At 41.2% G+C, this 72089-nt stretch overlaps 1 protein-coding gene and 1 pseudogene across 4 annotated transcripts; both read left to right on the top strand.

Moving 5' to 3' along the window:
• Positions 1 to 25402: 25402 nt before the first annotated feature.
• On the top strand, positions 25403 to 52063 carry LOC149022369 (uncharacterized). 3 transcript variants are annotated; one of them, XM_089150497.1, is made up of 4 exons: positions 25403 to 27505; positions 28202 to 29271; positions 50625 to 50695; positions 51658 to 52063. In XM_089150497.1, exons 1-4 carry the CDS (start codon positions 26006 to 26008, stop codon positions 51699 to 51701), a joined length of 2685 nt encoding a protein of 894 aa, XP_089006623.1. In that variant the 5' UTR covers positions 25403 to 26005; the 3' UTR covers positions 51702 to 52063. The 3 variants fall into 3 exon arrangements, with proteins under 3 accessions (XP_089006623.1, XP_089006624.1, XP_089006622.1); XM_089150498.1 differs by lacking the exon at positions 51658 to 52063 and adding an exon at positions 51054 to 51649; XM_089150496.1 differs by lacking the exon at positions 51658 to 52063 and having other exon boundaries at positions 25404 to 27505; positions 50625 to 51041.
• Positions 52064 to 62597: 10534 nt separating this feature from the next.
• Positions 62598 to 66539, top strand: LOC149022368 (acid phosphatase 1-like; annotated as a pseudogene). Its single transcript, XR_016172428.1, has 5 exons — positions 62598 to 63233; positions 63436 to 64919; positions 65000 to 65505; positions 65621 to 65830; positions 65948 to 66539. The product of XR_016172428.1 is annotated as an acid phosphatase 1-like (transcript).
• The last annotated feature ends 5550 nt before the right edge of the window (positions 66540 to 72089 follow it).

The raw sequence follows: 72089 nt of genomic DNA, 5'->3' as shown, positions 1-72089 counted from the left end.
GATCTCTCCTACATCATTCAGCAGGTCATGCCGGACTTAGTTCTCGCGGCCTAGCATGCGGAACCTTTGCTATGGGAGGCTTCGACTTTGATCTTCAGGCATTTCGGGGTGAGTTTCGAGGATACACCGATGGACACTAGATCACAGGGATACCCCATTGGGACTCGGACCATTCGACGATGAGACTACATCGCTAGAGAGATCTCCCGGTCCGTAGGGTGAGGATGATGATGAATCGTAGGATGAGGATCGGGGATCGCAGGATGGAGGAGAGGATATCGGTCCCGATAGTGATGATCAGGCCGGAGATGATACAGATATGCGCGAGGCCGAGCTCGTGCATCACGAGTTTCCTTCATCACACTTCGAGGCAGGCGGCCCTTCACATGCGGTTCCGGAGACTTCGGATCTTGGTGCACAGATGAGATCGATGACTTCCATGCTAGAGAGGATGGAGGTCGACAGAGCAGATGTACGAGAGGATGGAGTCACGACAGATAGGATAGAGCATCGGTGACTCAGCCTAGCAGAGGAGTTCGGAGCATACAGAGATCGAGTAGATCACCTAGATAGACCGTACTTTAGGATTTTCCATTTATGCATTTCAGATGTAATCATTGTAAAAACTTTTGAAATTAATGAAGTTCATTTTGTTTCTCTTTAATTATTGTATGTTATGCACTTTTCTTTTCCTTGCATTAGTGTCATTTGTTCAAGTATAATTATGGTATGTTATTCGTAAATGTTCTCATATGCCTCAAAGGTCAAGTTTCTAATTCGTGTTCTATTATTCACTTCTAAGAGTAGAAGAGTCATTTCGGATCAATGACTCAGAATGTTCAGTTGTTGTCTTTTGTGGTTAGGATCTCCTCGAACCTTGGGCTCGATACCAATCATGTCACGCCCTCCCACCGGGCACCCTATCCGGCATACCCGAGAGTGTGATCCACAGCCGAAGATCGTGATCGAGTGATCAACCTCCCACATAAACAATAACATAATCATGAACAATCATAACAAGAGTGCGGAAGATAAATCATAGATCCAATAATGAAAGAATGAATCATAAACGAATCGAATAATAGATATAATCGTAGTATCAAACGGATAAGTAAAGTGAAGCAAAAATCCCACTTTACATCCAAATGAAAAGTAGCTCTAAAGAATAAACTAGACAAAATCTAATCCCAAAGAGCAAGTACATTGGGTAACTAAATTATTCTCCACTTTATAGACGACATCCTTGTATGTATAGATCTCATAAATAGCACAAGGACGCTTCCACTCAATGGTCGGACTAAGCATCGTACGGAGCATAACCACTCGCGGGATCTTCGGAGTAATTGTGGTAACCGCAATCACCTTCCCGGAGATATGTCTCTTCGCCTTGCGCTTCTTCATAGGGACCGTCATAATACTCGCAGACTGCAGGATAGTCTAACAACATTGTACAATAAAGGAATGAGTTTCAAAGAAACCCAAGAAGGCGCTTAAAATCCATAATAACATAAATGGCAGGATTCCGTAACAAACATAAATGCAATATGATATGAGACAAACAATGAATGAATGAATCTAACTCTATGGATGCTGGTCTCTATTGGCAGACATGCTTTAAGTCATAGCACCGTACTTCTTTAGGAAGGTCCACTCACATCCTCAACCATTTAAGATATCTTGGATTCTCTCACGGATCATTTCACCGGTCTTGAGCAGCCGATTGGTAATGGGTCCTTCATCCCTCAGGACAAACCTTGGCAGGGGGTTAAGTCAACACACTCTCTCACAACCATTTGGTATAAGTACGGCGCATGTCGTGGTAAAACCTAGCCAAATGCAAGTCTTCTACTTGGTTACATCAAGTCGATCCAGATACTTCCATTCCTCGTCCCCGACGATCCTTTCCGGTATCCTTCACACTAGAGTCAGCGTATCCTATGGCACCGACCAACTCGGACTACGGACTCATCAACCCTATTGATCATCCACATATGGTAAACGGGAAGCTCTCACGTCCTCTCACGGGTTGGTTACCGGTCTTAAGCGCCCGTGAGCCCAAGTCTAATCATATGCAACCCTACCAATAAATGGCCCCCACAATGTGATTCCCGTCCTCTCACGGGTTGGTTACCGGTCTTGAGCGCCCATGAATCCCCATTGCTACCACGGGTCGTTCGGTCTCAATACCCCTCCGATTAGGGTCCGACATAACAGGACATCCTAGCCAAACACTACTAGACAATCCTAGATATGTCATCCAACAGTTTAGGAAGGTGTCCAGAGGGCATCTCCGGAAACATCCCATAATATTCCCGTAGTAGTCCAAGGACAGAAGTGTCGAAAGGACACCTCTCCTTTCCAAACCATACGTAAGCATACACATGCATCAATTCATATCATCACATATATGGTAACTACATATATGGAAAGAAATCAGTATTACAATCACTTGTATAACTTTGGTAAGTAAATCATACATGAATCAATTCAATATGAATAAGTAATGCTACCGTAATCAAAGTTATGCAACAGTAGTATATCATTGTAAGAATCTAATTTAGGAAACATATTCATGATATTCAAATATAGAAACTAGATTCATGCTATCTATGTAATTAAGGAAATAACCATCCTTACCTTTTATAACTCGCAAAAGGATCCTAAGAAATCAAGTAAGATCTTGGCAAACTTGAGAAGAAGGTCCTAAACAAGTATATACAACATATTAGGAAAGATCCCTAACAGAAAAATATATCAAAACATCCGAAATGCACCAATTCCGGAGTTGCTGTACTCATTGGTCGAGTGGATTGGTCGAGTGGTCCAACGACCAATCAGTCGACCAATGCAGACAGAGGCCTATAAAATCAGAGTTTTAAGATATGAAATCCGAATTTGGTGGTTCAAAAGGGTACTAATCAAGGGGTAGACTACATCAGTAGTATTCTAGCATATAGGGGACCTCAAAACACTAATCAAATCAAGGTATCAAGATCCAAATTAGGAAACAAAAAGTTACCATAATTAACTCAAACATGGATCTTGATGAATTTGAAATAGAAAACAAGGACAAGAACTATAGGAGGATGGATCATTGCTTTCGGTAATGAAAACATGAAAACATGCATAGGTCTTCATGGAATAAGGCTTAGAAGCATAAATCTAAATAAGGAAATAAAACCTACCATATATGTAACTATCATGCATCATGAAGAACACATAGTAAGGTAGAAGAGAACAACTAGAATTCTATGGATTATGGATCATGGAAAGAAAACACAACCATTAACCACTAACATGATCAATGAAAGAAGATCCAAAGAGATCAGAATTCAGATTAGAAGATTAACAGAGATTAAATCATGGTTTGATCATGAATCCTTCAAAAGCTTGCAATGATCATGGTTAAGATCATTGTTCTAGCCTTAAATCCTTAGGATGATCATGAGAACATGCTCGGAGATGTTTGCAACAGAGGATGCAGCATCTCTTCTACTGTCTCAACTCAAAGAGGAAAGAAAAACAAAGATGGAGGAGAAAAGAGAGAGTAGACATACCTTTTGATGCAAAAAGAAGAGTTTCGACGAATATCCGTCAAGAAAACACCAAGGATGCAAGAGAGATGACTTGCAGAGGTCTTTGGTCTGCTCCGCAGGGTTTGGAGGCAGCAAATACGAAGTGGACTCGAGATTGGACTTAAATAGAGCAAGAACAACCTAATTGCCAAAGACAAGACTCATTGGTCGAGTGGATTGGTCGATCGGCCCATCGACCAATCACGACCAATGCCGACAAAGAAGACCAAAACAGGGAATTGAAGGTCCAGATCAAATCCAATCTTAAAGGGGTTTTGCACACAAGTCAAGTGACTTACCTAATAGGTAGAAATGCCTTCAAACCAAGATAGAGAGCACTCCAAGTCCATCAACTAATTAGATCTTCATCAGGATTCAGTTTCCATAAATAGAACCTCATCATCAACTTTCATGGATTCAAAGCCAGACACCAAGTCCTCTACTGGGATGGCCCAAAGCTGACTTCTTACTTTACTTCGGGTCATCGGACCTACAAACAACAAGGTTTCCGGGTCAAGGTTAGGGCTGGGTTTCACATCATCAATGTCCATAGACTGGAGTTCCGACACCACGTCATCAACTACCAGGGCCCATAAGTCCCTTCTACCACCACTTCGGGTCTTCGGACCTACAAACACAACAATGTCCGGGTCGGGTCAAGGTTAGGTAAAAGCTGGATTTTACAACCTTGCAGGTAATGAGGGAACCTTTCTCTCGGAGAGTTTGACGCTGTTGGAACCAAGTGATGAACCCTCAAGAGAGTACTTTGAGGCACACAGAGACTCATTCCCCTGTATGGACTGCTCCTACAGAGTCCAACCCTTCTAAGCTTCAAGAGATTTCTTACAAGAGTGGGATGGCACTGATTGGGATTATGTACATGTTTGTTTGCCAAGTTAGGCGGGTTGCTAGACTTATGCTAGACTTATGGATTCACTTGGGATAGAATAATTGTAATTTGTAAACCTTAATTATACATTTTCTTTTGCTTCCACTTATAGACTTCACTGCAAATATTCCTCGAGATTCATTTTGAGATCTTAGACATTTATTTTCTCATTTATTGATAGACTTGCTATTTCTTGCTCTTGAATGTGATTTTGTGTGACTTATTTATTATTGAGATTGTAACTTGATCTTGTGACTATGGATCATATCCACAAGTTGTTAGGGTAGATCCAATACCTGTCAGGTGGGGTGTGAAAGTTGGTAGCTGCATTGAGGTGCTCATGGGGGCTTTCGTTATTGAATATGCTTATTTAAGGTACATACTGAAACTATTGTACCCATTACACGTTTACTTTTAATTGAATCTTTAACAGTGTTTGTAACAACCCTCGTAATTCTAACCCGAGATCCGTATTGCAGGTCCGATAACCCGAAGGTCCAACCGGAATAAGTTGTGGAGTATCCGGATTGAAGTCCATGATCCATACCTTGAGTCCATGGATTTGGATTCTGCTGATGAAGAACTTGCCTTACTGGGAAAGTGGTTCATCAATCGGAGTCAAGATGTATTTGAAGATGTCTGAAATCAAGGTAAGAACTCCCCCACATGTTGTATAGGGTTAGGTTTGAGTTGGAGATTAACACCTTGAGCAAAGCACCCAAGTACTGAAAAGTACTAGGGAGCGGTTGCTTAAGGCGGTTGATTGACCAATCAATCTCCCCAAGCGACCGCCAGGTGTGCTTGCAAGGTTTTAACCCTAATTTCCCCCCGGCCTCATATATATAGCAACACCCGACCTTTTTACTCATTATTCTATTATGGATTACTGCTATGGACGGTTAGGAGGCAGAGAACACGTGCTGGAAGGTGAGATAAGCGTGGTTTGCTAAGAAGATCCAATCCTTCGTTTGTTTTGCGAATCAAGTGGAGGTAAGTGATTCCACACTCTCTATATCCTTTCCTCATCTCTTTGAATGGTGTGGATCCATCCTCCTTGATGAAATGGAGAATTAATTGTATTGGTTCTATTCCTCATCAGTGATCTTGATTAGATCTTGTCTGAAAATGAATCCTTGTATTCGAATAAAGGATAGATCTAATTGAAGGAAATGATTTGAATATTGAATCTTTAGAATTTTAGGGTTTTGTTTCGTGCTTGTGTTGTAGGATCCTTAAGGACGAAATTCGGATTTAAATCTTCCCAAAATTATATTAAAATTGGGAGATCAAAAGTCAGAATTCCGGACTAAGTTGTAGTCTAGAACAAGGGTGGTTGCTTATAGTGGTGGATTGGCCAACCAACCGCCTCAAGCGAGACCGGCTGGGTCACAGTTTCTCTATGAAGTTGGTTTTTGCTCTGATTTGACTCATGTCTTCAATGTATTTTTGCAACTCTATATTTAGGTGATCTTTGAGGTTCTCTAGAATTGTTGTGGGTGAGGTCTACTTGCATTTTAGTAAGCTTTTTACATATTTACAGGTAAGGACACATTCTTATAAATATGCGATGATATGCTTTATGATGGACTATTTAATTCTTATATATATCATTGTTCTTGTAACTTTCTGTAGTTGTATAATTCAATGATTAGTAGTTGAATCTATGTTGTAAATGATGTTTATATGTACTTTATTACTTTGTTATATAGAATGAATGATTATGTTATAATGGTTGGTGATGTGATGTAATTGTGATGGAAGGGTATCCATTTGGGTATCCATTGCTTGGGATATTAGAAGGCTGTGGTATGAGACACATGCTTATTGATGCCCCCAGCACTATCATGATTGCTGGATGACATACTTAGGGAGTCTAGATTGCATGGCTAGGTACCCATACATGCTACTATCCTTTCAGTAGGGGAATTGAAGCCGAATGACCCGTGATAATAATAATGTGACTCTATTTCATCCTATAGTGGTAACCAGTCCGTGTAGAAATTCAGTGGTCCACTGTTGATCATGTAATGGTAGGGTTGCATATGTTAGGGTTTGGGCTCACGGACATCCAAAGAGTGGCCGGGAGTCATGAGGGGTCATGAGAGCATCCGCCCCAACAATGTGGATGACCATAGGGTTAGGGAATGGGTCTAATAGCGGTAGCCAGTCCGTGAGGGTTCTCATTCCTAGGTAGGAAATGATACTGAACCGAGTTGGTTGGTGCCATAGGGGAAGTATTTGGACTACATGTAGTATATCACTATATGACCTTGCATTGGATTAGAAACCCCGACATGCGCCAGTACTCATGCCAATGGTCATGGTAAGAGAGTGTTGACCCAAACCCCAGCCATGGTTGATTTATGAGGATTGAACTGTGAAACCCAACCCTAACCTTGACCCGGAAAAACCCTGTTGTTTGTAGGACCGACAACTCGAAGTAAAGCAAGAAGTCAGCTTTGGGCCATCCCAGTGGAGGACTTGGTGTCTGACTTTGAATCCATGAGTGTTGATGATAATGTTCTATTTAAGGAAACTGAATCTTGATGAAGATCGGATTAGTTGATGGACTTGGAGTGTTCTCTATCATGGTTTGAAGGCATTTCTACCTATTAGGTAAGTCACTTGGTGTGTGTGCAAAACCCCTTTATGTTTGGTTTTGATCTGAGCCTTCAATTCCCTGTTTTGAACTTGCTGAACTAATTGGTCGACTCATTGGTCGACTGGACCAGTCGACCAATCCAATCGACCAATGGGTTTTGTCTTTGGTAATTAGGTCTTGCTTGCTCTATTTAAGTCCAATCTCAAGTCTACTTCGTATTTTCTGCCTCCAAACTCTTTGGAACGAACCAAAGACCTCTACAAGTCATCTCCCTTGCGCTCTTGGTGTTTATCTTGACGGATCTTCGTCAAAACTCGTGTTCTTATACAAAAAGGTATGTTTACACTCTCTTCTTCTTTATCATCCTTGTTTTCTTTCCTTTTTGAGTTGAGACAGTAGAGGAGATGCTGCATTCTCTGTTGCAAACATCTCTGAACTTATCTCTCATGATCTTCCTAAGGATAAATGGCTAAAGCAATGTCCGTAATCATGATCATTGCAAGCTTTTGAAGGAATCATGATCTAAATCATGATCTTGTCTTCGTTTATCTTTGATTTAAATTCTGATCTTCTTAGATCTATTTTACTGATCATATTAGTAGTCAATCGCTATGTTTTCCTTACATGATCCATGATCTATCAATCTCTAGTTGTTTCTCCTCTATCATACCATGCTTTCTTCAAGTATCATGACTGATACATCTATGGTAAGTTTTGTTTCCTTATTTAGATTTAGGTTCTTAGATCTATTTCTTGAAGATCTATGTATGCCTTCTATGATATCTTTATCAAAATCAATGATTCATTCTCCTATTGTTCTTGTCTATGATTTGTATTTTTAATTCTTCAAGAACCATGATTAATCTAATTATGGTAACTTTTATTTCCTAATTTGTAACTCTAAAACTTTATTCGATTGATGTTTTGAAGTCCTCTTTATGTTAGGATACTACCAATGTAGTTTACCCCTCGTTTAGTACCCTTTTGAACCACCAAATTCGGTTCTTTATTCTTAAAACTCTGATTTTGTAGGCCACTGTCTCTGTTGGTCGACTGATTGGTCGATTGGACAGAGACCAATCCAATCGACCAATGAGTACAAAGCAACTCCAGATTTGGTCTGTTTTGGATGTTTTGATATCTTTTCTTTTAGGGATCTTTCCTAATATGTTGTATACACTTGTCTAGGACCTTCTTCTCAAGTTTGTCAAGGTCTTACTTGAATTCTTAAGATTCCTTTGCAAGTTATAAAAGGTAAGGATGGTTACTTCCTTAACAACATAAATTGTATATCTTAGTTCTATATTTGAATCTTGTTAGTTTATTTCCTTAATTAGATTCTTACAATGTTATACTACTGTTGTACTGTCTTGATATCAGTAGCATTACTTGTTTATATTAAATAGACTGATGTATGATTTACTTACCAGTTTTATACAAGTTGAATGTTATTGTTGATTTCTTTCCATATATGAAGTTACCATATATGTGAGGTTATGGATTGATGCTTGTGTATGCTTAAGTATGGTTTGGAAAGGGGAGGTGTCCTCTTGACACTTCTGTCCTAGGACTACTACGGGAATATTATGGGATGTTTCCGGAGATGCCCTTTGGACACCTTCCTAAACTGTTGGATGACATATTTAGGACTGTCTAGTGGTGTTTGGTTAGGATGTCCCGTTACGTCAGACCCTAATCGGAGGGGTATTGAGACCGAACGACCCGTGGTAGCAATGGGGATTCATGGGCGCTCAAGACCGGTAACCAACCCGTGAGAGGACAGGAATCACATTGTGGGGGGCCATTTATAGGTAGGATTGCATATGGATAGACTTGGGCTCACGGGCGCTTAAGACCGGTAACCAACCCGTGAGAGGACGTGAGAGCTTCCCGTTTACCATATGTGGATGACCTATAGGGTTGATGAGTCCGTAGTCAGGGACTATGAGGACTCTAGTGTGAAGGATACCGGAAAGGATCGCCAGGGGCGAGGAATGGACGTATCTGGATCTGACTTGATGTAACTGAGTAGGAGATTTGCATTTGGCTAGGCTTGACCCTGACATGCTCTAGTCCTTAGACCAATGGTGATGTGAGAGAGCGGTGACTTAACCCCTAGCCATGGAATGTCCTGAGGGATGCCGGACCCACTACCAAAAGGCGTTGTGTGATGAGACCTTCCTAAAGAAGTATGGTGCTATGACTTAAAGCATGTCTGCCAATAGAGACCAGCATACATAGAGTTAGATTCATACATTCATTGTTTGTCTCATACCATATTGCATTTATGTTTGTTTTGAAATCCTGCCATTTATGTTATTACGGTTTAACTGCCTTACTGAGTTTCTTTGAAACTCATTCCTTTTGTACAATGTTTTGTTAGATTACTCTACAGGTTCTGAGTATCATGACTGCTCGTATGAAGAAGCGCAAGGAGAAGAGGCATATCTCCAGGAAGGTGATTGCGGTTACGACAATTACACTGAAGATTCCGTGGGTGGTTATGCTCCATACGATGCTTAGTCCGACCATAGAGTGGAAGCGCCCTTGTGCCATTTTTGAGATTTATACTTATAGAGACGTTGTCTATAAGATTGAGAACAATTTAGTTACCTATTGTACCTGCTATTGGGATTAGATTTTATCTTGTTCCTTTTCTTTTAGAACTACTTTTCCGCTGGTTGTAGAGTGGGATTCCGCCTCACTTTACTTATTGATTTATACATTCTGATTATCTTTCGTACTCTAATCATATACATGGTGTATTCTTTCCTTATTTGGATCTTTGGTTTATCTGTTGCACATCGATTATTATTGTTCATGATTATGTTATTGTTTATGTGGGAGGTTGATTACTCGATACCTGATCTTCGGGGCTGTGGATCACACTCTCGGGTATGCCAGTTAGGGTACCGGCTAGGAGGATGTGACAGCTGAACCCCTTTACCCGGGATCCCAACAGAGATAACCAGTCCGTGAGGGATCAGAGTGACTAGACCTACCCAAAGGAGGGCTGGTGTTACATATTAAAGCATGTTAACCATCTAAAGACTTGCATAGCTAGATTCTAGCTGCATTCATATATTTGCTAACATTCATTACATATGTTCTTACTTTGATATACTGTCGATATGTATGTGAGATGTGTTTACCTTACTGAGTTCGTCACTCATTCCTTTTCTTTGTATATTACATTATATTATACAGATAGGTTCACCGAATCAGGAGATGTTCTGTATGACTGGAGCAACTCTTGTGAAGAGAATGTGGCAGTGTCAGTGGGAGAGAGATGTATGTCATGAAGACTCCTACAGATGCATGGAGTGCGCTTATAGCACTCATTCACAGCAGAAGGAGATAGATCGCTCAACATTTTAAGAAGTCTTTGGAGCAAAGTTGGATAGCTCCCGTCATTGCTAGAACTGAAGCAAAGGCTATAGCCCAAGAGTGAGTTACTGGAATAAAATTGTTTTAGCTTAATTAATGCTTCCGCTGAACTCGATGAATTTTGGAACTTGATTTCTTTAATTTCTTTTCTTTCATTCATTCCTTGGAGTATTTTGGACTCCTATAATTCTTTTTGATTAATTAATTGAACTTACTCTTGCTCTTGATTATTATTACTTGCATTTATTGTCATTGATGATAAAACCGTGGATCCTATGATAGATCACACCCACGAATTGTCGGGCAGGACCGATAACGACAGGTGGGGTGTGATAGTGTGAGTCTTGGAAGACCCAAATGTAAGGTTGGATTTTCTAAGGGGGGGGGCCATAAGTAGGATCTGATATGGAGAGTTTATGATCTGACCGGGTTCATACCTGGTCCGACCCTCGACCCCGGTCGAGACGGAGAAAATCGAATCGCTCCCGAGAGAACCGGATCCGGAAGATGGCTTGCTGAAGAAGAAAGCTTATTCGGCTGCAAGCGTGCCCTAATCTTACTTATGGATTAGGGTAATCACCCTGATAACAGCAGACTCAAACTGACGGCTGCGGATAATCATCATCAAAGGGATAACTATCGCATAACCTAACGGTTATCTCAGGAGTCCTCTACTAGCCCAAACTAGTAGAAGTCTATCGCTCAACGGATCTCATTGATAAGATCCAACGACTACCCGAAGAAGGCTCGAGTGCATCCAACGAAGGAGATTCGAAGGTACACTCTATATAAACCTCACTACCATACAAGGTGAGGGACGGATCAATCGATCAAAAAGAATACTATCCGAGACTCGAGTTCGGATACATACCGATAGATCCAAACTATCGGCGTCCGCTATCTAGATCACCTTTCCCGTTTCTTCATTCATTAGCTCGTGCTTCTAGCAGAGCCGTTTGTGATTAAGTTCATCAACCGACTTAGCCTTCGGAGGTGGACTCCCGACCCCAGCCGGTCGGGCCACATCCGACGCTTTCGTTTTGCAGGACATCACGTGGAGATCCAAGGGCTGAGCAGATTTTGGACGCATCATTTGGCGCCGTCTCGTGGGAAAGACTTGAAAAAGCCATGGTGACTAGATCGGCAGCCGCAGCAGCCGCCGCACAACGCAATTCCGGTGTTTAGATACCCGGGGTGAATAATCCAGATATTCCCCAGAAAGCCAAAATCCTATCGAGGTGGATGATGGCCAGGGAGGACGTAATCTTCCTCCCGATACAATCCAAGATCAATTGGATCAGGTAAAGATTCAACTCTTGGAGGTGAGCCAAGCACTCCGCATGCTCACCAGACGGGTGGTTTTACCACAAGAACCTGATCAACACGATTCAGGGAGACGTGCATTGCCACGTGATCAAATACCACGTGACCAAAGAATGGCTGAAGACCGGAATGTTGATCAGAATTTCCGTGAAGGAGACCGAGGACTTCGGAGGATTGATGATCAACCAAGGCGAGGCGATCGGTTCGACAGACCGCAAGAGAGTACAACTGATTCAAATACAAGGTTGGATACAGCAGTAAGAACTCACTCACCCTACCGTCGAAGAACCGTTCGTGATGATCGAGCAGTTCGTGACGAGAGAAACGTTCGTGAAGGACGGGCTATTCGTGATGATCGAGTAGCACGTGATGATCGTGTTACTCGAGGTCGTGATCGTATTGCTGAAGATCACCCGACCCAGATTGGTCAAGAATTGGCCAACATCAATGAGAAGTTATGGCAATTGGCTAAGGGAAGAATAATCGAGGATATTTACTCGGTCATTCGGAAGACTCCTTTTGCTGAGCCAATTGCGGGATATCGGTTTCCCCATAACTTTCGTTTGCCTACCTTCTCAACATTCGATGGCTCCGGAAATCCAACAGCTCACATCGGCTATTACCAACAGACCATGGCGGCGTTCAGGTAATTCGATGAAATTTTATGCGGGTTTTCGGTTCATCTCTAACTGGAGCGGCACAAAAGTGGTTTTCTAACCTCCCCTCGGGAAGGATCGTAAACTTTGACGAATTGGCGCGCCAATTCATAGGGCGATTCCAAAGTGGGATACAGGTCAAGAAAACGGAAGAAACCTTGTTTACTGTCAAACAAGGAAAGAACGAATCGATTAGAGAGTTTCCGAAAAGATTCAACAAAGTGACGATGGAGATAGAAAACTTGGATGAACAGTAGCCGAACCGCTCTATTCACAGGACTCACAAATCGGAAACTCCCCGGAGTTATTACTACAGGATATACCCACGACTTATGCTTGAGTTGGTACAGAGATGCCAAAAGCGAGGCTGAAGTCATGGAGATTCTGGATGCGCGCCAAGGAGATAATAAAGTCTCCAATAAGGAACAAAAGGCTCCTGAGTAGAAGCAGAAGCCAAAGAAGAATGTTCGCGATCGGGTTGGAAGATCCCAACCTTGGCGCCAAAGATCCCCCGGTAGAAGTGAGTACACTCCATTGAATGCTCCTCAGGCCGATATTTTGAATATCCTCAAAAGAAAAAATATTTTGAAGTGGCCGCCTAAAATTCTTTTGAAACCCGGAGAGAGCAACAGGATCGGGAAAAGTATTGCCGATTCCACAAGGACTATGGTCATTACACTAATGATCGTTGTCATCCGAAGCGCAGATATTGAGAGATTGATATCTAAGGGACATCTGTCCGGTTTGTTAGCGATAGGAGGGAGGAGCCACGTGGGCCACGTGCGGCTGCCCCTAAAAGGAATCGTTCGGTTAGTTCAGAACGATCGAGGGAGGCCCCGATGTCTAAAAAAGGCAAGGAGGTGATTGAAGCTGCTACTCGGTCACCGATTCTTACCATCTTCGGGGGTCCAGAGCCCGAATCATTCCGGAGTTTAAAAACCAATTCCAAATTTGTTGGAGCCGGAGAGGCGCGAGAAGCGGAAGAAGCTGAATGGTGAAGATTCTATCACCTTTAGCGAAGAAGACGAAAGAGATGTTTGTTTACCTCAGAGATGCTATAGTCATCAAGGTAGAGATTGCACGGCGGGAAGTGCATAGAGTATTGATTGATACAGAGTGGTCTGCAGCTGACCTAATTTCTTACGAAGTGTATCGAAAATTGAAGGTGGATCGGGACTTGATGAAACCTTCATCTACACACCTATATGGCTTTGCGGGGTCATCTCAGAGCGGGAAGGATCGGTTCGGGTTGGATCTTTCCATTGGAAGTTTTCCTAAAGAAACAACTGTCCGAATCAATTTTTTGGTGGTTCGAGAACTACCAGCCTATAATATGATTCTCGGGCGACCATCTTTATCCAAGATAGGTGCTATTGTTTCGACAAAGCACTCGAAGATAAAATTCCCGACCGATATGGGAATCGGTCAAGTCTCCTCTCGACCGAAGATCTCTCGGCAGTGTTATGTTGCCTATTTAAAAGACAAGGAGGGTCCGAGGAAGGTTACCGCCCTCCCCATAGAAGTTCGAGATGATCGGGAAGAGACAGAGAGATGCAAAGGCCCGAACCAATGGAGAAATCGGAGCAAATCCAGCTGTGTACCGAGGATGAGAAAAAGATTACTTATGTCGGGTCCGACAAACGCTGGAAGAGTTTAAAGATGAGTTGAAGTTATTTCTTCAACAGAATAAGGATGTATTCGCATGGTCCGCCGAGGACATGTTTGGGGATCGATCGGGCCATTGCAGAGCACAAACTCGGATAGACCCTAAGGTGAAACCAATGATATAGAAAAGAAGAAATTTCTCTATTGAAAAATATGAAGCCGTTCGGAACGAACTTGAAAAACTTAAGAATTCTGGTTTCATAGAACCAATCGAGTGCCCAACTTGGTTGGCCAACGTGGTGATGGTGAAAAAGGTGAATGGGAAGTGGAGGATGTGTACGGACTACACGGATCTAAATAAAGCTTGCCCAAAAGATTGCTACCCGTTGCCTCGGATTGACCTCTTGATAGATGCTATCTGCAGGATATGAAACTTTAAGTTTCATGGATGCCTACTCGAGGTATAATCGGATCCTTATGAATAAGGAGGATGAGAAGTATACGGCTTTCATGACTGATCGTGAAAGCTATTATTACAAGGTCATGCCTTTTGGCCTAAAGAATGCGGGAGCAACATATCGGAGGGCCGTCAACAAGATTTTCAAAGAGCTGATAGGAAAGAATGTTGAAGCATATGTTGACGACATGCTTGGTGAAAAGCTTTACAAAAGCAAATCACATTGCAGATTTGATCGAGGTTTTCTCGATGCGAGGAGACATCAAATGAGGTTGAACCCCGAAAAATGTGCCTTTGGAGTCTCCTCGGGCAAATTCTTGGGTTTCATGGTATCACGAGAGGGGAATTGAGGCAAATCCTGCCAAAATACAAGCTCGATTGATATGGAGGCTCCCAAAACCGTTCGGGATGTACAATGTTTGACAGGGAGAGTTGCTTGCCTTAAATCGATTTATCTCCAAGTCTAGAGAAAAATGTTTGCCTTTCTTCAAGGCACTTAAAGACCTGAAGGGCAGTAAGGAAGCAAAGTGGACTGAAGAGTGCCGAAAAGCTTTCGAGGAATTAAAAGAAGCACTTGGACAACCACCGATCCCGTCCGGCACTGCAGAAGGGGGAAATATTACAGCTATATCTAGCGACATCCCTTTCAGCGGTCGGTGCGGTACTTGTTCGGGAGAAAGATAAGAAACAATGGCCGATTTACTATGTAAGCCACATGTTGCTAGATGCGGAGACGAGATATTCGCAGATTGAGAAGCGAGCTCGCTCTCATGATGGCCGCCAGGAAGCTAAGGCCATATTTTCAGGCTCATCCAATTGAGGTATTTACAACTTTTCCTCTTAGTAAAGTTCTTAACAAACCTGATTTGTCCGGAAGGATGGTATCCCGGGTCGGTTGAGCTAAGTGAGTTCCAAGTGAGTTTTAAGCCCGGAATCGCAATCAAGGCTCGGGCATTAGCCGACTTTGTAGTAGAAACTACTGCACCAATGGGAACCCACCATTGAGGATCCCATTATACCAACCACTTGGGAGGTATATGTGGATGGTTCGAGTAATAAAGATGGAGCAAAGCGCTGAATTCTATTAAAAAGTCCAAAGAGATTTATTATTCGATATGCTTTGAGATTCGCATTTGATGCAAGTAATAATGAAGCGGAATATGAGGCCCCGATAGCGGGACTTCGGTTGTCAAAGGCATTAGCTATTGCAGATGTTACTATTTATAGTGACTCTCGACTTATAGTCAACCAAGTCCAGGGGGAGTATGGCATTAAAGAACCACGCTTGCAAAAATATCGGGAGATAGTGCGGGCATTTCAGAACCAATTTCGGAATTTGAAGATATCTCGATTTCGAGGAATGAAAATTCAGTGGCGGATGAGCTATCCCGACTAGCCAATGCCAAGGAAAAGAATCTAGACCCTTCGGTCTACATTGAAGAGGTAACTTTCCCAAGTTATCATGAGAAAGAAATTTCTTATATTGAAGCGAACGTTCTTTGGATGGATCCAATAATCGAATATCTAAGAGATGACAAGCTACCCGAGGATCCAAGAGAGGCAAGGTTGATCAAGATTCGATCAGCTAGATTTGTCATTCGAATGGGAGACTATACAAAAGATCTTATGCTGGACCCCTTATGAGATGTATAGGCCCCGAAGGAGCAAAATCAGCTTTGGCCGAGGTTCATGAAGGAATTTGTGGCGCTCACATGGGTGGCGAGCCCCGGCCCACAAAATTCTAAGACTTGGGTTATATTGGCCTAAGATCCAAGAGGTCTGCTATGGACTACGTTCGTCGATGTAGTAATCAGTCAAATTCATGCTACAAAGATCGAAGCGCCCGGCGGAAATTATGACTTCAATTCTAAATCCCATTCCCTTTGCAATGTGGGGAATTGATATCATTGGCAAATTCACCAAGGCATCAAGCGGACGGGAATATCCGATAGTAGCAATTGATTACTTCACAAAATGGGTAGAAGCCGATTACCGGCGACAATTACCGAGAAAAAAGTGAAGAAATTTGTGCTTGAATCAATCATATATCGCTTTGGGATTCCAAAGATAATTGTCACTGACCATGGTACTCAGCTCGATTGTCCACAATTTGAGCAATTCTGTGGAACATATATGATCGAGCATCGTATGTCCTCAGTGGCATACCCCCAAAGCAATGGCCAGGTAGAGGTTACTAACCGAACGCTACTGGAAGGAATAAAGAGAAGACTCGAAGGCGACAAAGCTTCTTGGGTCGAAGAACTACATAATGTATTGTGGGCTTATAGAACTACGGTTCGAACACCTACAGGAGAAACTCCATTCAGGTTGGCATATGGATCCGAAGCATTGGCACCTGTGGAGATAATGGCGGGGATGTTACGGGATCGTGAGTTCGAGGAAAAAGCAAATGAACAAGGACTGCTTGATAGTCTTGATTTGTTGGACAAAGTTCGGGCAAAGGCAATAGCACGAACTCAACATTATCAAAGAAGGATAGCGTCTCATTATAATACTCGAGTGAAGAATCGTCGGTACTTAGCCGGAGATTTGGTGTTGAGAAACACCCTAGCTTCCGACCCGCGTCACCAAAGAAAGTTGGACCCTTCCTGGGAAGGACCCTATATGGTTGTGAAACCGGTCGGTTCAGGAGCTTACAGGCTGAAGAACATAGATTCCCAAAAAGAGTTGGATCGTTCGTGGAATGCTAGGCATCTCAAAAAGTTTTATCCTTGAGGATGATTTCGATTTTGTTCGTGATGTAATCATTTTCAACTCAATCAATGCAATTTTTGGTTTTCAACAAACTATCTTTTGATTGGGGGGCATCATACACCACATTCAAGAACAAGATCCAACTATAAGGCATCGGATGAAAATTTGTGTGGGTCCTTCAACACTTCAACGCTTATGGAAAATTTTTCGAACTTTCTTAAGTCGGGGCATCGGATGAAAATCCGAGTGAGTTCCTTTTGCAAGGCGTCGGTTTGATACCCGAGTGAGTTCCTTCGAGACTTATTGAATTTTTGAATTATCCTTAAGTATAAGGCATCGGTTTAAAACCCGAGTGAGTTCCTTCTCAGACTTATTGTATTTCTCCGGAAATCCTTAAGTATAAGGCATCGGTTTAAAACCCGAGTGAGTTCCTTCTCAGACTTATTGTATTTCTCCGGAAATCCTTAAGTATAAGGCATCGGTTTAAAACCCGAGTGAGTTCCTTCTCAGACTTATTGTATTTCTCCTGAAATCCTTAAGTAAAGGCATTGTATTAGACAACTAAGACCTAATGCAACGGCGATTCAAGTGGCTAGCAAAGTTCAAGATAAAGTAATTTCTTATTTCTTCAGAAGATCCAAAGAGGCCAGTATCAAAACAATTACAAGAGCTGGATACAATCTTTGATCAAAGAAGAAAGTCATTACAGGTGACTGTTAACAAGTTATACAAGATCGACGCGACTTTGCTAGAACAAACATATGAGTCAACCATTGGTGGGGAGTCAAGGAAAAGAAGAGAAGAAATGAGGATTACAAAAATATTTCGATATTCAGAAAATCCTCCGCAATTTCATACTCTTTGTCCAGCTTGTCTAGGAGAAGAATGGTCTTCGACCAAACTCGCATTCGGTACAAGCTCGTCATAATTGACTTCTTCCAGCGGAGAATAAACAGAGAATCTTCCAGGATATTGCATAATATCTGGATCGGAAGGTGGAGGATCAATCTTATCCTTGGTCCAATCGGGAGGAGGAATACCCGTGTCGGTAAATACTTCAGGGATGGCAAACAAGACCTTTGTAGGGGAGTCGTATCAAAATGAGGATCTTTCCTTAATATTGATTCCCATACTTCGTTCTCACCATCCCGATGACGCCTGCAAGTTATAAGCATTCAGCATATCAACAAAAGGCTTACTGTGTAAATACTTGAAGACGCAGGCTCTGCGAACATCGATTGGAAGGGATTCGGGCAAAGGAACGACACTTGCCTTTCGGGTAATGTTTCAGATCCTTTAGCTCCCGACTTTCCAACTGTCCGCTCCAGTCGCCGGATCTTCTCCCCGGCATCATCCAAGTCCGACCGAAGACGACCAATCATCGAATTCTTTTCTCCTGCCACCTCCCAAGCTAGATTCCGAAGGCGAGCAATCTCAACATCTTTAGCTTCGAGAGATTTCCCGAAGCCTAGAAACTTCATTGCTCAACCTATTGAGTCTAGTAACTACTTCCACTTGGTTGTGGAAGTTACCAAAGAAGACTCCCGCAAACAACTTTCGAGTTAGCGAGGAGCGAGAAAAGTAATTTTTCAAAATCGGAGGATAATGAAGAAAGACTTACATCACCAGTGACTTCGTAAAGACTTCATCCGGAAGTTTGGAAAGAAGCTGCGCTCTCGAAGTCATTCGAGCAGCAAGACACCATTCCAACGCTCTGTCAAACTCGTTTGACACTAATTCGAAGCGAAGGATGAGAAGGATGAACTACACCAAGCAAAGGCTGAGCTTCATCACTTGTCACCCGACGGCGCTTCCTCGGTGGCAAAATCCTCCAACTCGGAAGGAGAGGAGGAGGATGCCAAACAAGCACTGGAGTTAGAAATATGAGCAGCACCTGCTGGGACCACACCTTCATCGACGCCAACATAGTTGCCTCGGATGCCCGAAGAGTCTTCTTCGGGGGTGCACCAACAGAGCTCACCAGCGAGGAGTTCCGCAAAGCACCATCGGCAACGGAGTGATCAAGATCTTCCCGGGAAAGACGAGCGATCACTTCGGGCAAAGGAGGCGTAGGGACGGCATCAACGAAGCTGCGGGAATCGACTTGAAGATTCACCGCCGCAGTCGCCTTACGCTTGGAGGATTCACTAGCTGAAACCACCGCACCGGCCCCAACCACCACCGACGCAACCCTTTTCTTGCAAGATTTTGCTCGATAAAGTTCGGGTTGATCTTGGGAGCCACTATGCAAAACAACAAAAAAAAACCAGCCGTATCGATCTGAGAAATAAACGACAACGCAACAATGGGGAAACCCTAGTTTTCTAAAGCTTCGACAGACCAACAAACTAAACCCCAAGTATAACTACTGTGCAGTTTACTTCGGGGGGAAGAGGGGAAAGAGATGAGAAATCAAAAAACTCACTTGTTCGAAATGGATAGAGCCGTCGTTAGAGTACGAGGAATACGGAAGCGAGGCCGAAGGACGAAAGGTTGCTTTGGCACTTTAGCAAATCTATCTTGCGAAGTCAAGATAGATGGAGAGTACCCACGAAGGCTTTAAATAGCCCAAGGTATAAGACGACGGTTGAAGGCTAAGGACAACCGACGACCCAGATCGAAACGACGCTTCGAAATCCGCAAAAAGCAAGATCAACGGTCCAAGGGATGCCACATGGAAACATGTGGAAGCGAGCACCTGATGCGAGAGAAACCTCCAATCGTCGCACCGCCATTAAAATAATGGATGTATTTCCGATTCATTGGAAACAATGAATGGTACACAAAAGCAGAAAAACGTTTGAACTTCGCGAAGGGAAACGTGCGGACTTTGCAATAAATGAAGTAGTGGGGAAGATTAACGCATCTTCCCGAAACGCATCTTCACAATATTTCTATAAGATCATTATTCGGCGAGGAATGAAAAGTTAAGTGATAAGTTTTATCATTAATACTTTGATATTCAAGGCAAGACTTCGGCAGGAGACAGGGAAATTTTGAGGCCAACATGAGAAAAGAAATGTCTATTCATTAAATTGAGGGTACATCTTTACAAAAGAACAACTCCCTAAGACTTTTCTTCATTGTTGCCCGAGGGACCCTGGTCGGGATGACTTTTCTCAGGACCATGCGAAGAGCCTTCCTCAAGAGTGGCATCGGTTGAATCCTCTACAGCAACAACTTGAGACTCGGCTTGTGATTTCTCCTCTGGAAGTGCCGGCTCGTCATCTAGATATGCCTCATATTGAGGGTCAGCTGGAAAAGGATCATCTTCTCCCTGAGCCCAGTCTGGGAGATCCATACCAACTTTCCCGAAGACCTCTGGGTGGCATACCTCGCGAAAAGGAGCAAGTGTCGAAGTCGGGGATCGTTCCAAGGATCTGCTCCCAAACGTCGTTCCGCCCCCATGCGATAAGCCGTGAATGTTGTAGAAACCTAGCAATTCGGAGAAAGGTACGTTGTTCAGGTATTTTCGAATGCACTCCTTCCGAAGGTCTGGCTTTATATGCTTAGGCTTGCTAGGGATTGCCAACTTCAGATGTTCTTCGAGCTCCCTACTTTTGATTTCAAGGCTGTCACCAAACAACGTGGCAGCTGCCTTTGCTTCCCGGCCTCGCGCTCGGCAGCAGAGAGACACGAATTCTCGAAGCTTCAAGAGCTTCCTTGAGGGAGATCACTTCTTCCTCATGCTTTTTCTGCAGCTCCACAAGAGCTGCGCAACAGCTGGTCTATTTCGGAATTGGCCTTGGCCAATTTCTCTTCACAAGTTTGCAAGCAAGGAGCTGGTGCGACCAACCCGGCTCAATGCTTCCATGTGTTGATAAAAGCTCAACACAAGCATTCCCGGGAAGACGGAAGATATCGAAGAAGTCATAAGAAATTATGAAAACATAAGTAAGCAAGAAGACCGATACCTTGTAGATTGACTAACAAGGGAGGTGTCATCCAGGGCTTCAAACTCCTAGCGATCGAAGGAGCAAGACCGAGGGAGCTCCACTCTGCAGCTTTCTCGGGATCCCGAGTGACCCCGTCGGTCATCTTCGGGGTCCACTAGGGAATGAAGACCTCCTCACCATCCGTCGAAGCTTTGGATTTTTTATTGGAGGGAGCATCAATTGTGTCATGCCTCCTCTTGGTTCGGACGGAGGAAGAGACGTTAGCCCTCTCCACCATTGGTTTCTTCCCTTTACCCGAAGCATCAGCTACGGGCCCGATATTCCCGATACCCCCGTAAGAGGGGTCGGGAGAGGGAAGAGAAGCTTCTTGATCTGCAGTCAAGACCCCGGGCGATCGTTGCTCGGCTGTCACAACGGCCCTAGCGGCCTTCACCCTGCAGGCTTTCGGGGTTCGTTCCGGGAGGCACTGCAAAGAAGAAGGACAAGAATCAGAATTCAAGACATATCACTTCAGTCAAATCAAGGGATGATGGTTAGAAGCTCACAATGAGCCAAGCCCCAGTACTGAAGGATGGAGTTATACTCCATTTCATATCCATGTATCTCTTGATACCACGGAATGGATTTGATCTTCCTGATGGCCGCCTCGTCTTCTTTGGATAAGGGAAGGCCCCGGTTACTTTCAGACGAAGAAGTAAACCTCCTCCGGTGGTCGGGAAGTTAAGATCCGATGGAGGCGCTCGACGAGAAAAGTATCGTTCGCGCCATCTTTTGTGATTCGAAGGGCAAGTTCCTTTGACAAGGATGCTGCCCCTCCAATCAAGTTCAGCCTTATTGCGTTTGGAAAGAAAGACCCATCCGGGAGGATGGGAGATAGAAAGAACATGAAAATGTACAAAAAGAGAAAGAGATGGCGTAATGCCAAGCTCAAAACACAAACCCAAGAAGCCGACGATGAGACTCCAGCTATTGGGGAGGAGCATTCTGGGACAAATGTTCCAGTGATTCAAAACTGCGGAGAATAAAGGATTAAAAAAGGGAAAGCGAACCCCGCTTTCCAGTGCATCTATGTACAGAGAAAATTCACTTGAAAGGGATGAATCAACCCTCTCATCAAGGTGGGGAGCCCTAACCTGATATGAGGAAGGAAGGTCAAAATCTTGGACAGCTGAAAGAAGGGATTCTCCATTATAAATGGAAGGAACAGAGCCAGGCCCACCATTGGACCCGGAGGTTTGAGGCTGCCTAGAAGACTCGACAATCTTGGAAGATCCAGACTCGAGAAGGACAGGAGAAGTTTCGGTTTTTCTTTCAAAACCTTTTTGAGAAACTTCAACGAACTCCCGCCGAGGACGGTTAGGGTTTTGTTATCACTATCCGACTGTTCGGGAGCAGGAGAAGCAAAAGCATCACTGCTATCACCAACATGGGGTACTAAAGAAGCCCTATCATCCGCCATTACTCGTTACAGTAAACTACAAAAAGAAAAGACCAAGTAAACTTACCGATTCAAGTGAGACGGAAGCTTGAGAGCAAGAAGGCGCGAAGCAGACAACAAAGGTTCAAATTCCAGACAGGAAGAATGAAACCTACGAAGACAACGAACCGCTTTTAAAACTCCCGCACGAGTGTTCGGGAATCTGAACGATCGAGATTGATTCAAAATCAACGATCAAGATTGAAAGACGTTTTGAAAGTTTGAACTCACGAATCCGAAATAGGCGTTCGGAAACCGTCGCTTGGATGACGTGAGCCACGACAGATCAACTGCAACGAAGATACGTGGCCTTACACTCACAACGCTCGAGGAAAAGTGACCACCGCATTAAATGTGATATGACATTTAATGAAGCACGCAGAGATCATCACCTGACGACGAACCCAGTTAAAAACCAAGCCCTCGGGATCGACCGAACGCTTGGTCTGGGGGGCTCGTGATATGGAGAGTTTATGATCTGACCGGGTTCATACCTGGTCTGACCCTCGACCCCGGTCGAGACGGAGAAAACCGAATCGCTCCCGAGTGAACCGGATCCGGAAGATGGCTTGCTGAAGAAGAAAGCTTATTCGGCTGCAAGCGTGCCCTAATCTTACTTATGGATTAGGGTAATCACCCTGATGACAGCAGACTCAAACTGACGGCTGCGGATAATCATCATCAAAGGGATAACTATCGCATAACCTAACGGTTATCTCAGGAGTCCTCTACTAGCCCAGACTAGTAGAAGTCTATCGCTCAACGGATCTCATTGATAAGATCCAACGACTACCCGAAGAAGGCTCGAGTGCATTCAACGAAGGAGATTCGAAGGTACACTCTATATAAACCTCACTACCATACAAGGTGAGGGACGGATCAATCGATCAAAAAGAATACTATCTGAGACTCAGGTTCAGATACATACTGATAGATCCAAACTATCAGCATCCTGCTATCTAGATCACCTTTCCCGTTTCTTCATTCATTAGCTCTGTGCTTCTAGCAGAGCCGTTTGTGATTAAGTTCATCAACTGACTTAGCCTTCGGAGGTGGACTCCAGACCCCAGCGGTCGGGCCACATCTGACGCTTTCGTTTTGCAGGACATCACGTGGAGATCCAAGGGCTGAGCAGATTTTGGACGCATCAAGATCTATTTTCTAAAAGAATACTCATAAAAACTCCCAAAATTATTAAATTTTGGATCTATGTAATGATGCTAATGACAACTTGGATTGTAGCTTAGCAACTCTTCCAAAAGGTAAGCGTGTGAATTGGGGGGTGGAAACAAATCAAGCACCTCCATTGTTCTTTTCTTTGTGGTGTCATTTGAATCATATAGGGAACCAACCACCAGCGTTTTAGGCAACCTAAGGTAGCAATGTGTGCATGGACCAATATTGCTCTTCTCCTTTTCTTAGATCTCACTATAGAAATTGAAGTAAACATCATGTGATTGGGTGTGTGCGTGTGTTAGCTGTTAGCTACAAGGAGCAATCATGGAGGAGGGAGGTTGAGTTCTTCATAAGCTCAATGGTTTAGGTTCAGTCGCTATTTGGCTCCTCTCCTTCGATGATATGGGATGTCCCAATGAGTGCCCAATGAATTATGTGATTCAAGCATGTACAAGGGCAGAGCCAAGATCTAACATTGGTGGGGGGGGGGAGTAAATTTTGTGCCTTGGTTTCTACGAATTTGTCCAATACCTAAAAGCTAATTACTTACAGTGACCTTTCTATCAATTTCTTTACCGTTAAAATTTTCTCCAAGGTTGGGGGGGGGGGCAAGTACTAGTATTTCACAAATGGAAAGAGGATCAAAGGGGTTTCTCTAGGAAAACTTCAAACAATGGGCATGGGGGAGGAGGGCAAATAATGGTGTTTCACACATGAAAAGAGGGCTCGAGTAAAGAAATTTTGAAAATATTGAAGGAGGGGGGGGGGGCACAGCCCCATGGCCTTGGAGAAGCTCTACTCCTGACCACGTATACACCTGGTTAAATCCCATAACTTGTTAGATATTCATTGGGAGAGCCTCTCAGTGGAGAGGATCCAAACTCAATTCAATTGCCTTTTTGAGTTTGATTTCCATTTGTCTTCCATTGACTATAAGTATCTCAAGTGCTCATGATTATTATTGAATATTTATTTTTTGGGTGGGAATTATTATTTGAAAAAAATTAAGAAATCAAAAGGACTGAGTAAGAGATGGGGTTAAGGGAGATAGAAGGAAACATAGAAAGGTAAGGGAGACTGCGAGAGAGAAACAAAGATGAGAAATGGGCAAATTTGTCATTTCATAAATGGCTAGGGATACGAATGTAATTCTAGAATTCATGAGATAATAGACGTAATTATCTGCAAATTTAAGAGGCTTAGATGTTATTTAAGATTTAACCCCAATAAAAATGTTTTTATTTAGGGGAAAACCTCGAAAAGAAATTGCAATCCTATACAAGATTTTCCTTCGCAAATAAGCATGTTTGTACAACCGACGTGGCGTGCATGTATGTTAGCATGACTCACGCCTGGTCAGCTTATCCCTCTATTTCTTTACATGCAAAGCTTTACCTAGTGGTTATTCTTTACCCCAAAAAAGAAAAATATGTAGTGATGAATCCGGTCCAGGAAAATAAATGGAAGTCAACCGGTACCGGTATCGGGTTTCCGCGTTCTGGTAATTAACGGATATTCCCCATGACTTTTTTGGCTTATTATTAGCGGATAAAAATTTATTAATTCCAATTTTATTTCTGTAATTATGGATATAATCCAACGGTGTAAACATTACTCTCATCAAGAAGATTTCATTTGTACGTTCCTCCACATTTGTTTTCAACTGCTCTAACTTCGTTTGATCTTTGATCTTAAAATTTTTGTGTCGACAACTAATTGAAGAATGAAGGAGGGAACATAACACCCGGAGCAAAGTGCCTGACCGATAAATTAGGGTTTGTTTCTTTTTCCGGAATTCGATCGGTCTGGATTATTATCCTCTTTGTATCTACTCCTTTGTAATAGTAGATTGTTGATGGTTATTGATTTCATGAATCCGTACGGTTCGAGTTCCGACGGCAATGAATCGAACTGGCTGCTATCATTAAACGATCGGTTTCTAACTTAGGGATTCCGGCGGCATCAATAGTTTTCAATTAAGGGTTGTAAATCTCTGCAATTTGGAATTTGTGTAATCTATGCTTGTGCTTGTTCGTGATTATTTCTTTCTTTTTATGTTGTATGAGAATGCGATGATATCTGGATAGGTTTCGGTGAATCAAGGTTAGGGTTCGTTCTCCTTTGTTATTATTTTTAGGGGAAATTTCTGTTTCAGGATTTGGTTTGATTTGAAGGACGGGTTTCTTTACTCTAGGGTTTCCTTTGATTCTTATCATTTGGGAGAATATAGGTGCCGGTTAGAAGATAATGTGTATACTCTGCGTCATACAAAAGTGGTCTCGGCGGGTTGCCACCCTGCTTCCGTGGTTAGTGCTTCCACTTATAGTTCTATGGGCGTTTTCGCAGCTTTTCCCGCCCGGTTTCAGGTTTGAGGTCACCTCTCCTCGGCTGGGTTGCTTCGTGGTGCTTTTGGTTACCCTTTGCTGGTATGAGGTTTTGATGCCTCGGCTATCAGCGTGGCGGGTGCGCAGGAGTGCCCGACTTAAAGAAAGAAAGAGGTTTGAAGCCATAGAGATGCAGAAGCTTCGGAAAACAGCTACCAGGCGATGCCGTAATTGCTTGAACCCCTACCGTGATCAGAATCCTGGTGGTGGGAAGTTTATGTGTTCTTACTGTGGTCACATCTCTAAAAGACCGGTTCTTGACTTGCCTGGGCCGGGTACTAACTCTGGTATCATAGGAGATTTAGTCGGCAAGAGTGGGAAGATGTTGAATGGGAAGGTTTGGTCGGAAAATGGCTGGATTTGCAGTCAAGATTGGTTAGATAATGACAACTGGGTTGGTGGGTCTTTTGCAGGGAAGGTAAATAATTGGGGGAAGAAAGGAGGTGGCTTTTTCAGCGGTGATGATCGATGTGTCGCAGATAAATCTTCTTCTGGTTTTATTTTCGCTTGCAAGCTATTGACCTCTTTCTTTTTGAGCATAAAATGGCTTTGGAGAAAGATTTTTAGGGTCAGCACTGCAAGGGAAGATGCTTCACTGGATGCAGAGCATAATGGGCTGCTGACCAAGAGAGGTGAAAATGGGGGAAATTTTCACCAGAGCAGGGGAGAGAAAGCCCGCAGGAAAGCTGAGGAGAAGAGGCAGGCTAGGTTAGAGAGGGAGCTTCTAGAGGAGGAGGAGAGAAAACAGAGAGAAGAGGTTGCAAGGTTGGTGGAGGAACGCAGGAGACAGAGAGATGAGAAGATGGAGGCAGAGAAAGAGCAAGGAAAAGGGTCAGCGCCTGACAGGGAAAAAGATCGCAAGAGAGAAGCTGAAAGGAAGCGGCAGGAGAGAAGGAAAGATAAAGACAAAGGATCTAGTAAAAGTAACTCTGATGTGGAGGAGTTGGAAAAAAGGGCCGGAAAGGAAATTGAAAAGAAGCGAGAATTTGACAAGAGGACTGAGATTGAAAGACGGGAAATCCAAAAAAGTTCTCCGGAAGGTGTCAGGACTCAAAACTTGGAAACTGGGCATGGTGTAAAGGTTACTAATATGAACAATTTTAGCAAGGGCAGTGCTGGATCTAGATACCTGGACCGTATGAAGGGTTCAATATTTTCTTCTAAAGGCTTCAATGCCAATTTATTTGGCAAGGGTGGTTATGGTGCGCCAACCGTTGTTTCAAAGCCAAACAAGTATAATGGTTCTGTAGATCATGTTCAGGCTACTGGTAATCGAAGAGAAGTACACTTGAACGGAAATGTGGCTGGGAAAATAAATTCGAGTAGAGATGACAAGGTCACAGACGTCAGTTTCCAGCGCCCTGTAAGTTCTTTTTTCCTAAATCTTGGTTTCCATGTGTGTATATATATATATATATGAGTGTAAACTGGAGGTAAATTGTTTGAGGATGATACTGGCTGAACTCTTAACATGGAATGTATATTTATTCGATGGATTGTGTGTAATGCTTTGGTGACTGTTTCCTCATATATTCATGTCAGCCCTTCTGTCTAAAATGCGTAGATGGAATGCAGCCATCCAAGGTTGCCAAGGCATCACCTGGGTGGCGCATACAGAGGCCAGGTGGTTTCTTTGGGTGCCTTTGTTGGTGTTGCCATAAGTGTTGACACCCTTCTATGACCTTGATTTACCTTTTGCTGTGACAACTACCTGCCATATTTTTGGTGTTAAAGTTCCATATTTACTAGACTAGATAGTTATGAAGAGATATGTTTACTTTGTTTTGTGAATTCAGCACTGAGCTTTCTCATCTTTTCATCTTTCATGCCCTAATTTGATCACATGCAAGGGTTGAGTTCTTAAGTGGCATGTCATAATTATGTCACTGTAGCTAGTCAGTTTGGGAGCTGCATTTGTTTATAATTGGGGTTGAGGGGTGTTTATTGCAGACGTTTTGTGGTTGCTTGTCATGTATGCTTTTTAACTTAATTTGATGGTGTCAATGCATATCTTGCCATGGTATTGGCTATTATTTATGATTTGTAATTTTTTTCCCAGGTGGTTTCAGAGCCGCAGCGATGGACAACCCCAAAAAAATCATGGCAACAACTATTTACTGACCCGCCAACAGTTCCTTCATCATCCAATGTGAGTCCAATAAGTAGACCAAGTTGGAAGATCCAGGCAGATGTTCGAAGTTCGCATTTACCTGGTCAGGCATCACCAACACATCCTTTGGACAACCCAATCCATTTACTATCATTGCCTTTCAGTATTTCGCCCTACCCAAGTGGTTCAATAAGCAGTGGTTCTGTTTGTTCAGCAACTGAACCTCCGTTTTCTCTTGTTGGAGAAGCACATGAATGTGTGTCGGAAGAGGCAGAGCTTTTTGAAGATCCATGTTATGTCCCTGATCCAGTTTCCTTACTTGGGCCTGTTTCTGAGTCTCTCGATAATTTCTCATTGGACCTGGGAAGTGGTTTTGTTGCAGATACTGGACCTGATAGGCCTCGGTCTTTGCAGAATGCTTCTATTGTTGGGGAAATTAACAGGCCATCTCCAATTGAGTCCCCTTCCTCACGTGTAAGGGTTTCTGAAGAAAGGCAATGCCCCTCGAACCAGTTCCCACATACTCCTAAGGCACAAGATCTGCATTCTTCACCGACAGACACGCCAAATAAGATGCATGAACAGGGGACGTGGCAGATGTGGGGCACACCTCCGCTTGGTCAGAATACTCTTGGCTTGGTAGGTGGGCCAGCCAGCTGGCTTTTACCCTTGGGCCAGAATATGTCAAACCAGGAGGAGGTTATGCCTTGGTCACCCCCCAAGGCAATGGAATCACCTCTTGCAATGGAAAATAATTTCCTTCCTGACAGTTGCTCACCGAAAGTTTGTTTTGGTAATTCTCAGAATGGTGGGATGCCTAATGCTCTAGATCCTGGATTGAAGGATAACAGCTTGTGGTTGCCAAAACCTTTCCAGCCATTGCCAGGTGATGGTGAAACCCATTTCCCTCCGCTCAAACTTTCTGATGAAGCTTCTCAGAATGAGGTGACATATGGTAGTCCAAGCAAATTGGGAACCAACCATCCTTTTGAACTGTCTCCAGCCAGTCGTTGGTCCAAGTGAGTACCTTTTTCATTAGCCTCTTCTGTTTCAGAATGTTCTTCCTTTGTGGCACCCCTTCCTTTTTCTTTTCTTTCCAATTTTCAAATTCGTGAGAAGTGAATTTGAATATGATGTGGATTGGGTTTGTGCAAAATGCTGCAAACTTTGAAAGAACTTCAGGCCAAGTATTGATTTAAAATTTTAAATGTGACTTCATTAACATGATTTTAATGCCTATTACTTAACATACTTACAATGTCTGCATGCTATTAGAAATTAGAATCCCTCCCCACACCCCTACAGCCAACTCCCCCCACAATTAAAGAGGTGGCTTTTTGTTTTTTTTTGGGGGGGGGGGGGGGGGACAAAAGAAAAGAAGGGCCAGGTGATCCACATAATATACAAGGCTAGCAGTATTATGATATGTCAAGGGAAGGGTTATGGTTGTTGTGCGTTTATAATTATGTGAGAGAGTAGCTGCTGTGCAAATCGCATCACATTTTCAAGTTTTGCTAGCTTTTCGGACAAATTTTAAACCTTGATTTGGCTGGAAATGATTTACCGACTCAAAGTTTTATATGATGTTATTGAAGTTAGACAAGGATATAGATGTTAGAAGTCGATTTGATCTGACCCAATTGCAATTATTTAAATTATCGGTTTCAGCATGGTAGGATGTTGCATGGGAGTTATCTTCAAAGTCTAGACAATTTGGATTATCTGCTCATTTGGCTTTTTTCAAGTGAGAGTATCAGATATGGAAGGCATAGAGACGATGTTCTCATGGACCTGTGATAGTTACTGGGCAGTTCTGATCTGGATTGGTTTTGATTGGCCTAACATGTGTAAAGAAAGAGTTCGATAGTGTTCACATGTCATTGGTCATGATGGGGATTGCAAAATATATGAAACTGGGTTTGGAATTGTATCACATGGTTTAGAGGAATTGGAAAGAGCAGTATATGGGCTGATAATCAGCCCGGGACGAATAGGAAAAGCAATATGGATGCATTCAAGTTAAGCTTCCCTCTGGATTCCAAGGTCTTGTAACCCCAAAGTCTATTCTTATTGAGATCTGAACTCTCTTTTATGTATTTAGAGTTCCTTGAAGCAAGAGATATCATCTCGGGGAAGTCCTTGATTGCAGGTCAATTTGCAATCAGAAAGTTGAACAACCTAATGATTTGGCCATACAAAATATCAAGCTTCCCCATCAGTGGATGGCTGTATCCTACACATTTTCCCGAATTTCAAGTTCACCATTGCCACAGATCCACTTCGAGGTTCCTTTTATGAGGTTCTGCCTGCAACTTGTGAGTTTATATGTAGCATATGGTCCTGCAATTTCTTTTCTGATTCTATTGGGTTCAAATATTATTTGTACCTCCCTGATTTAAATTTTAAAGAGGATAATCCATAGTGGTGTGGCTGTAAGCTCCTCTGCAAATTAGACTAGATAATGGAGGAAGAATGAGCAATGGGATTATATAGAAAAAAGACCTTATTGTTAGCTGGTTGTTATGTGTATTTGAAAGGGTTTACAGTTGCAGGATGTGATTTGTTTGCCCTTTAGGTAATTTTTATTCACACATGGAATTCGTAGTTTATATCACATTGCCTAGAGAATACAGACTACAGAGAATCTTTGCAGATTGGTTGTGCAGTTACGTACTGAAGTTTTAACATGCACAGAGTACAGTTGAACTGGCTTGTGTTAATTGAGACTTCACTTACCAACCTCCTGCAAATGATAAATGGGTGCCTTAGCTGCTGATATGTCTGGAATTGCCTGAGATATGTTAATGTTATGATGCGGTCCCAATTCTGATCGAAAAGCAAAGAAGTATAAGTGGATATTAATTGCCAATGCTGCTCTAGGCTGATTTCAGCTAAAGATTTGGCTTTAGCTGATTCATAGTTTGGTTACTCCAGTTGATTTCAATTTCCAAAGTGGAACTTGTGGGTGTTGAGATAACTTTTGTGATCTTCAAACAGTCGATTGACTCTTTTAGACCTCAACCATATGAATCTGGTTATAACTAGGTACCCCTGTTTTATTGTAGATTGGAAATGGATTTCCTCATCATTTTGTTACATTGAAGCTTTTTCTACATGGCCTCAATTATCATGCCTGAGGTCAACTTTGCTTGATTTGGCATTACAGAATTTCCGTGAGAGGATTGATGTGGTAATTGAAATACTGAGAATAATGAAGCTTGTGGCTGTATGCCTAACTTTGGCTGATGAACCAAATGGAAATCCTTAGCATGTCTGTTGCTGATGTTAGTTGCTGTTCAATGAGGATAATTGAAGGATTTTTGCTGAAGTTACATTAGATGGATTTACCTATGGCTATGAGCTGGTGTGTATGATTGTGGGGTTGTGGAAGAGACAATTTATGGTGTAAACTGGTGTATATGATGGTGGGGTTGTGGAAGAGACAATTTATGGTTGAACTAAATAGTTAAAACTGCTCTTTTGTTAATTGAAATTTCAAATACCAGTGTCTTTTGGCCATTGGTTTGATGTTAATGCACTGAACAGAAATACTCAGAATGTATTTTAATTTGACATTTCAATGTCTTCTGGGCAGAAAAGAAATATCTATACACCCCCAAGTTGAATTAGGCTTTTTAGAACTGGTGAGTTAAAATTGAATGAAAAATTTCTAGGGTGGAAACAGAAACATTTTGGAGCTTGATTTTGAAGTAAAAGCAATAGTTTTGTTGGTGCAAATGTCCAGAGCCTGATTTTGAAGTAAAAGCAATTGTTCTGTTGGTGGAAGTGTCCAATTTTTCTTATATCTATATCATTCTTGTGACCTCGAAGGTTAGGGGAGAGAGAATTTCTCAGGTTGGGGGCAATTGAGATAGAATAGTTAGGTGTGTTGGGAGTTCTTGCAGTTGCGGATTGATTGAGCCATTTTGTTAATGAATTAATCGAAGTACTTTCCTGTTATATTCTTGTGTATACATTTCAATTATTGTATGCGTGTGTGGGTGCGAGTGCAAGCACTGCCAAGAGCTGGTTGTAGGGGTTGCCAAGAGCTTATCCGGGGATTGAACGAGGCTCCTATCTAGGTTCCTATTAGATTCCCTTTTAGAGAATAGGTGGGGAGACTACATCTTTTACAATCTTGTTCAGAAAAAGAGAACCCTTATACAATTTTGATTCTGTACAAGAGTATCCATTCTCTTAAGGATGGGAGGGTCTTGTACTCTTGTACCTTACTCTAAATCTAAATCCAGTCTAGGTACAACTAATCAATTACAAATATAAGAATGGTATTAAGTGTTATATATCAAGGGTGTGACTCAATACCCTACAATGATTAATGATGCAAAATGATATGAGTGATGAGCAATGCACCAATGGTATTTTAGGGAATTCTGAAAATAATTTCGGAAAAAATAGCAATTGTCCTAAGTTCTGACCCAATAGTGCTTCCTGCACTTGTTCAGTATGCAAAAACGTGAAAGTGCATTCGTGTGCCATTATAGTATTCCATGTGTTCTAGGCTAAGTGCAAGGTCTTTGCTTCTTGTATTTTCTTCAATTCCACACCCTTTGAAGTATATCCTCGTGTGATGGCATTTTGTTGGATTTCTTTTGCGATGATGTCTTCTTTTGGGTCTTGAGCATCATTCAGACAGGTTCCATTCACTGCATGCTCTTGGGATGGTTGTGTTCATATATCATTAATGTGTCAATAGTATTGTAGCCTTCTTGTCTTTTAAAGGGATAGTCAATCTTGGACCTGCCTAGAAGAAGCGGCCTTAACCTGTTATGATAAAAACCGACCTGTACTGGACCAACTAATAAACGAGTTGGTTTAGAAATCTGACCAATTACAAACAGATCATCTCGGTTTCTCTATTTAGCCTGTTGGTCAGCCCGACTGACTGGCCCGCTTAGAACCGGTGCCAATTAAATGAAAAATAGTTGTTATGTTGCTACTAGGATTTGCACCAAGTCTCCACAACCACATGTAAAATACTCACCACTATGCTTTAGCAACAATGACACATTATTGGGCACTTTTGTCTTATTTCTATCAAAATTTTAACCAACTTGATGCGTATTTAATAAATTTGGATGTTCTGGGGTTGAGCTTCAGCACCATGAGGAACAAGAAAATGCTTGTAATTGGAATTGAGGTTCTGAATGTGGATCGGCTGAAGCTTTACTAACAAACTGAACTGTAACAGAATATAAAGGTATCCTTTATAATTGAGAGTGAGCATTGAGGAATTTGGAAATTAACCTGAAGTATGAAAAGCCTATGGATCTTTTTGTAATAGGACTTCAGATTTTTATTAGAATCTTGAGATTTTAAAACTGTTACAAGATTCAGAGCTAATAGCAAATCATGTTTTGGAGAAATCCAAAATATTAGGACCATTGCAAGATCTTACCATAGTCACAAGAGATCAGTCTTGAAATAAGAAACTTGGAGAATATTCTTATTACCTGAGAAATTTTTTCTGAAAGTCTGATTGAGTCCTGATGAAGCTCAATTGGAAGTCTGGTTAAGCCCGATTTAAAGAAGCCCAATTACGGCCCGTGATCAAAATGGCCCGAGACCAAACCAGACTGATTATAAAATAGATTGTAGAAGGCCCAACCTTTTTGGAACCCATAAGCCTGATTAGGCCCGATTGAGACCGTTACGGTCCAATCAGTTGATGAAGCTAAGAAAATTGTGGGAAAAACAAGGGAGAAGAAATATGAGTACCTATGTGATAGTACCTATGTGATATGCTAAGCACGAAGGAAGGAGGTAAGTTATTTAAAAGACCGCTAAATGAGGGACAAGAAGTAGAGATCTTGACCATGCTAGATGGATTAAGAAAGATGCTATAGTATTAACCGTTTTTCAGCAGCAAGCGGGGCAATGTCAAGTCACGAGAAAATGGAGGGCGCGCTAGCGTGCTCCAGTTTGAGAGCGCGAAATATGGAATGAGGACACCAAAAAGTGATGGGGAGCTTATTTCTCTAGCCGACTAAACTAACATACTTTTACCCTTGTTGTCTCAAAAGACTACACTATTAATCCCTTTTTTTTTTTTTTGGGGGGGGGGTTGTTGGTAGAAGACTATACTATTCATCATAGCACCAATTTACACTCATATATGAAAAAGTTCGATGATCGAAGTGAAAGAAGCATTATAGAGGGTGAAAGTAGCAATGCACATTGTCTAGATGAAATCAATATAGAAGTATGGAAGAGCTTAAAAATCCATGGGCTAAGTTAATTGACCAAGTTGTTTGATAAGATTAGGAACATAAGGGAAACGGGGTTTGCTATATGGGTCCTTGCCTTCTAATCAGCTCTATTTGAAGCCATACTAGATACAAAGTCATGTAAACCAAGGAGGATGGGACTCATGGGGTATAATGTCTTCACTCTTCAAAACACTTGTAGGGTTTTGGGGATGGGAGGGTTGTATGGGCCATGGGATTCTTTAATTAGGTTGATTTTGAGTTGTTTAATGGTTTAGGGAAGGTTTGGGTTAACAAAAACCTTGAGTTGAGAAGGAAAAAGTTTTAGGGTTTATCAAATTGGAATGGGATTCGGATAGGATCCAAACTGAGGAGAACAGGGCTAGGGAAAGCTTGCGGCAAGGGTCAGGGTGGTTTCTTGGCCAACCTTTCTCTTTTCCTTTCTTTTCTTTTCTCTCCTCTCTCTCTTTCTTTCTTTCTTTCTTTTCTTGGTTGCGCAAGACTGTTAGGGCTGGGGAGGGGTTTATACTCACAGCTTTGTAAGCTCTTGATGAAGAAATAGGCTAGAGTTGCTTGCTGGTGTGCACTGAGCAGATCGCAGACTCTTGAGAACTTTTTCTTGGACAACTGCAGGGTCCTTTGACCCCCTCAAAAGGACCCTGCTTGATACCTCCTTGGCTGTAAACTCTTCATTCTTTATTCATCCAAAACTGACTGTTACAGCTGTGAGCATTAGAATTTATAGCTTTTACAGATTCCAAGTAAAACTCAATGTAAGAGACCTAACTTGACTCACTCCTAATTAGACTAGACAACTGAAACTGAAATAAAAGATTAATTGGGATTTTGTAATTGATTAGGACACCAACTGATAACATGACAAATTTAGAAAGAAAGGACAACTAGACAAAAATACCCCTTAGGGGTTAGCTGCTAGGCCCTCTTGTGACTTCTGCTGGGGGTCTTCTTCTTGTTCACATCAATTCTCCTTGGCCTGGAAACATTCATCTTTGATGGATTGAGGAAAGCTATGTATCTTTCATTTAAATCAGGATCGATCCTTTTGAAGTCATCTGCATGGATCCATGTGTTCTTACTAATGTGCTTGCCCTTCCACTTGACTAAGAATGCATGGTACCCAGGTCCTCTTTGCATGGTCTTAAGCATGTCATATAATACTTGCTCGATAGTATCTTGTTCAGGAGTGGTGGGTTGAGGCAATTGCAGCATGTGGATGCCGTACGTATAGGTAGAGGTCTGCTAAATTAAAGATATTGCTAATGCCCATGTTGGGTGGTAGCTCTTGGACGTAGGCATTGGCCCTACTCCAGTGAGTACTTTGTAAGGTCCTATTTTCTTAGGCTGAAGTTTGGTAACTCCTATTGGATACCTCTTTGGATGATTGCGAACCATCACCATGTCTCCTAGCTAAAACTCTGTGGCCCTCCTGTGCTTGTCTGCCTTGGCCTTGTATATCTCTGTGTTAAGGGCTATCTTCCTGTTGACATCTACATGTACCTCAGTGATGCACCTTAGGAATTCATCTACTTCAACAAGTATCCTAGTTTTAGCTGGAAGGGGTGTTAGATCGATTGGCTTCTGTGGTTGAATGCCCAATAAAGCTTTGAAGGGAGTCCTTCCTGTAGTTCGATTGACTGAACTGTTGTAGGCAAACTTTGCAATGTCTATGACTGTAGGCCAATTCTTCTCATAATCTCTGACAAGGCTTCTCAACAGATTCCCGAGAATCCTGTTTACAACTTTTGTTTGGCCACCTGTCTGAGGATGAAATGTTGCTGAAAATAGTAGCTTGGTGTTGGTCATCAGCCATAGGGTCTTCTAGAAGTAACTCATAAACTTGTCACCCCTTTTGGATACGATGGTGCAGGATAACCCTTGGATCCTCACTGTCTCCCTGATTGGCTATATGCTTGGCATCATAATTCATAAGTTCTCTAACAAGGGATAAAATGGGCAATCTTTGTGAACCTATCCACCACCACAAAGATAGAAACAAACTTTCCTTGGGTAAGGGGTAGCCCCAAGACAAAGTCCATGCTGAGATATTTTCTAGTTGATGGGGGTATAGGCAAGGAGATAAGAGTACAATATTTTGCAAACTTCCCTTTGCAAGTTTACAAACTCGACTTCTGCTGCTGATCATGTCTACATCTTTGTGTATACGTGGCAAGAGTAACTATCCATGACTTGTTTGGCAGACTCTTGACTCCAAAATGTTCACCAAGTCCTCCATGTAGTTCTCTGATAAGTGTTGCTGTAGGGAGGTGTTTGGAATACAGACCTGAGTTCCATGAAACAGAAATCCGTCATATGTAGAGTACCGGGGATGGTAGCCTCCCTGTGTTATTTCTGCATAGATAGTGTCAAAATCGCTTTCTCTTGGATACTGCTGAATAACTTGTTGAATCCCAAAGGCTTCTGGGGACATTACTATCATTGCCAATGCTTTTTGGCTGAGGGCATCCGCAACTTTGTTCTCCTTCCCTCGGGGATATTCTATCCTCTTGGCATGTGAATGATGGCCTTTTGTGTATGGAGATGCTTGAGGGCTTCATGGTCAGAGTAGAGCACAAATTCTCTCCCCACTAGGTAGTGCTGCCAATGGTTCAAGACTTGAACAACCTCATACAACTCTAGGTCATAAGTACCTGGCTTTAGCTTCATTTAGCTTCTCCTATAGACAGCAATGCAACCTTGCTGCATAAGTACTCCTCAAATGCTGATGTGAGACGCATCAGTAGCAACCTCAAACACCTGATCAAAATCTGGTAACTCCAGGACAAGGGCCTTTGTCATTTCTTGTTGATAGTGTTGAAGGCTTGGTAGCTGCTGGAGTCCATTCAAACTTCCCTTTGGATGTTCTAGTAGTCTGTGATTGGAGCCATGATGGTACTGAAATCCTTGATGAACCTTCGATAAAAGTATGCAAGGCCATTGAAGCTTTGAACTTCTATATTGCTTTTGGGAAGGGGCCATTCTTCTATGAACTGCAGCTTTTCTGGATCAGCTTCTACTCCTTTAGCTGAGATTATAAACCCAGGAAGATAACCGCGAGCGCCATGAAGGCACATTTTTTAGATTTAGGTTCTACTGTTCTCTTCTAAGGATATCTAGGACTTGCCTTAGGTGATTCACATGCTCTTTTGGTGCTTTGTGGTACACCAATATGTCAACAAAATAAGCAACCGAGAATTTTCCTAGGAAGGGTTTGAGTACCTGAGTGATGTGAACACAAATTTTCCCTTGTCCGAAACCCTAAGTGAGGCCGACAAAATGCATCTGAGAACCGCTATAGAGGGTATTTTGGGCATTTTTAGCCCTATTTAGTTGCTGGAATATAATCCAGAAATTTAGTTTTCATTTTAGAGTCTGATTTGGTTAAGAAGTCTTAATTTGAGTTAGTGGTTGAGCTAGTAGTTGAGAGTCCTAAGGAGTTCTTTTTCAAGGGAACTTCCTTAGCTTAGAGTTTTAAGTCAGTATTTTATTTCAGCACGTTGTCCATGAGAAGTTGTAATTTTTATTTCAATTGTTGAGATTAATGTAGTGGGATCCTGGCCTATAAAGGAATCCCACTTGGTGTTAAGTTCTTTTATTAGGCTACAAATTAAGGCCTGCTATTTCTCTGTAAGTTAAGTCTGATTTTGTGAATGAGAAAATTGAGTTTGGAGGACCGTGGTTCCTGTTTGAGGGGGCGATGACAGATTTTGTGGAAAGTTTTCTTTTTCGCTGATCAGCAACCCTGTCTAGCACTCTTCTTCAACAATTCCAGCAACTTCTTCCAATTGCAGTAGCCATTAACAGTCAACAGCAGCTTTAAACAAGTAAGACCACGGCCCCACGGCCTGCCCTCAACTGCCAATCGCATCACAAGCCTTCCCCTCTCCCTCCCCCTTCCAGCGCACCCTAGTTTTCCCCTTCCCCTAACTGCTGTGACTTGGCAGCAACCTTTAACATCCCAGCCCCTCTCCCTTACCCCTCGACCACCCTTAAACCCTCCTCTGCCCCTCCCCTGTCTGCACGTCCCCAACCTCCCCAGCCCCTAGGACACCCTAAGCCCCGTTCCCCACCCCTGCGATACCCCTAGGCAGCACCCCCATCCTCCCCTCCACCACCTCTTCTCCCTCTCGGCCCCTCTCTCTGCCTCTTGTTTCCTGCGACAGAATCAGAAAAACATAGAAAAGAAAAAAATTAAGGGGGAAAGAAAAGAAGAAAAAAATAGAAAGAAGAAAAGAAAATGAAGAAAAGAAGAAAAGAAAATGAAGAAAGAAGGAAAAAGAATGAAAAGAAATAAAAGAAAAGAGAAGGAAAGATCCAAGGAAGATTTTTCAAGATCCATCCCATAATGATCATTCCCTAATTTTTTTCCCTTCCCAAAATATCCTATATTTAGATCTTCATCTTGGTTATCCATCCCCCACTATTTTGTTAGATCCCACAAAGATTGATAAAACCCTACTTTTTCCTTTCTTCCCAATCACCCCTACCCATGTCAGTTTTGTTAAAACCCTAACAGCCCATGGGTTCCTTAAATTGTTGGATTATTTGTTGGAAGATTTTGGGCTAACCCTTAATTCTAGGGCATCTTTCCAAGAAACCCTAACCCTATGATTGGGTTCACATCATTGTCTCATCACCCTCATAAAAGTATTGGGTGCGTTGGGAAGCCCAAAAGGCATGACCTTCCACTCGAGCATTCCACCTCGTGTTAAAGATAGTCTTCCATTCATCTTGAAGCCTGATTTGAATTTGGTGGTACCCACTTTTGAGATCCAATTTTGAGAGGATGGAAGCTCCGATCAACATATCATCCAATGGGGATAGGGAATCTTTACTTGATGGTGATCTTGTTAATGGCCCGACTGTCCACACATTTTCCATGATCCATCTTTGGGATAAGTAGTGCTGGTATGGCATGAGGACTTAGGCTCTTTGCAATGTGGCCCTTCTTGGGAAACTCCTCTACTTGTTTCTACAACTCTTCATGTTGTGCTGGATTCATTCTGTAAGCTGGCATGTTTGGAAGAGAAGCTTTAGGTACTAGGTCTATGGCATGCTGAATATCCCTCAGTGGGGGTAGTTCACTAGGGAGATCTTTTGGTACTGTATCTGAGAATTTTGTAAGGAGTTCATGCACCTAAGGTGGTGGCTCTTCTTCTTGCTGTGAGTCTCTAACTTGGTGACTAATGCCAGGATTACACTAGGCCCTTCTTGAGGATTATTGAACTATGGGTTGCGGTTGAGAACTGGTCTCTTTAGGAAATGGACTATGTACCTCTCTCTTCCCACCCTGCAGATTCAAGGGAAGTAACTCAATATTTTCCCCCTAATGTCTAAATTTACAGATGGTTTTCCGCCCATGAATTGTTACATCATTGTCATATAACCAAGGTCTACCCAAAATTACATCAGTCACACTCATGGGAACTACATAACTTGACTTTATTAACATGGGAGTGTAAACTTAAGGGAACTCGACACCTAATTTTACCTCAATAATCTTGTGGTTGAGGAGTCCAACTGTGTAAGCATTGGGGTGTTTCGGCTGGTAATTTGGCCTTCTGTGCAGATAATTTGGATAGTACATTGGTGTTGCAACCAAGGTTATTAAAGCGGCAAAGCGATTGGGGCCCCACCTTGGCGATTAGGCGACTAAGCGGCGCTTAGGCGGCAATAAAGCGACCAAAGCGGTTGGTCAATATTTTTAATATAACTACTTTTAAACTACTTTTTAATACAAATACTTTTTATAATAAACTAAAGTACTAAACAAACATTCAACAATCACATTCATAAAAATGAAAATAAAAAAAATTCAAGAATCACAATTGTGAAAAATTATCCAAAAAAAGATTAAAAACATAACTTCCATCTCATCAAGCATCATAAGATTCATAACAATAATTATGTTGTATGTACTATATCAGTAATCAATGTGAAAAATGAAAATGAAAGTAGTAATTTTACATTCTTACTTACCTTTATAATGGTGTGACGCCTATACCAAAAAAAAAATGATAGTGTGACGCCAAATAAGTGTCTTGTACTCTTGTGCATAGATCAGTCATCAGAATTGATGTATCCATTTTTCCATTTTTTTAACCAAACAGTGCCGACATGATAAATTAATAGATCTCATTATTCTAATTTCCAAGTTATTGTTTATTTAATGATTCATTGATTATCAATGTTGAATATGGCTCATGCTTCACATTCTGTTGCCTTGGCAGCACTTTGGGCCTCAGAGTTCATTTGCAAATTAGGCCTTGATTCCGAAATGGCTCACATATTTAAATTTATATACGGCATTGTAGAATAAATTATGATTAAAAAAAGAAAAAATAATATGCACAAATTATAAAATGTAAAAAAAGCGGTTACGATAACATCTAGGCGGCAATTGGGCCTCACTCGAGAGCGAGATCTCGCTACCATGAAAAACTGAGATCTCAACCATCTCGGCCAGATCTCGGTTAAGATATGCCATTATTTGGGCGTCAACTCGGTAGCCCATCTCGGTGGGTTTTAGGGTCCCAGTTGGGCTAAAACTTGGTATTTAGCGTATTTAAGGCCTTTTGAACACACTAGTAGCCTTGGATTTGTGAGAAAACAACCCTAAGTATGATTTCTAAGTCTACCCACAGTGTGAAACCGAAATGTTGTAGGATTAGAGAATGCAAGGTTATATAACATGTAATATAAAACCATTAAGGCATATAAATGAAAATCAAGTGTATCAAATACATCAAATAACTTAAATGTCATCAAAATAACATTCATATGAGTATTACAATCTTGACTTTCTAGAATACAATGATAAAAGCATACAACCGTTAGAAGTTCTATATAAGTCATCAGCGCATAAATTCATAAGACAAGTAGAGGATGATTGAGCTTCCTTTGATGTTGTAGATGTGCTAAGAGTAGTTGCAAGTGAAACTTTGGCTGAAATCTGCAAACAATTGGGCAAAAATTGAGAGTTCCAGGGAGATATGGTGAGATTTGGGGTGAGATATGGCGAGATATAGTGAGATCTCGAGCGAGATCTTGAGCGAGATATCCCATTTCGCAGATCTCGTCTCGGTTTATGAAAAAACCGAGATATCTCGCAAGATCTTGCCGAGATCTCTCACCATGTTGATAACACCATGGCTGCAACCGTTATCAATTGTCTCTGGCTATAGATTCACTTGCCTTCAATCGTGTATGGAAAATGCTGCTTCTCCTTCAATCTTCATCTTCTGGTTCAGTCACAAGGATCTTTGCAAGAATATTCATGAAGGGTCAATAACCAAAATAACCTTTAATGGGGGTGATTTCATTCACCCTATCCATGGCTCTGATATCAATTGATGTAAACCAAGGAGGATGGGACTCATCTGGCATAATACCTTCACTCTTATGAACATTTACAGGGTTTTGGCAATGGATGGTAGGGTTGTATGGGCCATGGGATTCTCTAATTTGGTTGATTTTGAGTTGTTTAATGGTTTAGGGAAGGTTTTGGGTTATAACAAAAACCTTGATGGGTTGAGAAGGAAAAAATTTTAGGGTTTCATCACATTGGAATGGGACTCAGATAGGGTTCAAATTGAGGAGAACAGGGCCAGGGAAAGCTTGCTTTCAGGGTGGGGGTGGTTTCTTGGCCAAGCTTTCTCTTTTCCTTTCTTTTCTTTTATTTTCTTTTCTTTTATTTTCTCTTCTCTCTCTCTTTCTTTCTTTCTTTCTTTCTTTTTATTTATTATTTATTATTTATTATTTTATTTTCTTTTTCTTTTCTTGGTTGCACAAGAGTGTGGGGACTGTTTCTGGGATTTCAAAGGCGAGGGAGGGGCTGGAACTAATGGGCAAATGTTTGGGTGGCCAAATTGACTGAATTAAGGTGGATTCTTGGACTAGGCGTAGGGATGGCGAGGATCTTGAAGACTTCTTGTTCTGGAATTGCAGAAATTAGCTGCCGCAGGGTAGAGGGAGATGAGAAGGGAAAGTAGTTAGAGTTGGGGCTAGGGAGGGGTTTATACTCACTGGTTTGGAGGTTCTTGATGAAGAAATAGGCTGGAGTTGCTTTCTGGAGTGCACTGAACGGATTGCAGGCTCTTGAGAACTTTCTTGGACAACCGTGGGGTCCCCCTTAAAAGGACCCTGCGCAATACCTTCTTGGCTGTGAACTCTTCATTCTTTATTCATCAAAAAGTGATTGTACAGCTGTGGGCATGAATTTATAGCCTTTACAAAGATTCCTAATATGACTCAATCTAAGATGCCTAACTTGTTTCATTCTTGGACTCCTAGTTAGACTAGACAACTACAACTGCAATTAAAGATTAATTGGAATCCTGTAACTGATTAGGACTCCATCTAATAACATGACAAAATTTAAAAAGAAAAGACACAAACAGACAAAAATACCCCTCAGGGGCTGCACATGCTAGGCCTTCTTGTGACTTCTGCTGGGGTCTTCTTGCTGTTCACATCACAAGGCCTAGCATTACTTTCTCACCACTTCTCTTAAAATTGTCTTAGGTCTGCCCCCAGCTCTTCTGCTTTGATCTAGATTGAATCACTTCTCCATATAGGGGCATCTAAAGGCCTTTGTTCTATGTGGCCATGCCGCCTCAATCTACTTTTTCAAAGCTTATCATTTATTGGAGATACTCCCAAACCAGCTCTAATATGATCATTCCTTAACTTTCCTAGTTTGTCACTTGTCCATCTTAGGATTCTCATGTCTGCTACACGAAGCTTATCTAAATGATGCTTCTTAATAGCCCGAAACTGCCATACATCATAGGTAGTCCAACAATGGTCCTACATAATTTTTCTTTGAGCTTTAAAGGAATACATCAATCATAAAAGACCTAGAGACACCTCTCCTTTTCATCCACCCTATTTTAATTCTTTGGGAAACATCATCTTCTATATCACATTCTTTATTTATAACTGAGCGAAGGTACCTAATAATCGCTTTGTAGAATCTCCCTATTGTGTTTCACCACCTCATCATCTGTTCGATCACGACTAGACTTAGACACTAGGTATTTTGTTTGTTCTATTTAGCATAAAGCCTTTTGATTCCAAAGTTGCTCTCCATGTTTCTAACTTGGTATTAATCCTTGCTTATGTCCCATCTACTGAAGCAATATCATTAGTAACAAGCATATACCAAGGGACCTCATGTTGGATGTCTTGGGCTAAATCATCCATTATAAGTGCAAATAAATATGAGCAGCCTGATACTTGATGTAACCCAACTATAATTGGGAATTCACCACCTTGTGCTCCCATTGTTCTTAGACTAGTCACTAAACCATTGCATATATCTCTAACTATGTCCACATGCTTACTTGCAATATCTTTTTTTACATTGCCAAATTAACTTTCTATGATTGTTGTATAAGTTTTTTTCTAGGTTAGTAAAGACTATATGATGTAACCAGGTCCAATCCACATAAAATCAATCGAGAATCGGACCATAAAACAGACCCCAGAAGGGGCACCAGGGACTGGCCAAATTCTGTTCATGGGTATTTTGGTCATTTTGACAAATTTTGGGTGTCTTAGGTCTGGTTCCCATTGAGTTTAGGACCCTAGCCTGCTTTTATTTATTTTTTATTTTATTATTATTTTGCAAGATATTTGAGATTCCTTGTTTAGGTGAGATTTTTTAGTTAGGTTGGGATCCTACAGCTTGAGGTAACTTTAATCTCCTTATTTTTAGGACTCCATATCTACTCTTAGAGTTTGAATTGGAGTCCTCTACAGTTAGTCTTAGATTTTTTTATGTTAAAGTAGTTGAATAGTAGTTGAGTTTGTTGGATAAGCCGATTAGAATTCTAGTTGGTTTTCCAATTTAGAGTCATTTTCTATTTCTTATGAGGCTATAAATGAGGCCCTCCAGCTAAGTATTTTCAAAGCTGAATTAAATACAAATCTGAGTTTGGAGCAAATCCAGATTGTGGTCTTCGTGGGAGGGCCAAGGCAGAATTTGAGATTATCTTCTTCAAGCGTTCTTCAAATAACAGTTATTCAACATGAACAGCAGCCTTCTTCCTCAGTCAATTAAGTACAACCCCAACCCGCTTTTATACCCTTAGCCACCCTAAAACCATAGCCCTAATGCTCCTATCACCTTTTTACTATTTTTCTGGAACTTTTCTGCAATTTTAGAACTTTTTTCTAGACCTAAAATTCAAGGTCAAATCTATGCCAATCTGACTGTCAGATCTGTTCCGAATTTGAGGAACATCAATTCACTAACCCTAGTGATCTCCTGTCTCAATTTCAGCCCGATCAGACTAACCAGAACCCTAGTCTAACCCAAATCCTAGTTCCACGGAAATTCTCATAGCTCCTAACCCCTCAATCAAGCCCTAAATCCTTTTAGGATTACCTTCTCCTACCCTTCTCTACCTCCCCTCCAAACCCTAACCCTGACGAAGAATCCTAAACACCTAAAGAGACCTAATTTTAATTGGGAAATTCTGTAATTGCAGATAATTTAAACAGAATAATTCCCTCAAGTTTTCAGACCTATTACTAGCCTAAACTTAACTCTAGACCTACCCAGAGTCAGATCCAAGAGTTGGAAATTCAATCAGACCAAAGCCGCAGGGTTCCTAGAGTAATTTGAATACAATTCAGCTGGTTTCCTGTGTGATACTGACCTAAGCAACAAGATTTTAACACTCTTTAGTGTTGGTTCAATTACAGAGGGCCCTGAAGTCTGGCCCAGTGCCTGGGTTACATCACCATATAAAGGTTCTGTCTTACACTATGCCTTTCCGTAGGTCTCACAATAAGGTAAATAGTTTCCGTTGTACATCTTCTTGGAATAAAACAGTTCTGCCTGCATAAAAGTTGCCATAGAGCCCCTTTCATTCATATTTCAGTGGGCGGGCACCCTATCCTGCGTACATCGACCTTGTGCCCTTTCCCCTAGCTTCAGAGCTTTGAAAGTCTTGTACATCTTCTTGGAATAAAACCTAATTGGTTCCCCATAATAGTGGTTTTGTTGTCTCAAATGGGTTTCAACTACTCTCTCCCATCACTCAGCAGTATGACATCATAAATTTTATCCCTCTATAGTTATTATAACTTTGAATATCTCTTTATGTTTGTAAATTAGGACCAAGATGCTTCTCCATTCATCTAGCATTTTCCTTGTGCTCGTAGTCTTTTTAAACTATTTGCTCAGCCAAGTTTAGCCTATAGATTCCTAAGCCCTTCCATATTTTCTATTGAGATTTCATCAAGACCTTATGCCTTGCCTATTTTCATCCTTTCTAGAGTTTCTTTTACTTGTGATGTCATAATTCTTCACGTACATGTTTGAAAATTGGTATCATATCAGATGGTGTAATCTGCTAAGTTATGAATACTTGGAGTATGTTTGTTTGCCAAGCTAGAGAAGTAAACTTCCCATCTCTTCTTGATGTCCTCATCACGTATTAGTACTTTATTATCTTCTACATGGATTTATTATCTCTATAATCTGAACACAATTAAAAAGGAAATAAGTTAGCTAGAAGAAAAAAAAGCTTTAGTACAAGAAAGGATGAGCAATGAGTTTTTATCATGTTGGATGTGTTAGAAAGTGAAGATGGTGGATTACTAATAAGGGATGTGGACATTAGTAGGCGTTGGGAAGAGTAGTTCTACAGCTTACTTGATGAAGACTTCATGATTATAGTGCCCCGAGACTGCAATGCTCTGATACCACGTGAGGGTGTATATATTTACTAGTAAAAGAAAATAAGATGGAAGTAGGCAAGAAAGTAAGTGTGGGAGTCCCAATAGAAGAGTAGATAGTCCTGGGATTTTGTGGTTTAGCCCAACCAACCAAATTTGTGAACAATATTATAAAGAAAATGCCAGATGAAGGGTGGAAAAGTCTTGTGTTCCCAATTTGCAAAAAATAAAGGTGATGTGCAAAACCAAAGTAACTAGAGAAGTGTAAAGTAAGGTAGTTCTAGACTTGGAAGGATCCAAGTAGAAGCCTGTAACATGATCTGTTATAAACTGGTAAGTTTGACGATGTTAAAATTAGGTTTTTAGATCAAATTGATAAGGTTTTGTGGATGGATTCCAAAGAAGGAAAAGCTGGGGTTTATGGTTTAGAGGATAAGAAAAAGGAGAATTGGTTGGGGATGATTCAAATTATTGTTGTTGAAGATCACCTTGAATAGCAGCTTGAATGGTCAAAGATGTTCTTGGGAGGAAGAAAAGAGAAGAAAAGAATATAAGTGAAGAGAAGAATCAGGTTTTGCATACCAATCCCATATGCATTCCTCTACAACGCCAAAATTCTTATAAAACACATATTCTTTTCTTGAATTAGAAGGGGGATATATTACGTATAGATAGACCTTAAGTTTGTGGTTTGATCCATAAGGTGACACCTAATCACTTAAAAGACGCAATAAAGTGAATAGACATAAATTAGAATTCTGGATGGCTATCAAAGTGGTTCTAATCTGACTCGCTCAAGTTGGCAAACTAATCCCATGCATTGACATTATCCCCACTTTTTGGGCTTATAAATTAGACCTATTACGTCAATAGACCCAAATGTAAGTATTGTAAGGGCTATGGAACCAAATGAAGTCTTCTATGGCATAATTGGTCCAATCATAATGCACAATTATGCTAAGGATTCATACATTGAAGTTGTGAGAAGCTTCTCCCCCCCCCCCCTCCCTCTCCCTCTTCAATTTACCCACCGGAGGATGAAAATTACTATTTCGGATAACTAATTTGTCTTTATGCAAGGGAGAACCTGAGAGAAGCTATTTTCTTACTTGGGAGACTAATGGAGAGTAATAGGAGGGTAATCTCCTTAATCCTTGTAGTTCTGTTGACCTTGAAAATAGCCTATGATAAGAGTCATGAGTACTGATTTGGCACCATTGTGAAGTGCATCGATTAGGGGGTTGTATGGTAACGCTCCTAGCACACTTATTTTGTGGCATTTGCCCATTTTGGCACAGAAATAGCCAAAATCTTGTATGGTAATCCAGTAAAAAAATGTGTTCTGGTTCAACAAAAGTGTGCCGAACTGGCTGCTTGGCACGCATTTTGTCTGTGCCCAAGAAGCTACAAATTGAAGCTTCTTGGGCTTAGAAACACTTCTCATAAAAAAAGCAGGGCACAGTTGTTGGAACGACACCAATGTAGGGTAAATTTGTCAATTCACATTATCTAAAGCAACTCTTCTTCTCACTATTTTTGAATCTCACTCCAAAATCTTCCACGGAACACTCGGTTCTCTCTCAATCTCGCTCGAAAGGGTTTGGAATCTCTCTGCATCTCTCACTCAATACTTTCTTGAGTCTCTCAACAATCTCTCAAACCAGATCTGCATTTTCCTCATCTCTGTCTTCGTCCAAATCTGAGACTACCAGTCTTCCTGGTAAGTTTTGTTGTCTGTTGCTGGTTTTACCTTTGAATGACCACCTTCGAATTTAGGCATGGCTGTTGGGGTTAAACCAGGGATCAAACGCATGATGTCATTCCTCATTTTTTTTGCAATTGTTCTTTGTTGTATGTTAAACAAAACCATCTCGTTGGCCTTTTTCTTGCATTGTCATCTGTTTGTGCTACCTTGCTTAGCCTGTGAGGATGATGCTTTTGGTTATGTTATTCTCCAACTTATTGAACTGTTTCAGTTTTAATGATGTTGGTATGGTGTGGTATGGTATGGGATGGTATGGTATGGTATGGTATAGTATTTGATTGGAACAGGTACCGGTTGGTAAATGTTTTGTCACCCTTAGCAGGATCGACCTCCGTATGGATGTTCTGATGAGCTGCTGTAGAAGCTTCACAGCATCCAAAAGCTCTATGAACCCTGTTAATTGATTTTTCCCACCCAAGCCATTAAATTGTGTTGGATACATTGCACAATTTGTTCTTTTCCTATTTTCTTCCATCTCTCCCTCTGATCTGCAGCTAGAAGCATTCGATTTCATGGCTTCAAGAAAATCAAATTTACAAAATCATGTACTAAAACTAAGAAGCTAAAAGAAATGCTGACACCATTTGTCATTAATGAAATCACAAAGAAAATTTGAAGTGTGAATGCTAGAACCAGGAAGCTATTCAGTGTTTTATAAGCTTCAATGAAGGTAAGATTTAACTTATGAATCAAGAGTCTGCAACACAGATAATGTTTTTATTTTACTCCAAAAATTCATCAATAAAAAAACGTGCTCATTTTAACCAAACCATGCAAAAAAACGTCTCCATTCTTTGCTCAACCATACAAGATTTTAGTACAACATGCTGTGCCTATTTGCCAAGATGGGCACAGAAGCATAAAAAAACCCCAAATTGGCACAGAATCATCATCATACAACCCCTAGGTGATGTAACCTTGAATCAGGGGCCAGTCTTCTGTATCCTCATCTAAAGAACCAGCTATTCTCTGGGTTTAATCTTACTGTTTAGGTCTGATCTCAGTCAATTTTCAATGGACATCAGCCGTATTATGTCAAATATATCCTGTGGTTGTAAATCTATGGTTGGTTAGATGGCTCTAGGGTTTAGGAGCGGTTAGCAAGGGTTAGGATTGTAAGGTTTATAGAATTCAGTTCAAAACCTTGCTGTAATTTAGAATTCAGAACTGACTTATGAATTTAGGGTTGAGATAAAAGCTGGGGTTCATGTTCTTAGGGTTTCTGGGGTTTAGGATGATCTAGGGTTGATTTGGGGGGGGGGGGGAAGGAATGGCTTTCAGCTAGAAGGGGCAGGGCTTGCAAAATTGGGGAATTAAATCTAATTCTGTGGGATACCATTTCAGATTTGATTCCCAAGCTATTCAAAAATTTAGGTTTCCTAATGTGTCTTGGATTCTAGGGAGGGTGGCTAGTAGGGGTCAAGTTTGGCCCTGGCGGCCTGACTCACCCTGTCCCGTGCTGAGCCTGAATAGGGTCTGGGCTCAAGATTTTGGATGTAGAATTAGCCGAACTCATTTTGTGGATGTAGAATTAGCCTGTCTTTGAAGACTCATCTTCTCCAACTAAGTTCTAGTTGCCCAGCAGAATCTGCTGCCACTAAACTTACTTCAACTACGGTGAGTGGCGTTTGAATTTTGCACCTCTCTTTCTCCTAATCCTTCAGAAAAACACAAGCAAGTTTTGCCCAATTAAACCATCAGATCTTCATCCCCTTGGACCATATCATCCCCATACCCTCCTGACAAGACATTCAGGTCTGGTTCCAATCCCTGACCAGCTAATTACCTGTAATTGCCCTTTTGCTCTTCGGTTCAGTTTCTACTAGGATCGTTTCATAACTCCAGATTTGACTATCTGGTTTAGCTGTAACTTTCAGCATATTGTCTCTTCCACATTAACTCGACATTAACCCTACCCCTAAAGTAGGCCCCATACCAATTTTTGGCCTATTAGAATTGGCTGGTCATACAGGATGTGAATTAATTGGCCCCAAGATGATGACGGTATGATCTACAACAAGTTGTTTGAGGTGGCATGGCATTGGCCACTGGAGTTGTTGGGATTTGCCAGTTTGGTGGAATGATTTGATCTTATTAAAAGGGTGGACCCAATGCCGAAGGCTTCCACACAAGCAGAATTTGGGGGGCAATTTTTCCTACACAGTTTTACCTGAGCAATTTGATCTAGTTGAAGGGACTAAAAGTGCTAAGTACAGGCCTAAGATATCCCCAAGTAAAGTTGGTAGGCAAAACATGTGCAGCTTATATATGGTCCAGTTCTTGGGTCTTATATGACTTTGAACATAGTTGATTGGAGAACCAGGATGCAGGAAGCTAATTCCATTTTGTTGGGATAAGACTCAGTAGTTGTGGTAAGCCAGGTAGGAATGTTGTTACCCTAAAACTGATAGGATCTCAGTTCCCCCGATAAACGCCACCCTCCTCCCTGCTTCCTCCCATCTCCCCCCCCCCCCTCTCCAACCCCACACACAAAAAAACCAGTAGGCTCTGTTGTTTGCAGAGGGATGTGATTTTATATGATTGATTACTTTTGTAGAGTTCACCATTATGCTCCCATCAATTCTTACCAAAATACATGCAGAGGTGTTCTTTTTCTATTTTTCGGGTATGTGTATTATACCTGACCATTCAGTTTCTTTGGCCTTGTTTCTTGCAGAGGGGATTGGACTGCACATGGTTCAAGGGACAGCATTGCAAACTCAACTCTGACTAGGCCCCAGATTGGAGGTCTGTTTTCAAGTCCAGATGTACAGTCAGTTTGGTCATTTAATTGAAAAAGGGGAGGGGAAATATTTTAGGGGAAAAAAAAGAAAAGAAAAGAAAAAGAAAATAGAGGGAGAGCACAAAACCACATTTCTCCCTCCCCCATCTGTTCTGAAAGACAAGCAGCCCCCTTCTTGAGAAGATAACGGAAATTGGTTGCTCTGTATCTTTTTTTCTTAACTAAAAGTTTGGTTCACATACCTTATTAGAGCATGAATAGAAAATGAGAGATGGCATGCATGCATTCTTGCATCCTCGGTTGTAGGTCACCATGTTGTCTGATTAATGAACATTTTTGTTTTTTGTACTATTGAACTTGCAGTCATTATCAGGTTACTTCAGGTAGAATTTGGCGATTAATACACCCCCAAAAAGAAAAACAGGCCAACCTTTGTTATTGTTCCCACTATTTCTAACATATTTCGTCCGAGCATAGCTTCGATCCATCAGGTTATTCAGCTAAAGTGAGGTGTCACATAGTTCAGCTCTTGAGTTCCAAGTTATCTTCTTGAAGCTCCATACTCCTTGTGAGATTTTAAATGGTTCACTTGTTGGTAGATTCTATTTAGCTGTTGCTTCCCAGTGCATTTCTGTGGGGACTAAGACACTGTCCACAAAAATTTCTGGGTGAACATGATTTGTGAATATGAAGAACAAATAAAACCAATTGGGTACACCATCCTCCAGTAGTTTCCATGCAAAGAGGAACTCTGGATATGATCTAGTTCTCAAATTGCAGGTAGATGTTTTTTGGTGTATTAGATTCAGAAACGCGTCGAATTGTAGTTGATATTGATGTAGCAGAATAAACTGTGAAAAGAGTGAAGATAACAATAAAAAGGCATTTTAGTGTCACTGGTGAGAAAAGTTTTGTCGTTTGATTACTTTTTTCTTTTATTTTATTTTTTTCTCTTTTTGTTTGGCAGACTCAAGGATCAAGACCCAGGATGTGAATCAAGATTGGTGTTAACTATGGCTGTCAATAAAACCTATTGGCCTGAACAGATCCCACCCAGTCTTTGAGTGTGGCTCGACTTTTGGGTCACAAGGTCAGGTAGGGCTTGAGTTTAGCCATGAGCCCAACCTGGTGTCCCAGCCCTACGCGATTCCGTTATCTTGTTTTTAGGTTTGAAATATTTTTCTTTGTTCAATAAATTTTTATTCTTTCTTACTATTTTTGGAAGCTGAAATCATTTATTGCTATAAATAAAAGAAAACATCACTGTAACAAAAAGAACTAATCAAACATGACTAAAAAAATTGAGTTTCTAGGGTTCCAAAATTGGAGGCTATGTTTTGATATCAAAAGACACTTCTGCCTTTTTAAGACTTAAGTGTTATTTTTCATGAGAAACACTAAATTGGTATTTTTAAAGAGGGCTCAAAGATGTAATATTACAATATAGTTCAAAGATCTAAGCCAAAGAGTTCTTTCAATGACTCCACAATAATTTCATAAGAGGTCAGGAGATTTTAGAAAAGAGAAAAAATGATGGATTAGAGAGCTAAAATCTCAGAGTGAAACGATTCATTGGGTTGTGTAAAATGGGAAGTTGTGTAAAATGGGAAGTTTATAGGTTGTTTGCTACGATCTATCATTATTCTCTAAATATATCATGGTTAAAATAACTTACTTCTCTGATTGCCTTTGTGCGGAAGCTGCGCCATTCAAGTTGGCCCTAAAATCTTGGAACACAACTACTTTTGGTAAGGTCTCTTCTGGAGATTCTGATTGTAGTGTGAACCTCGCCCGGATCCAATCTCTTCTCCAGGAGGTCCTTCAGGCCTCAAGCCTACTCATGCCGAGGAAGAAAATCTCTCTCCCAGTCAACCTCTCTTCCATCTCTACCATGAAAAGAGTTTCTTTCACTAGAAGTTCAAAGTCAAATGCTTGAGTTTGGAGACACAAGCACAACTTATTTCCATTGCTCCCTCCAAGCTTGCCATAGCTTTAACTCCATTCCTGTCCTCCTCTATATGACCAGAGCTTGGATATCTCACTCCCAGTATTAAGCACGATGTAGTCTCCTCCTCCTTCTCCTTCTCCTTCTCCTCTCTCCCTTCCCGCTTCCTCCTCCCCTCTTCTCTTATCAAAAAATGTGTCCATCCCTCTAAGCTATCCTTCCACCTCAGACATCCTTGCTGCCATCCACTCCTATAAACCAAATCATGCTCCCAGCCTTGATGACTTCAGTATGGACTTCTTTCCGGCCACTTGGGACCTCATTCAAGATTACCTTATTCGTGCCATACAAAGTTTATTTCTTAATCTTCTCAGTTTTCTTCCTTCAATCAAACTCTCCTCTACCTCATTCCCAAAAGGCCTGGAGCCACCTCCTTCTCAGATATCAGACCTATCTCCCTCTATAATCTCCTATATTAGCTCATTTTCTAAAATCCTTGCTAATTGGCTCAAATTGGTTATGCCTTTTCTTGTCAACCAGAACCAATATGCTTTTGTCTCTGGGAGAAGTATCATTGATAACATTGTTCTCTGTGCCAAGGTTATCCAAGGTTTTGGCCATTCTTCCCACTCTGCAGCCGCCCTCCTCAAGGTGGACCTTCATAAAGGCTTTGACTCACTCAGCTGGGGTTTCATTAATGATGTTCTTACCTTAAGGGGGTCCTCCCCACTTTGTCCATTGGATAGAGATTTCTACCTGATACGATATAAATTGCACCAAACCCGTTAGACCAGGATCACCTTATCAGGCCCGGTCGAATCGTGACTAGGGTCTATCAAGACCTAATGAATCAATCATAAAGGCGTCGTCTTCTAGTTAACAATCCGTTATGGCTTCCCGAACTTTGCGGTATGAGAAATTGATTTTAAAGGCCTCTACTAGCAAAGCGGTGAAAGGATCATGACGAGATTGGTAATTGGTTACGGCCCTGAATATCTAGAGAAAAACCCTAAGATCGGACGGCCACCAAAGGAGATCGAAAATTCATCCAACGGTCGAAGATGAGGTAAAATCTATATAAACCAAGAACATACAACCTCCCAGGTATCTGAATCTTTCCCAACTACGCATTCATTATTATTTTGCTCTACAAGTAGCCAGAGCCTTTGTGATTAGTCCGGTTACTGACTTAAGCTTCGGAGGTGGCCTTCTGACCCCACGGTCGGACCACGTCTAACTCTTTTTTGCAGGATTACGTCAAGAAGTCCGGCGGCTTAACATAATTTGGACGCATCATCTGGCACAGTCTATGGGAAACGCTTCGAAAAGTCATGGTGACTAGATCAGCAGCAGCAGCAGCAGCAACGGCTTTACGAGAACTGAATGTTCGTCCCCAGATAGGAGATGCTCCGGTCATTAGACCCAAAGGAAGCAGACTCCCAGAGGTCCAGGAGGAAGGAAGGGAAGAAAATCAAGACTCTCCCAATCCTCTCCAGCAACAAATGGAGCAGTTACAATTCCAGTTCTTGGAGATGTAGCAAACACTTCATATGTTGGCAAGACAGGTAATTGCACCTCAAACACCCGATCAAGTAAAGGCGAGAGGACGTGCACAAGAAGCAGTCTTAGTTCCATCATTAATCCAGGTACCAACACTTTCTCATCATGTAGATGAGCAGCAAGGTGAAGGCTAGAATTATGGTCAGAATCATCAAAAAGATCGTCAAGATCGAGTCGAGAAGTGAGAGCCGGCAAACCACTTGGCAGAGATAATCGGCATGATAGGCCGCAGGCAAGCCGAACAGGAACAGCAACAAGGCGACAAAGGGGAGTCCGCACTCACTCCCCTACCTCAAGACGTTCGGGAAGAGGAAATATCCGGATGGAAGATGGACGATCACTACATATTGGCCGAGAGCTTGCCAATATAAACCAAAGGTTAGGGCAACTCTCTCGAGGAAGGAAGGTCGATGATATTTATTCGGTCATCCGAAAGACTCCTTTCACCAATGCTATCACTCTGTTCGAGTTTCCACACAATTTCAAGCTCCCAACTTTTACGGTTTTTGATGGTTCGGGAGATCCCACAGCCCATATTAGCTATTATCAACAAACAATGGCAGTAAGCTGGAAACTCGACGAGATCCTCTGCCGAGTTTTCGCTTCTTCCCTAACCTGGGCGGCACAGAAGTGGTTCTCAAACCTTCCTTCGGGAAGAATCAACAGTTTCAAGAATCTTGCTCGAAAATTCATCGGACGTTTCCAGAGTGGTATCCAGATTAGGAAACACCCTTTACTATCAAGCAAGGAAGGAATGAATCAATCTGGGAATACCTGAAGAAATTCAATAAAGTTACTATGGAAATTGTTGGTGCAACCTAGAGGGGGGGTGATTAGGTTGTACCTCGTGGATTATACCAAATTCTCGATTTGATTGCAATTTCAAGGTAAATTTATAATTTAAATGAAATTCAATAAGACAAGCAATCACAACACAAGAATTTATAGTGGTTCGACTTTACAAGTCTACGTCCACTCCTCTCTTAGCCTCAAGAGAGTATTCCACTAATGAATCTCTTTCAATACGATGGGTAGAGAGTCAAACCCTTACAATCTTTGTTACGGGGCAAGAGTACCCTTTAAAATCTTTGTTCACGAGCAAGAGCACCCAAGTAATCTTTGTTCACGGGCAAGAGCACCCAAGCAACAAATTCTAATCAACCTAGACTAGAATTCAACAACCAATTCAAATACAAGAAGTGTTAGATATTACCTAACAAGGAGAGTGACACTTTACCCCTTGTGTGTGTGTGATGTAATGAATGAATGCTTCAAGAACAGCAATGCATCAATAAAGAGCTTCAATGACTCCAAGCTTGGCTTCAATGAGCTTGCTTATCAACTTTGGAATATCCCTCAAAGTTGAATGGAGTTGGGGAGCTAGTAATGGTGCTCAAACACTCAATATTGGCTCTTTCACTTGTGAGTGAGTATATGCTTGATGGGGGAGAGGAATAATTATCAAATGGGGGTGGTTGGGCTTTTATAGACCTCAACTCATTGCCCTCCCCATTTCCCCAACGGATATAAACTTTCAATGAAATTTTACTCCAGATGGTCGTCCGTCTGCCCAGACGATCAGCCGTCTCAAAAACTAGCCGTTGAAAAATAGTCGTTAAAAAATAGCCGTTAAAAAAATAGCCATTACACTTAAGTTAGGCCTAGACGGTCGTCCGTCTGGCTTAAGTACCCCAGATAAAATTCCGTCTAGCCTTCTGTGTTCAAAAACACAGAAAACTGCAAACAGACGGTCATCCGTCCCAGACGGTCATCCGTCCCAGACGGTCGACCGTCTGGTGCAGTTTTGTTGAACTAAGTTGGGGCTGGAACATGGCTTGGGTTTTTGGACTTTTTGGTCAACCCTAAGCATTATACACCTCACTAACATGTCCTAGGTCACTCTAGTAACATGAATTACATATAATTGATGCATTTACATTTATGTGTATGCGAGAGTGTCCTAAGCCCTAATTCAGCCTAAGTCTTGATCTTCGACTTGATCTTATGCAACAGTCTTGATACTCATCTTGACTTTGGTTCTTGGTCTAAGATGGTTTGAGTTGGTCTTGAGTTTAACTCTTCAGTAATTCTTTGATATGGTCATTTTGCATCGAGATTCACTGTGGTGATGAGCTAGACAAAAAACACATCTACATGGAATCATTAGTAGAGTGTTTGTCATCATCAAAACTGATTGGAGACCGATGTAGCAAATGTTAACATGACATTTCCCAACAGAAATAGGTAACTTGGACGATCAGGGTTGCGAAACGGCCCTTTTTACAAGGTTAACCAACCGCAAGCTATTGGAGTATTTACTTCAAGACATGCCAACTTCTTATGCCGAATTAGTACAATAGTGCCAAAAGCAGGAGGAGGTGGCTAAGATACTTGATGCCCGACAAGGAGATGGTGCGCAACAAGGAGAACCTAAAGTAGCAACGAAAGAACCAAAAGTTCCCAAAAGAGGTCAGAAGCAAAAGCAACCTGATCCAAATCAGGCTAGAAAGCCACGTTCGACCTAGAGAAAGCTATCTCCAGACCAAGACGAGTACACACCATTAAATACTCCTCGATCGGAAATACTAATGCAGATAAAGAACCAAGATATTTAAGATGGCCTTCCAAAATCGTGACAAAAACGGGAGAAAAGAACATGGAGAAATATTGTCGTTTCCACAAAGACTATGGGCACTACACCTGTCACATCCTCCCAGCCGGTACCCTAACTGGTATACCCAAGAGTGTGATCCACAGCCCTAAAGATCAAGTTTAGGAACGATCATATCCATTTCGCACAATAACATATTCAAAAGCAAGAACAAATCATAATGTTCAAGTAATTTATAATAAAAGTCAAGAAAGGATCTCAGAAGGATCACTATAGAATATCAGAGTGCGGAATAACAAGATACCAAATCAAAAGACAACTGTAGAGTATAGCGGAAATATACTCCACAGACATATGCGGAAGGTAGATCGAAATCTAAGTAAACCTCTAAGCTAATACATGTAAGGTAAAAGATAAGTCTAAAAGAAACAAGAGAAATCTAATCCACATCTTCAGTCGGCTCTTCTTCATCTTCAGTCTTCATCTTCTTCACCTTGCCCTTCCTTATATGGACCGTCATCATATTCCAAACCTGCAGAGAAGTCTAACAACAGATATGGTACAAAAGGAGTGAGTTTCAAAAGAAACCCAGTAAGGCAGTTAAATCCATAATAACATAAATGGCAGGATTTCAAAACAAACATAAATGCAATATGGTATGAGACAAACAATGAATGTATGAATCTAACTCTATGTATGCTGGTCTCTATTGGCAGACATGCTTTAAGTCATAGCACCATACTTCTTTGGGAAGGTCTCATCACACAACGCCTTTTGGTAGTGGGTCCGGCATCCCTCGGGACATTCCATGGCTGGGGTTTAAGTCACCGCTCTCTCACATCATCGTTTGGTCTAAGTACTGGCGCATGTCAGGGTTAAGCCTGGCCAAATGCAAGTCTTCTACTTAGTTATATCAAGTCAGATCCAGATACGTCCATTCCTCGCCCCTGGCGATCCTTTCCGGTATCCTTCACACTAGAGTCCTCATAGTCCCTGACTACGGACTCATCAACCCTATTGGTTATCCACATATGGTAAACGGGAAGCTCTCACGTCCCCTCACGAGTTGGTTACCGGTCTTGAGCGCCCGTGAGCCCAAGTCTATCCATATGCAACCCTACCAATAAATGGCCCCCACAATGTGATTCCTGTCCTCTCACGGGTTGGTTACCGGTCTTGAGCGCCCACAAATCCCCATTGCTACCACGGGTCGTTCGGTCTCAATACCCCTCCGATTAGGGTCTGACATAACGGGACATCCTAGCCAAACACTACTAGACAGTCCTAAATATGTCATCCAACAGTTTAGGAAGGTGTCCAGAGGGCATCTCCGGAAACATCCCATAATATTCCCGTAGTTCTCCAAGGACAGAAGTGTCAAAAGGACACCTCTCCTTCTCGAACCATACTTAATCAATCACAATCACAAATCAATCATATCATACACATTTACAGTATATAGAAATATACCATAATAAGATTCATCTCATATACAGTTGACAAATAAAGACATTCATAAACTAAAGAAAGCAAGTAAATAATGCTATTGTAATTGAAGTAAATACAGCAGTAATATATTCATAAAAGAATCTAGTTATGGTAACAAATCCGAAAGATTCTAATATAGAAACTAAAATCACACAATCTATGCTATTATAGAAGTAACCATCCTTACCTTATATAACTTGAAGAGAATCTCCAAGGATCAAGGAGAATCTTCCCAAACTTGGCAAGAAGGTCCTAAACAAGTATATATATCATATTAGGAAAGAAACCTAGAAGGAAAGATATCAAAACATCCAAAACAGACCAAATCTGGAGTTGATGTACTCATTGGTTGATTGGATTGGTCTACTGTCTCAGTCGACCAATCAGTCGACCAACAGAGACAGTGGCCTACAAAATTAGAGTTTTAAGAATAAAGAACCGAATTTGGTGGTTCAAAAGGGTACCAAACAAGGGGGAAACTACTATGACAGTATCCTAGTATATAGAGGACTTCAAAACACTAATCAAATCAAGTCTTCAAGGTAGAAATTAGGAAAAAAAAAGTTACCATAATTAGATCAATCATGGTTCTTGAAGAATTCATAGTAAAAATCATGGACAAGAACAATAGGATGATGGATCATTGATTGTGATAAAGAAATCATGAAAAGCATGCATAGATCTTCAAGAAAAAAATAGATCTAAGACTGAAGAACATGAATCTAAATAAGGAAACAAAACTTACCATAAATGTATTAGTCATGGTTCTTGGAAAAAGCATGGTATGATCAAGAAGAAAGAACTAGAAATTGATAGGTTACAACTCTTGTAAAGAAAACACAGCGATTGACTACTAATATGATCAATAAAACAGATCTAAGAAGATCAGAATTTGAATCAAAAGATGAACAAAGACAAGATCATGATTTAGATCATGATTCCTTCAAAAGCTTGCATTGATCATGATTAAGATCATTGCATTAGCCATTAATCCTTAGGAAGATCATGAGGGATGAGTAGAGAGATGTTTGCAACAGAGAATGCAGCATCTTCTCTACTGTCTCAGCCCAAAAAGGAACGAAAAACAGACATGGAGAAGAAGAAGAGAGTGTAGACATACCTTTGATGCAAGAGGAAGAAGATTACTTGAGTTCTTGCGAGGGATCAACCAAGGATGCACAGGAAATTGATTAGAATGGAGTTCTAACTCGTTGCAGAGGCTTAGGAGGCAGAGGAGACGAACTAATCCCGAGATTGGACTTAAATAGAGCAACAAAGACCTAAATCTGGAAAACAGATCTCATTGGTCGATTGGATTGGTCTACTGGCCCAATCGACCAATCAGTCGACCAATGGAGACAGCAAGGTACAGATTGCACTGTTTTGGTCATAACTTCTTCGTTTGAAGTCCGATTGATCCGAAATTCGAAAAGGAACTTCACACAAACATACTAAGACTATCTAGCATGAATTGGGCAAAAATCAGTACTTTATTACTTGGGAACATGAGTTTCTAAATTGGAAACAGCATGGTTCTCATAGCAAACTCACCATGGATTCAAGGGAAGAATTAGAGAGAATAAGGCTTCCCTCTAATGAAATATCAAGAACATATCAGAGGTAAGAATAACTAAATAGAAAATCAAAAGAATACTAATCCTAGAATGAGAGGAATCAAAAATAGAAACTTACTAGAATGCTTATATCAATGGTCAACATAGAAGGCTAAAATGGCTAGAAAGAAAGGGGAATTGATTCAAAGAGATGAAATACATTAGAACAGCAGTAAGGCTAAGATCAAACATGTTAAACATTAATTAGAAAAGAAGCTACAGTAGAATGATCATGCTGTCCAAAACTCAATCAAAATCAGTGAAGAATTGAGGAGATTCACCATGTGGTTTCAAGGAATGGATAGAGTGATTGGGGGTTCACTCTAAGACATAAGGAGATTAGAGAATAGGTAGTTATAGTAGTGTAACACCTTCTCCATAATCAAAACATCAAGATAGAACATAAGAAGAAGAAAAGAGAGAAGAAGGAGATAGAACACTGGAATCAAGGTCCAACTTCAAGTTGTAACATTAAAATAACCTTTCTTCACCCAAAATAGATAGGGTGTCCTGGCTAGGTTTGGGCTGGATTTCACAGGATGTCCCCCTTAAAATAATTTCGTCCTCGAAATTGGGAGAGTTCCTGGATTCCGAAAGACAGGGGTACTTTCCTATTATCTTGGCTTCCTTCTCCCAAATTCCACGGAAACAAATAACAATAAGTCTTTTGTAAGAAAACAAGGAATAAATCTAACATGCTTTGAAATCAAATCGAAAGTATGATCATGGCACGATGAAGATTTCACAAGGATCATGGCGAAGAAGAATATGAAGATCATAAAACCCTAAGAATGAAAGGATATTTGTAGAAGAGATGGTTGCAAGGATCAATATGTTGCAAGGATGCAGCATCTTCTTCATAATCTCAATCTCAAAGAATAAATCATAGCAAGAGTAGATCAATACAACACAAGAGAGATTACAATCTTTGATTGAATAATAGGAGATGAAAAGCTTGAAGTCTTGAAACAATTAGAAAGAATAACAAATCATGAAGATCACACTTGATTTCCCTTCGAAATCATCATGTGGAGAATTTACAAGGTTATAGAGTGTATGGAGATCCACTCTAGAATAGCAAGGATAGAAGGATCAGTCATGGGAATGATTTAAGATCATCCTCCTATCAAAGGGAATGTAAGGCACAAGAAGAAATCGTGGAGAGAATAGATCAGCTTTGGGGTAAACTTCTACCAAACGAAACTAGGCAATTCATACGGCAGAGAATAAATCGAACAATGCATATGGCATGTATACATTTGGTACAACAACAAGGTTAGGGTTAGGTGGGATCTCACAACACCAATGAATGTAGGCACCTCAAGGTGGATATTGAAAGGCTAATCAATAAAGGACATCTCACAAACTTTCTAAAGGTCAAAGAAGATGAAAAGAGAACGACCAATGAAAAAAAGGGGTTGTTCGCCAAGCACGGAACGTCGAGTCGAAGATCCAAAGTCTAAAAAAGGAAAGGAAATGGTGGGACCCAGCAGGTCCCCAATTCTCACGATATTTGGGGGACCTGAACGTAAATCCTAACAAAATTTGAAAGCAAGATCAAAATTCATGGGATCAGGAGAAGCTCAGAAAAGAAAGAAAACGGAAGAGGTGCCTATCACTTTCAGCGAAGAGTGTAAAATCCAGCTTTTACCTAACCTTGACCCGACCCGGAAATTGTTGTGTTTGTAGGTTCGAAGACCCGAAGTGGTGGTAGGAGGGACTTGTGGACCCTACTAGTTGATGACGTGGTGTCGGAACTCCATTCTATGGACATTGATGATGTTGCTCCTTTCTTGAACACATTATCAGTGTTAAGTTAGAATCTGCGCACTAATGAAGAGTGAGACAATTGAGATATCAAACGGACTCCTGTGCACAATCCGAAGGTATTCCCCAAAACTAGACTTCTTGAGTGAACTATAGGAGAAAACCCCATGCAATTTGACCTTGTATAGCCCTCCAAGTCCACACCTAAAGTTGTTGAACTATTCTGAGATATTCTGCTGAAACATGTTTTGGTCGATACTATTGGTCGATACCATCGACCCAATGTATCGACCAACACATGCTGAATCCAGATTTAAAGATTCTGTAGAATATTCCCTACTCTATTTATTCCATCCTATTGTTTTGAACCCTATTCTAATCATTGAGGCACCTGAGAACATGGATGAGACTCCCAAGAACTCCTCACTACAAGAAAATGGGCATATAGCGGCACTTCGGATAAGGATATAGCGGCGTTTTCTGAAAATGCCGTAGTATATTGACATATAGCGGCTTTTCTAGAAAACCGCCGTTGTATGGTAACATGTAGCGACATTTCTATAAAGTGCCACTGTATGTCATTTTATCACAGCGTTTTTTATAAACGCCATCGTATGTTGTCACTTTGTTAGCCTTTCACATTTCACTTTTTTAGCGGTTGCCCAATTCTATGTCATTTTTTCAGTGGCATTTCTTAGAAATGCCATCGTTGCTCTAATTCCGTGTCATTTTTTTAGTGGCATTTCTTAGAAATACCGTCGTTGCCCTAATTGTGTCACTTTTTTAGCGGCATTTATAAGAAACGCGGTCGTTGCCCTAATTATGTATCACTTTTTTGTCTAATTCTATTTCATTTTTTTAGTGGCATTTCCTAGAAATGCCGTCATTGCCCTAGTTCCTCCCGCCAAAGCCCTCGCCCATATTTCACTTTAGCAGTATTTCATGTTGTGCCATTTTCATGCTTTTCACGGCATTTCAAAGAAGCGCCGCGGTAGATGCAGCATTTTCATGCTTTTCACAGCGTTTCATTTGAAACGTCGTCCTATATGCGGCATTTTCCCACATAACCCAAATTTCCTCCCAAATATATAGCCCGCCCATTTTTGGCTACCAAAACACCGCGCTTTTTTCAGTTTGGAAGACGAAGTTACTTCTCAGATCGTCTCTCTCGCTCCCTCGCTTAGGGTTTTTTTTCCTTCTCTTCTCAGATCATCTCTCTCGCTCCTTTGGTTTAGGATTTCTTCGTCGAGCTTTGGCAGATGAAGCGCCAAAGACACAAGCATAGCTGTGGAGGCAATGAAGAGGTAAGAGGAAATTTTCAGTTCCTTGGCTACATCAAAAGCATCAGTGCTGAAGTTATCAATGATAAAGGCAGCGGTACGATAAGTTGCAGAGAGGAGGTTTAGGGTTTTTGGAGAGAAGTGAGGGAACGAGAAGTTGAAAGGCTCATGCGAGTTTCAATCATGGCATCGTCGAGTAGGTCAGAGAAATCGACAGGGATGAGATAGATGTTATCACCGCTCCCCTGAAACTAGGGCTTTTCCCCCTCTAAAACTCAGGTAAGCTTTCGTTGATTAAGGATCCAATCTGGCTCCCAATTTCACACTGGTTTTAGTTCCTGTGTTGTTCTCTCTCTCTCTCTCTCTCTCTCTCTCTCTCTCTCTCTCTCTCTCTCTCTAATCAAGCATATAGTCATTCCACAATTCAGCTGCGATCGAGTCTCGCATATGCGAAGCCATTTCTAATTGAACCTCATCACAGGCAATATCTACTGCTGTGTTTCTGTTAGTGTCGATGGTTCCATCTCCACCTGCATCATTGGTTCTTCTACATGTAACTGCCTCTCTTCTTCATGTATTTTCACTTAGAGTTGATGAAACAGCTGTGGGTGCCCTAGCGGAAAAGTGGCAGGTCATGGGTGCTTTGGTGTGCGTCTTATGCTTGATCCAAAGGTGCAAATTACTTATATGATTAAATTTCTATTTCGAACACTGCAGTCATGACTTTACATGTTTCAGATTGTCAATTTGTCTTTTTTAATTAACCTTGATGCATTTTGGTGTTTGTAAGGGTAGTTTGTTGGGGAGGCTATGTCAGCAATTGCTGCCAATTCCAATGCCTCAGTTAGTGTTAAGTGCCGAATAGGTGTTGATGATCATGACTCTTATGATCAGCTCTGTAAGTTGCACCCATTTTTAACTTTACTTTCACAGATGATAGATATGTTTAGTTCATGTGTCATTTTCCTTTTTATATTTCAAGTATAACATCTTGGTAAATTAATTAATAGACATCAAGAAACACAGAAGGATTCACCAAGTATGAAAAGAAACCTAATGTTGGATAGAGGCCGAAGACCAAAGAAGATTGAAGGTGACACACCAATGAAGTTGGAAGAGTATCTCATGGGTTACTATGCCCTTTGGCATGTGATACAAGCATCAACTTCATTTTCTTATAATTTAGAAACATCTATGATATTTGAGCTTTCTTTCAAAGCATATGAAATAGTTGGTAACTCATTCTGTTCCTCTTCTTATAATATCTTGGCAGCTAGAAGGATTGAAAATGGTTCTAAGGTCATCATTTCTCCATTACTTCTAGAGCTAATCCTTAAAACTGATGGTAATGGTGGTTCAAGTTCTGGTGAGACAAGCACAATGGGCATTTTATTGGTGCTATTTATTAACAGTGGTTAGGTAGAGAGCAGACAATGATCGAGCACCCATAAAAGCCAGGGAATTAGGTGTCACAATCATGGCCATTTGGACTGATTACTGTGAGTTCTCATCAACTAGACATGGACCAGTTACTCTTCTATGTTCATGATGTATATCTATTAAACATAAACACTTTATGTGGTATATACTAAACATATGTGACATATGCCAGTGCGGTTAAGTAATTAGCATTTTAATTTTTCTTGTTTAGAACTTAGGATATTGCTTTGTTTCACTTCATTCTTATTAAAGTCGGAATGTTTTTTATATTGCATTCCTGCAGCAGCTTTTATAGGTACTTTTTTGTCAAAGTAATCTTTTGATGCCTATGGATTATTGTAAATCTTTTGTTTTCTTAGGTTGGTGGACCTTACTGGGATGTACCACTAGATAGAAAGGATTCCATAAGTGCAAGCTACAGCCTTGCTGTCTCAAACATCCCCACACCTGATCAGGGTCTTCTTACTCTCGTTGCAAAGTTCATAGACCAAGGACTCTCAGTCACAGATATGGTTGCTGTTGTGGGTAAGTAAGCTTCTCATGTGGTGCTTAAAGAAACCCCAGAATAGAAATGGAATTTTGATTGTCTCTCTTGCAACTTGCAGGTTCATGTGGTGCAATTTGAAATTTTGAAATCCACCAACATAAATATCCAAAGCTCGGTTCTCCTGATCCACCCCCAGAATCCTTTTTGTCTTTTGATCATAAAGAAGGAGAAAATGGGAAGAAATCTAGGTTTGTTGCTGTGCTTCTCTAGTCTCGTTGTTGGTGTAGCAGTTGCAAACTGGAATATCTTGAACCAGTGGAAGATAGGGAAGGACTCAAATGACCTGAAGATAACCCTGAAGAACTATTGTGAAGCTTGGAGGATCAATGTCGAGCTCCATGACATTCGTGGCTATTGAGTTGTCCCTGAAGAATGCACAGATTACATCGGCAAGTACATGACCTCCACTCAATACAAGGTGGGTTCAAAGAAAGCACTGGAAGAATGCACCATCTATCTCAGCAAAAACTTCAAGTTGACTGGTGATGGCAAAGATGCTTGGATCTTTGATATTGATGATACCCTTCTTTCCACTGTTCCTTACTTCAAGAAACATCGCCATAGGTACTGTACATAGGAGCTCTTGATCTGGGCTCCATTTCCTACCTTTTATCAGATCTTCCACGTTTTTCTTCTTTTTCCTTTGTCAGCAATTTCTTTAACTAATTATTGTTTTCAGAGGAGAGAAGTTCAATGTTACAGACTTTGAGAAATGGGTGTGGAAGAGCAACGCTCCAGCTTTGAAGCACTCGATGAACCTCTTTAATGAGATCAAACGAAGAGGATTGAAGATCTTCTTAATGTCTTCAAGAGGAGAACACCTCAGGGATCCCACAACTGATAACCTCTTCAAGGTTGGTTGCACTGGGTGGTCTGGTCCCATTCTGAGGTTGGTGAAGTTCTATCCTTTCACTTAGTTGAATCAGAAGTTTATATTCTTGATATCTTCTATCAAGATCAATCATTAACTCAATGAGTTGTGTCTCTCACCGTCTGTTTATGATAGGGGTTATGAGAATAATGGCATGACAGTGTAAGAGTTCAAGGCAGAGCAGAGGAAGAAGCTGATCCATGAAGGCTACTGTATCTGGGAATGGTTGAATCACAGTGGCCCTGCCTTGTGGGGCTTCCTGGTGCCATGAGAACATTTAAGCTTCCCAATTCTCTGTATTACATTCCCTGAAAAGGGATGTCAACTCTTCATCATTCAAAATAAATATATGTTTGATTTTTGGATGCGGAACACTCTTTGGACATTTAATTTATTTCAAATTTTGATCTTATGATCTATAATTTTTATTTGTACCCTTTTGCCTTTCATTTTTTAGATTGTACAACTGTACTAATGGTTGTGTGGTAACTTTTCTGCTAAGTGTTGTGTGGCCAATACAAAGGAATTGGGTCTTCATCTATGCTTAGAAGCTGAGTTGTTGTATTGGTAAAATTGGATCTTCATTTGTGCTTACATTTTGGATTGTGGGTATATGTATAATGGAAAGTGGCACATTTATATTTGTAAAATTGAATTTGGTTTTTTGGAATCAATTTTTTTTTAATTAAAAAAAACTTATCCCGGCGTTTGTAAAACGCCGGCATAGGTAACAAATGACTGCATTTTTTAAAAACGCCGGAAAAAATACCTATGGCGGCGTTTCATAAATGCCACAATAAATAACTTTTAACGGCGTTTTCTAAAAACGCCGGCAAAAAAAACATACAACGGCGTTTTTAGGAAATGCCGGTAAATGTGTCGTCATAAGTCACAATTCCCGTCGTTTGCATTTAGTGCCGCGGTAACAATACGGTAGTACTTTTGCCGGCATTTTTTGTGGCGTTTTTTAAGTGCCGGGAAAAGTTTACAACGGCACTTTTAGACTTACGGCAGCATTTTGAAAACACCGTCGTAGGCCCTTTTTCTTGTAGTGCCTCCTTCGTAATGGTGAAGCATCTTCCCCACTAATCATTGCCAACTACCCACTTCCACTCTTTTGCTCTACTCTCAAGTTATGACTCTCTCTCCTAGTCTCTTTCTCACTCATCTTTATTCTCATTTTTACTATTGAGACCATGGCCAAGGTGTTGCAACCTTGCAAACACCTTGCCATGAGTCTTCTATACCTCATATATTGATGTTTTCCCCAATCTTGCAATGATTTACTTACCTTTTGATCATTAACTATGCATTTCCATGATTTGTTGCTTACCAACTTACTTTATTTACCAAAACTGAGATGAAGCCTATGATTAACCTAATTTATACCTTGCATATGATTTCAATATTTCTCCTAAGTTATTCCCTACCTAATCCACTATGTTTTCCCCCAACTTGCATTAAGAAATAGCCAATGCCATGATTAACAACTCTTGAACTTGATATGCCAAATTGGGGATTTCTAATTTGACCATTGGATGATGTTAATTCTTTGATAATTAGTGTCTCTATATTGTGTTTAGACTGCTCCCCAAGTTTCGTATTGATCCGAGACCCAAAAGACCAATTTTGAGCCAAAACCCAAAAATCCAACTTGCTGTCCGAGACTCTTTGGGTTGATACTATTGGTCGATACCATCGACCCAAAGTATCGACCAACAAAGTTGCTGTCAGCAACTTTTGCCTAGTTTTGATTCGTTCGATCTCCGATTGTCCTGATTTCTTCTCTAATCCTTCATATATGTTTGTTTAGGGTTTTAAGACTAATTGGGCCACTTGCTTGTGATCTTGGACCATCTTCTTCTCCAACTCAAGGTAAGGATAGTTATCGCTACAATTACTTAGGATGTGTGATTTTTGACTTGATATTCCTAACCTAGTGAACATAGTCTCTATCTCATGTTCTTACCATTTTAGACTTGCTACATATGTCTTATAATAGTAGCATTGTGTTTACATTAGTTTCATTACAATGCCTTATTATGTCTATCAAATTCAAAATATGATGAGTTATGTCAATGTTATGAATAGAATGTTTACTATGAAGTTGTATCTTGTGAATTGATATGATGGACTTGGGCATGTGATTGCTTAAGTATAACTTGGGATTGAGGAGTACCCTACTGCTGCTTCTGTCCTTGGACATCGAAGGGAATTGTATGGGATGTTCTTCGAAGATGTCCACGACGCTTTCCCGGGTTATTGGATGACATACACAGGACTTGTATAGTGGTATTTGGCTAGGATGTCCCTATCATATCAGACCCGAATCGGAAGGGCATTGAGACCGAACGACCCGTGTTAGTAGTGTGGATTTGTGGGCGCTCAAGACCGGTAACCATTCCGTGAGAGGACATAAATTGCATTGCGGATACCCGAAAGGGGCCATTTATTGGTAGGGTTGCAAATGGCTAGACTTGGGCTCACAGGCACTCAAGACGGGTGAAATGATCCGTGAGGGGACGTGAGAGCTTCCAGTCTACTATTTGTGGATGACCAATAGGGTTGATGAGTCCGGTGAGTAATATCTGTGACTCTAATGTGAAGGATACCAGAAAGGATCCCGAGAGGGGAGGAATAGACGTATCTGGAACTGACATGATATGACTAAGTAGATGACTTGCATTGGGCTAGGCTTTACCTTGACATGCGCCAATACTTAGACCAAATGGTGATGTGAGAGAGTGGTGACCGAAACCCCCAACCATGGATTTGTCCGAGAGGGATGCAGGACCCAATTCCCCTAGGTGATGAGTGATTGAGACTACCTAAAGAAGTATGGTGCTACGACTTAATGCATGTCTACCATAGATGACCAGCATACTTAGAGTTAGAATCATATTACATCATATGTCTCGTATCATCTGTATTATTTTATTATTGTTATCATGTGGATTATGTGTTGTGGAATAACTACCTTGCTGAGTTCTTTTGAACTCATTCCTTTATGTTGCAATGTTGTGTTAGACTACTCTACAGGTGATTATTCAGATGGTATGTTCCCCTAGGTGGACCGGGATGCCCCATACCACTATCCGAAGGCTAGCTACAATGAAGACTTCGGTGACGGTACCGAAGAAGATCCTTCGGCGTATCAGGGTTAGCCCTTGGATAGTTTGGGAGCTTCACTTTTGAAGAGAACTTATATGTTGTAAAGGAGACTTATGAGTAGATGCCCACCTCCTTTCTTTGTGTCTGTTAAACTTGGAGAATTGTAATAACTTTTGATTTATCTTTACAACTTGGGATTGTAATTAACTAGATTTGACCACACTTTTCGCTTGATTGAAGGAGTGGATTCCGCCCACTGCCTTTTTATTTTATCTGATAAGATATTTATTTCAGCACTCTGATTATCTTTGGTATCTCATTTTCGAATTCTATTATTATCAATTGCTTAGCTTGATATTGATTGTTCATGATTATGTTATCGCCGATGTGGGTGGTGTGGTCCCTGGACTATGGATCTTTGGGGCTGTGGATCACATCCCGGGTATGCCAGATGGGGTACCGGATGGGTGGATGTGACAAAGAGGATGAGCGAGGCATTTGCATGCCTCATGACGATGCGATTGTCATCAAAGTAGAAGTCGGACGAAGAGAGGTGCATAGGATCCTAGTTGACACAGGATCTTCGGCTAATCTCTTGTCTTATGAAGCTTTTGAGAAGCTGAATCTCGAAGAAGGGCTGATGAAGCCCTCCAACACAATTATACGGATTTGCTGGTTCATCCGTCATGGCTGAAGGATCAGTCCAATTGGATATTTCAGTAGGAAATTTCCCAAAAGAATCGACCATTCGAGCAAATTTTTTGGTGGTCCGGGATCTTCCTGCTTACAACATGATCCTGGGGAGACCCTCGTTAACAAGGCTGGGCGTTGTGGTTTTGCCAAAGCATATGAAGATAAAGTTTCCCACTAACATTGCAATTGGGCAAGTAGTTTCAGAACCGAAACTCTCCCAACAGTGTTATGTGGCATACCTCAAAGACAAGGAAGGACCTAAAAAAGCCACGGCCTTACCTATTGAGGTAAGGGATGATCAGGACGAAGAGACCATGCAAAGCGGTGAAAGGATCATAACTAGATCGGTAACTGGTTACGGCCCCGAATATCTAGGGAAAAACCCTAAGATCAGATGGCCACCAAAGGAGATCGAGAATTCATCCAGCGGTCAAAGATTAGAGGTAAAATCTATATAAACCAAGAACGTACAACCTCCCAGGTATCTGAATCGTTTCCCAACTACGCATTCATTTTTATTTTTCTTTGCAAGTAGCAAGAGCCTTTGTGATTAGTCTGGTTACTGACTAAAGCTTCGGAGGTGGCCTTCTGACCCCACGGTCGGACAATGTCTAACTCTTTTTTGCAGGATTACATCAAGAAGTCCGGCGGCTTAACAGAATTTGGACGCATCACTACCTCTGCTCCCTTTTTTCTCTATAAAAAAGGGTCTCCCTTGTTGGCTTCTTTCCTCTTGGGTTGGGATCCCAAGTGTCACACCCCACCCTACTGTATGAGATCTCCCCCGACTACTCGTGGATGTGATCCACAATCACAAGATTAGATCACAACCACAATAATAATTGTTGCATACAAAACCATAATCATGAGCAAAGAGTAATAAATCCAATATAAATAAAAGTAATAAATGTCAAGTCTCAAATGAATCTCCAAAAAGGAATCTAGAAATGGAAGGAAAGAATAATCAAACTAAGGGTTTACATTCTGTTTAAGGTTTCTCTTTAAAAGTCTCAATACCATCTTACTACGCAAGAAAACGTATAAACTATCCCTATCAGTGCCACCACACTCTCGTAAGTAATCTCTCAATGCTTGAAAGGGTTGGACTCTGTAGGAGCAGTCCCAATAGGGGCACGAGTCTCTGTGTACCTTAAAGTCCTCTTCTGTTGGTTCATCATATTGTTCCGTCGGCATCAAACTCTCCGAGAAATTAGTTCTCTCATGGCCTGCAAAGCAATTTGAAGGAAAAACAAAGAACCTACAAGGGTGAGTTCCACATAACTTAGTAAGGTAAACAATTCATATATAATAAGATAGCATGAGATGCAGAGATGTGCTATGAATGCAGCTAGTAAGCTAACCATGCAGGTCTCTACCTAGGTAGACACACATTAAGATGGACACCAACCTCCTCTGGGTAGTCTGACACATACCCCTCATGGCATCCAACTGACTTTTGGGCATCACGACCAATGTATGGGATACAAGTCCAATTTGACCACGGCAAACGGTTATAGGGCCACACTCTCTCACCATGACCATTGGTATGAGAACTGGTGCATGTTGGGGATATCCTAGCCCCATGCAAAGTCATAAAATTAAGTTACTACATGTGGTCTAAATACCTTTTCTCATGTCTAGTGCCCTTTTGGCCATGTATCATTATCAACCTAGGAGTTTCTAATTCCTCACGGGATGAATACCGACTATTGGATTCAATACCCCGTAATTCTATGGTCATCCACATATGATCGAGCAGATACTTCTCATGTATCCTCATGGGATGGTTACTGACAATTGAACGACCATGAGCCCATTAACATATATAACTCTTCCATGAATGATACGCCAGAGGTCCTGTGTCTCTTCACAGGATGGTTACCGATTGTTGGATGCCCACAAGCACCCTACTGTTGTCACGGGTCACTCAACTGCAATTCCCATGTTAAAGGGGTAACAAAATGTACATGGGAGACCTAACCATGCATTTAGACATTCTAACATGCATAACCAACTACCATATGCAGTACTAAAGGCACCAAGGGCAATGGTCTAAGCCACAAGCCTAATGTACAGTGTTAGGTGTATAAACCCCATGCATTCCCAACACAAAGTCACACATCTAGCACACCACATCAAGTAATTAAGTAAAGAACAACAATATATAACCATGACTAATATTTCCATGATAAACATGCTTATACAGTAAATTATATCATACTAATTAAGATCTTATTACTGTGGGCATAATAACCAAATCTCAACCATATACAAAAATCAATAATAAAAAGCAACAGATTAAGGAAAAGATAACTAAACTGCGGAAGCAAGCTAGACACATATATACATATTTACGAATATTTACAGCTAATAACATTCCTGCCATTTATTACACTACATAGAGCTCAACCTGTATACTTCAAAAGTAAGGAACAAAAGCCCCCAAAAATCTTGAGCTCAGGAATAAAAGAGA

Source organism: Hakea prostrata, chromosome 3 (genome assembly GCF_041222555.1).
Source record: "Hakea prostrata isolate BN-2017 chromosome 3, UWA_Hpros_2, whole genome shotgun sequence".
Classification (NCBI taxonomy): domain Eukaryota; kingdom Viridiplantae; phylum Streptophyta; class Magnoliopsida; order Proteales; family Proteaceae; genus Hakea; species Hakea prostrata.
Note: the sequence above shows the minus strand (reverse complement) of the source record. Positions and strands in the feature narration are given on the sequence as shown.

Excerpts from the sequence above, each read along its gene's own strand:
- LOC149022369 (XM_089150496.1), top strand. The coding sequence starts at position 26,006 with ATGTGTATACTCTGCGTCATACAAAAGTGGTCTCGGCGGGTTGCCACC. Across the intron at positions 27,506-28,201 it reads ACGTCAGTTTCCAGCGCCCT|GTGGTTTCAGAGCCGCAGCG; the intron begins GTAAGTTCTTTT and ends TTTTTTTCCCAG. Across the intron at positions 29,272-50,624 it reads CCAGCCAGTCGTTGGTCCAA|AGGGGATTGGACTGCACATG; the intron begins GTGAGTACCTTT and ends TGTTTCTTGCAG.